Here is a 72089-nt window from a genome sequence, read left to right as displayed (position 1 = left end):
TTAATATTTTGTTGGGCGGGGAGGGAGTTTTGATGAAATTGTTCATCGTTCAAAGTACACAGGATCTGAACATGGCAGGAAGGCTTAATAAGGGTGTGGGCCATTTCAACTTAGCCAAAAATTCTGAGTCCATGGACCAGCCAAGGAGACAATCCTCTGTTGCCATTGCGGATCACATTGTATCGGCCAAGAATCTATTTGCGTACAAATAGCTATGGTGATATTGAATCCAATTGTGGGTAGAAACCATCACAGCCATTGCAGAGGGGGTGGGCGCGGGTTGTGCAGGGGGAGTGGGGGCAAAGGTGGGGGAGCTGGCCGAGGAAGTGATTGATGGCAGGGTAAAGTTGGAAACATCTGTTGTTTGGGGTTGGACTAAGCTCACAAGGAACCCGGAACATCACTTTTAAAACATGGGGAACCCTTAATGCAATTTTAGCAAACATTGGGCAACCTCAAATGCAATTCACCCTAGATAATATACATATATATAAAAAAAAAAAATCCAAACACAAGCCACAAAGGTAATCCAAGGGAAGAAACCCTAACTCAAGCAACTAAAAACAAACATTACCAAAGGGGATACAATAAAACCCTTGGGGGGGGGGGAATAACATAATCTCCAAAAGGGGATACAACAAAAGAAGAGGGGAGAAGGAGCAATAAGAGGAAAATCCCAAGAGAGGGTAATGTATCTATTTCTACTTTACAGAGGGCACATTACACAATTGTGAAGGATTTTATTTTGAATCAATTGTGATAATGTCCTAGATTTGCTCCTATTTTAATTTTCGAAGAATTGAATCTCTAACAGCATGCAATTTGTTTCCAATATTCTTCATAGTCATCCAAGTTCTAGTTGATGGGGCAGAACATGAAAGACCAATTTGAATTATTGGAACCAAGCTTTCTTTGATTTTGCTCTTGTATTAATTCCACTTCTACTCCCTTCATGGACAATTGGTGATTCATCTCTGTCATTCTTGATCTCCACTTCTTCTAAGAACAATAGAGGATCTACAATCTCCGTTAGTTGTTCAGGCCATGCTGCTGCAACAAACTCATGGAAACTTCGACCATCTTTAAACATGTCATTAGTGGGACTTTTGGTTGTAAACATCTCTAGTAATATGACCCCATAGCCAAATGCATCACCAAATATGGATACTTGGACACCCATACCATACTCTACAATTCATTATCAATCTACTTCATTAGATTACATCATATAATCTTTTTGTGATCCCGTATTACATTACATAGATAACAAAAGAAGCAACATATGGAGGTTAATAAAACTTAAGAAAGCACTATATATAATTGAGAAGAAACCCATACCTGGAGGAACGTACCCAATTGATCCTTTTATCCCAGTTGATGTGCTTTGATTGTTGGATCTTTCAAAAAGAAATCGTGCTAGTCCAAAATCACCAACATGGCCAGTCATATCATTGTCAAGAAACACATTGCTTGGCTTTAAATCACAATGAATGATAGGTGTTTCACAATCAAAATGAAGATATTCCAAGGCAGCAGCTACATCGATGGCTATGTTTAACCTTTGAATATGGCTTGTATCAACTTGCAGATGCTTGAATGATATATATATACTAGTAAAAGTCTCCACGTATATGTGTGTATATATATATATATATATATACTAGTAAAAGTCTCCACGTGCAAATGCACGTGTGGCAATGTGTGTGTGTGTGTGTGTGTGTGAGAGAGAGAGAGAGAGAGAGAGAGAGAGAGAGACTTGCCCTCCTACAAATTTCATTTAAAAAAGTATTATGTTTTTCCTATTTAAAAGGATTTCTAAATAGTAATTCTTAAATTTCAAATAATGATATACAATTACAACATATTTTTAGACAATCAGTAGTTAAATACTATCCTAGGGGAGAGAGAGAGAGATTGGAAGAATATCTCTTTTTCTTCTCTCTAAGTGATTTACTTACTATTTACATGAGAGACTTGACTCAAACTCAATTTTATTTTGACTAAACCTTGTCACTTTAATCAAGTTTCTAACTTGTCTAAGTGTTGAGTTGACTTGGTCTAACTAATCAATTAATATTATGGAAAAATTGCCAAAAATCAACCACTTTCCCTCTACATAATTCATTTAAAAATATATTATGTTTTTTCTGTTTAAGAAACCAAGATATTCCCATGACACTACCATGAGGTTAAAATGAAAATATAGATAAAGGACTTGGTGGATTCGAACCACCTTCATCTTTCCCACACCACAAGTTCTCTACCAATTGAGTTAACGACCCATATTTAAATTATAAATCAAAATGTTTCTTTATCCTTGTCCATGGCCATAGGTGGCCTAGTAAGAACATTAGCCTGCACATCCATTTGCATTGTTGGGGCAATGAGTGAATCTTCAAATGAGAGCAAGGAAATTTTGAATAAAGGAAGGAGGAATAAAAGGTAGGGATGTCAATTGGTCGGTTCGATTTGATTTCGGTTGGGTTGAATCGGTTTCGTTATAGGAATGAGGGAGACCAAAACCAATCCGTTAAGGAACTTGGGTTTTTGGTTGGTTTTGGTTTCAGTCCGATTTGGTTTCAGTTTTTTTTTGGTTTTTCAATATCGGGTTGATACCGTTTTAGATCAGTTTATAATTGGGCTTGAACCATAATGAAATCTTACATTTATAACTTGTAATGACAAGATTTGACCAAAAAAACACTTTAAATTTATGATTAAATCATAGTTTACCATTGTAAGGGAAAGATAATTAATTTGAATCCAATGGATAACAAATTAATAAGAAGATAACTAATACTAAAATCACAAAATGAACCCTATTATCCAATCATTCATTTAACTATCCAACTAGTTTTGTATAGTGAACAATGGAAGTATTAGTACAATTTACAAATCAATTTCTCTATTCATACCTCATATTCAATGATTTGTAACAATTCTGTACAATAAAAAACATTCTCACTAATATTATAAAAAGTGGATAGTCAATTCACCAATTTATAATTTCATAATCATTTATTTTTTAATCGATTTCATTCGGTTTGATTTCAGTTTGGTTATTGGTCAGTTTAGGTTTGGATCAGTTTTCATCCGGTCCCACATACCTTAGTCCAAAACCAATCCAATAAGAATCGGTTTGATTCGATTTGGGTTTTTTCGTTCGGTTTTATCTGTTTGGGTTAGGTTTTGACACCCCTAATAAAAGATAATCACTGTGCAATTACCAGAAATTAGAGGGAGTGATTTGGGAGTTGAGGGAGTCAGAACAGCATGTTTGCTGTCTATATGGATTTTGGAGCTACAGTCCATTCCATGCTGCTTCTTTGGTTATGTAGCTTTTTTTGTATGGGTAATCAATCAGTTGCTTATTTTGGAAAATGCCAACTTTGTATTTCTTGTGCTTCAGTTTCAGCCAATTCTTTTTCACATAGAAACTTTACACTTCAAAACTAAAACACATGATTTTGTAACACAATAGAGAAATTTATGTTGGATCTTGGATGCAAATGAACGTCAAAGGTGCAAACATAGCTATCCCTGGGATGAACAAGATTGTTTTCGATTTTTCACAAATAGTATCGCAAAGCAGAATAAATAGAAACAGAGTACATATTTAAGAACAGTTCAACACACTACAAGAAAATTGGTCTTTAGCCGCGGTTTTAACCGCGGCGATTGCTAGTATAACCGTGGCAAAAGGTCAATACCCGCAGTTTTCAAACCGCGGCTAATCCGCGGCCAATACCACCGTGGCAAATGAAAAGGCTTCTTTTGCCGCTGTTTATATAAACTGTGGTTAGATACTTTGTTTTGACCACGGTTTTTGAAACTGTAGTTAGTAAATTATTTTTTACCATGGTTTATATAAACCGCGATTATCGCTATGCATTCTGTTGTCGTGGTTTAAGAAAACTGTGGTCAGTAATTTGCGCTTTAACTGCGGTTTTGAAAAACCGTGGCTCTTGATAATTTTACTTTAGCCCCAGTTTAGAAAAATGAGGCAAATAAATTATTATTTAACCACGGATTAAAAACGCAGCAATTGTTTATCAATACTCGCGGTTTGCCTTATTGTGCTCGAATTATTAGCCGCAGTTTATAATAACCGCGACCGAATGTTTATATATATATACCTATACTTGCTAGCTAACCCTGTAAATCAGAAACATTTTTCCCAAACCCAATCCAGGGTTAGCTAAGCCCAAATTAAGGAAATAGAGATTAAAGCTATAAATGATCATCATTCTTGAGACTTGAGAGACAAAAAATGAGCACTTTTCACTCCAGATTTTCTTCACACAAAAACAAAGTCTGAAACTGTATTCAACATGAACATGTATAAGAAACTTGTATCCAAAAAAGACATGATCAATGTTCTTAGTGGATACAATAGATATGAATGGTAGCCTTAGCTATAATTGTTTTTGAGCCAAAAAAGGATATACAATAATTAGGACTTGATTCAAGAACATAACTTAGTCTTTCCACCTCCCATATCAACTCAAATCTCATCATATTCCGGGACATACTCTGCCAATTACAAGATTAAGAGAAAATTAGGAAACTTAAGTGTTTATCAATTAACAAGCAAATGAATTGGAGAATCGGAGTTGTCTTAAACTAGTCCCATTTTATCAAGACAAAACACAGTAAGTATAGCTAATGCTATAGTATATTAAGACACTAAGCATACACATAAGTTTCTAAATGAAGCAGCTATAAGTATAAAAATGAAGGAATAAAATAGTCAACATCAAGACTATCTCCAATAAGTTCTAAAAAGTGGTCTCTAGTTGTTGTTTTAAGAGAGTCACATCTTTGGTGACCAATACAGTTTAGTAATTAATTGTTAATACCTCAAGTTCCCACAAGAATTGCTTGGCTGTCGGGGCAGATACTATAATATGCCATGCAGAAAGGGAGATAAAGCCTTCATCGGCAACCTTATTTATGAAAGACAACAAGGAATTTTAGTATCCATCCACATTCAAGAGGCCCACTTGCATAAACTCTAAAGTTAAATCACAGTGTAATAATAAAGTATGAAGCATTATACTATGGCCCATTGCATGACCAAAGATATAAGCATACGTGAACTTTTGACCCAAGGTTTCTATTTTTTATTTTGTATAGTTTTTCCCCCATTTTGAAGCAGATCCTCTCAAATGCAGGAAATCGAATAAATCCTTTAAAGCATATCTCACATAGTTCATGCAAGCAGAAAGCTCATTTCCAATTATTCTATGTGAAACAACGGAAGTTGAGTAAATAACTTTTAAAATTTGCTGATCATAAATCTAGAAAGATGTAGGACTCTAAGGAAATGATAAATCCGATATGATCCTATTTAGCTAGAATCAAGGCCGAAAGTTGGATTGACTCTTTAAGTTTCATGTGACAATGTAGTTTTCTTTGACCCAATTGATCCTGTAGTTTCAAGGCCAAAAGTGGATTTATCCAATTGCTAAAAACAGCATTAAATCAGCAAGTAACATAGATATCTTATGTTGTAATAGTCAATCATCTGTACTACCTGGTTGGGCAGAAGAAAGAGGCAAATTTTCTTAAGGCCATGCTACTAAAGAAATAAATGAGACTTCAATTAACTTACTTTAAGATCATTCACAATGTCTGACAAAGAAAAGGCCACGTTGCCAAGCAAGGCCAAAATGTACTTCAACTTACAAGTAAAATAACAAGAGTTTTTTAAAAGAACTTATATGTATAATCCTTCATCTTACCTGTTCCTAAGTCCAATCAAGCTCAATATATAGAGATTCTAATAATTCATTAAAAGCAATGTTGCCTACAAAAGTTATGAAATGTGAGACAATATAATTCCGACCACACACAAATTACTTGGCATAAAAAGTTAATATATGTTCATACTTGCTTAGTAGCATAAACTAATAGTTCATCATCCAAAGTTTGTGATGTAAAAAGATAGAGTTCTCACCACACTTGACTTTTAAAAAATTCACAGAATTAAGAAAACGAAAAAAAAAAAAAAACCAAAAGATATCAAATGTCATAAAAGATGAAAAATATATCCTAGCTAGGATCAACTATTGCAATTCTCCTCACATACGTAGGGCTTGCATCACAACTTGTGAATTGGAACATACATCTATATTACAAACCCACAGTAAGGGATAATAGAATAAGATAAAAGTAATCAAATTGAATTGGTAAAGAGTCCAAATTAATTTACAATATACCAAAAAATGAGGAGGGAAGCTTATGCAATGGCCTTAAGCTTCATCTGGTCGAATGATTCCAATTAGTTGTATATATTTGTAATAAAATAAACCTACAAAAGTCATTTAATAAAATTTTAAAATAAACATATCAAAGTCATTTAATAAACTTGTAACTTAGCCAATTGCGCAGAACTCTGTGAGTTTCCTTTAATTGAGGCTTGTGTTAATCGGTCCATTTCTGATTTCATAGTGTTAAGCATAGCCATCGTTGCTTGTGTGCTTTCTTGTTGAGCTTTCATCTCTGCTTGTGTGCTTTCCTATTGAGCTTTCATCTCTTCTTGCCACTTCCTTTCCCTTTCAGCCAATTGTGCTTCCATCTTTTTTTCGAACTCAAGGGTTAACATATCTTTGGCATCTTTAAGTTTGCTTTTGACCGCAAGATCGGTTTTTGTAAGCTTCATGTCTTTTGGGCTTACACCAAGCCCAATACCATGCACACGTCCATGGCCTTCCTTGCCACAAGCTTCTCTATAGATATTGTCCTCTTCATCACTATTATCTCTCAACTCTGGAGGCAGCTCACTCTGCTTTTGCTTCATTTTGGCCTACAAATCAATTTAAAAACCAAGTTATTCAGAAGCCCAAGTTATTCACAAACCAATTTAACACAACAATAATCAAGATTTAGCATATATATATATATATATATATACTAACCATAACAATTCCAGATCTCTCATCTGTAGGTTGGTTAGTTCCCTTTTTTTTATGCGTGGTTAGAAATACTTTTACCCTACCTGGCCATTTCCCAGTAGGATGCTCCTTACTCTAAACAAACATACATGATTATTAGAACAAAGCCAAATTCAAAAGAACATTGTAAAATTTCTAATGTTCATACATGTGCATAAAAACATACCAGCTTCTCTCCCACCCTTGCATAACTCATCCTCCCATAACTATGATTCATAACCTGGAGTTTTCTATTATCTTTGTTTTTTTCACTAATTGCCTACCATATTAGGAAACATCATTAAAATTGGTCAACCCACAATCACATTAGAATATCAAGTTTGATTGAAGAAGAAGAAAATATTACCTTCTTTTTCGCAGATGTCCATATTGCTACAAGATCACGCCACTGATCTGCTGGGACCCTATCATCTGGTTGAGAATTTTCAAGACACCCATATTTCTTAATTGTTTCTTTCTTCAATTCTTTTTTGAACGCCCGCCATATGCCACTAATTTGTTGGCATACATGTTTCTGACACTGAATTGGTATTTCATATTTATACTACAATATAGCAAAATATTAGACATTAAAGACCAACAAAAAAAACCACAATACACTATCACATTAAATGTTGGATTATAAATTAATTAATGCGATAAAACTATACATGGATATGGTTCCAAAGTTGTTCCTTATAGTGTTCTGGAACATATCTCCAATCTTCATAGTTAAGTGGCATCATTTTTTGGCTCCTAATCAAGGTGCCCAAATATGTACTAAATTGGGCAGCTTCATCACCAATTAACTGATTTAGCTGATTTGCTCTTAACTTCACTAGTTGGCCATGAGGAATTGCCATTGTTTTGACGCTTTTACTTGGCCCTCTTTTCTTCTTGGTATCTACATGCAACGATTAGATAATATTATTTATTAATGTAGTATTGTGAATTTACTAACTATAAGTTAAAAAGTAAAGAGTTATACTTCTTGAAGAAGATGATTCAGTGACACTAGTACCCTCTGTAGGTGGGGTTATACCCTCCATTATCTAAAATCTGTATACAAACAATAAAATAAAATGAAAGTAAGTAAATCTATTTGCAAAATGTCAACTTTAAAAAAAAAAATTTAAGTGCAATATTTGCATAACAAACTACTTATCAATCAAAATAAGTATTAAGGCAATCAACAAATACATAATCAATTTTTTCTAATAACGCTGATGTAAGGTAGCTCACCTAAACTTTGAAACCTGAAAAACCTCAATTGATCTCTGTGTTCATTGCAACCCATCCCCATATACTGTTTGTCTAGCCAATCACTTCTTAATACTTAGGGATTGGCAAAATGGTAAAGTTATCAGGGAATAAGATTATCATCTTATTCAGAAGTCATCCAATTTCAAAGTCGGGTCAGCCAAGAGAAATTGATATACAAGAAAATATCAGGAAAAAAGGGAGGAGAAATCATACCTATCTTCAGTACCAGGGCGGAGTGTGGAGGAGTCCTCTTCTCCCTCTGCGCAAGAGCAGGGTTTCCTGCCAAAAAATAAAACACTAAATTGCAGAAACCGAAGATGAAGAAGTAGAAAGAGAAGAAAAGAGAGGAATCATCATACCTGTACTCCTCTACTGAAGAGCAGGTGTGTGACCTTCCCTCCGTCTCTAACACAGTCCTTGAAAAGGGTTCTCAGAGGGTGTATTCACAAGATCAAGAGCGATGCTAGCAATTAGGTGTATTCACAGAATATATTGAGAGCGATCGATTAGGGTATAACTGAGAGAAACCCACGCGCACAACTGTAGTGTTTTTTTGTGGGAACCCACCCTCTTCTTCTCTTTCTCTTTTTTTGTTTTTTGTTCTGTGTAGAATATTAGCGGGAACAGTTTGGAAGGAAAATGAAAAGTTTTTTTTTTTTGGTAGAGGGAAAATGAAAAGTAGATGAGGGAATGTACACAATATACATACTGCAGGGACCTAATCCCTCCTTTAATTTAACCATAAACTTTCAAAAGCATTATTATTACTTTTTTTATTTTAAATAAAACCATTACTAATCAAAGCAAAGTAATACATTAAGTGATTATAAAAGTACAAAACATCCCCATTCCAATCCCCTATTAACTGCCACAAAGCGCGATTAGTTAAATGGGCAGACAGGGTGCAGCCTTTGAAAGTCTTCAAGCCCGATTAAACCTGATCAAGACCGGACCGGCCCGACCGATTGACACCCCTATCGATATTGATATGGATTTGTCTAATGCATTCTTCTATTGATGGCAATTGTTAAGATATCGAGAGTGATTAGGTTCTCGTACGAGATTTGAATCCATTTTATCTCTCTTTATTTAATATATTCCAAATCCACGAATCAAGGACGTACGAGATTGTTCACGTATGTGAACCTGATTCGGATAGTCCAATATCGATATCATGTACATACAATATTGTAAATAAATGATGTGCTTTCATTATAAACTTCCACTTCTATCTTATTGTGAAAAATTGAAAATATTTTTTAAGTGGAGACTGTGGCGGTGAGTTGCTGTGCTAGTCTCCCTGAGGATTAGACGAGATGCACGTAATTAAGCTGGCCCTTGATTAACAAAAAGAAAAAAAGCCAAATATTATGGAAAATTTTTAGCCGTTGTAATTGGTAACCAAATATTACATAAATTTTTTAGCAGATATAATTGGTTAACCTGATACTTTGATAATTTTTACCTGTCTTATTTTAGTTACCATATATATACTATGATAATTTTTACCTGTCTTATCTTGGATTGAATCATTTAGAGCTGATTCGGACTTCAACTTGAATCAGTCTGATCTAATTGGAACTTGGGTATTTTGTGGTGACAACTAAATTATCGGTTCAGCAATTGGGGATTAGCTCATGAAACTGTACAATTCAAGGAATTGATTCAAATCTGATTCCAATTCCAGTAGTATGGTTAGATATGGTGGAAATTGGGATCGTTGTCTATCGATTCCGATCTGAATCGATTGATTCATCAATCAGCTTACGCAATTTTAGAAACTCTAGTGTCAAAAAGTCAGTTCAATTTGATTTATGTCAGGTTGAATCAATTTTAGTATGGAATGAATGAGTTTAACAGTTAAGGAACTTTAGTTCTTAATTGGTCAGTGTTAATACAATGTTTTAAAAATTGGGGATTGGTCTCAACCAATATTAAGACATACTCGTCGGTCTCAATCTAGATAGGACCGATTTACCTTTTATTTTTTAAGAAAACAATTTTTTGGACCATTTTAAACTTATACCTTACAATTATACGAGGGTCCTCATTGGCTGACAATGATAGGACCATATAATTGTAGTGGGACTACGAACAATTAAAAACATTAGGTTGAAACCACTTAATATAAAGGTGGGGGGGGATCAAATAGCACTGATATCATGTCAATTGGAGTTTTCAATGAAAAGATTCTACTTCAAGGGTAATTCATTGGTTGATCACGAAATTGTGAGCAAAACCTTGAAAATCCAATAATGAATTATTATTATTACACTAAGAGATATAATATAGCATGTTGGATAAGTATAAAATAATAAACATGTCTTTAGCCGCGGTTATAAATAACGGTGGCCGTATATGTATCTATTGCCACGGTAATAGATATATATGGCCACGGTTATTTATAACTGCAGCTATAGACAATATCAATAGCCATGGTTCTGAAGAACCGTGATGAGTGTTATACATATAGCCGCGGTTTACAACAAACGTGACTATTGATGGTTCTATAGCCATGGTTTGGTTAGACCGTGGTTAATGGTGTACAAATTGTCACGCTTTGTAAAAACTGCAGCAATAGAGTGGATTTAGCCGCGGTCTACGGCAACCGCGGCCATAGGCCCTCGTCCAAGTGCGGTATTTGACCACTTTTTTTGTAGTGATTATAGGCATATATGTACAAGTTATTTTCTTCTTACAAAAAAAGTTATTGTCTTGTTATCTTTCAATTTACATGTGATTAGTTTAGAGGTGGAAGTTTGGCCTGGCGAGTTCGAGCCCACTCAAGCCTACTCTGAGCCCAACAAGGCATGGGTTGGGCTTTTCAGCCTATGGGTTGGACTAGGGTTGAGATTTCCAAGCAGGATCAATTCGGGCTAGGCTCAGACCAATATATAGTATATATAAATTGGGAAAAGGACAGGCATGCTAGCAGGATACCAATGTATCAGGTATGCTAGTAAGCCTTGATCGTTGGATTAGTAGGGTCAAATGTACACCGTTGGTACTTGTTGTATTACCTAATCTTGTAACACCCTAATCTGATATTTATACCCCTACTTGTGGACAGGCAAGAAGAAAGAGCAGAAGAAGCCAATGCTGGCATGGTTGGCAGTTGTGGAGTGCCAAGAAAGCATAAGTGACCCCACCTGCTCCTGTTCAGCTTGCCAATATCATTGGGGAACTCATAAGGAGGGGTGGACAAAGAGGTAAGTTTAAGTACAAGACTAAGAATAGTAGCAAAAAAAAATGCAACATAAAGACTTCCCAGGGGGTCACCCATCCTAATACTACTCTCACCCAAGCACGCTTAATTAAGGAGTTTTATGGGATTTAGTGCATTAGTGTTGGTATGATCACACCCACACTGGTAAGTCCAAAACTGGCCAGCCAATTTTGCCTAGTAGAATGTAATTTTTGGGTTTTTACACTGTGGAGCCCACCTCTGTTGTGCAAAATTTCCATTATACCCCTATAGGAAGAGACTTAAATGAAGCATGAAATGCATACTTTAGAGGAAATGAATTTATAGACTACTAGGTATTATATATATATATATATATATAGTATGTATGCAATTTATATGGAAATAAAAGAGGGCAGCCAACTTAAGAAGGCAGCCAAACAAACCTTAGTTATAAGGATTTAAGAGGGCAACCAAACAGACCTTAGCAATACTTGAAGAGGGCTAGCCAAACAAACCCTTGGGGCTGCCTTATATATAAGGATAATGGGCTGAGATTGTATCAAACGTGACTGCTGTAACAGTAAGGAGAAAAAGAAAGAAAGGAGAAGAAGAAGAAGGAAAGAGAAGGAAGAAGAGGAAGAAAGAGAAGTGAGGAGGGAACTCACTCACCTCAGGCTGCTCTTAGATCAACTCTGCACCCAGGTAAGTGAACTTACTACTACAGTAAGGTTAATTAGGTAATTTCATATAGATTGGGCAGCTAGGGTTAGAGTTTTACCCAATTGTTAACTGCCAAGGAATCCCTGTAAGTAGAATAGCTGCCCAGTAAAGAAAGTCCTAATTTCTATGGGCTATTGGGGACCCAACTGGTAAAAAAAAAACCCTATCCCTGCTAAACCTTAGAACATAGGACTACTTCTTTTTCAGTAGGGATTATGCAATAAGGGATGGAATAAGATTGATTTAGTGAAAATTCTGCCAAACCCTAGGAACATAATTTTATTCAAGCTGAAATTATGCAATAGGGGCTGAATTAATTAGGTTATGTTGGTACTTATAAATGTTCATCTCAAATTGATGGCCAAGGCATGAGAAATACTCTAATTCTGCAGTTCTCTTTAAATTCCTACACTATGCCTGCAGAATTAGACTATATTAGTTGTGGGTGTAATAAATTGAAACCCAAAATTGGGTCAACTTGGCATTTAACATTTTTCCTTACTGACCTAAGATAAGTATTGAAAATTTAAAATAAAAAATGGATGCAATTCGGACACTACAACAAACATGGTACCGGTTTTGACCCAGGTAACCCACCGATTTGGGTTCCTGAAGCCAGATGGGCTGTGTAACAGGTTACTAAACCTTTGGACATAAGTTTGAATTTGTTTATATAAGAATTAATGAGAAACATAACCCATGACTGTAGGGTCTAATGTTTGGAATTTCATATGACCTCGAGGACTATAAGTATGGATGAAACCCCTTCAACCAATGAGGATCTATTAGTGATTCTCTATATCTAATTCTACTATAGAAAATGTATAAGAAATCAATGAATCAATATGTATGTAGGAAGGAACAGACAAAGACCTCTATAGGTTGGGTATGGGAATGCTATACTTAAAGCAAGTAGATAAAATGTAGGAATTTGTGATGTACCTAATGATTTAAATATCTGTTGAATAGGGAACATAAGTGACAGTGTGGCAATTTTCTTGAATCCAAGAAGTGAACTTGCCAAAATTGAATACCAAGGTGAGTGGGTGCCCTTCTCAACTCCTATTCTTTTGGTGTGTTTGTTTAATCATGTTTATGCATTAAATTGCTTGTGTATGTGCATTTACATTTACCTGCATTTATTCTTTGATAGTGCTATTATGATGGAATGGGATGGAATGGAAATGAGAAAGGTAAGGCAGGTGAAATGGGTCACATGCAAGTGCCCATGTTTGTATGTGTGATTGAAATGATTGGTTGTGCATCATTTAGAATGCTGGGTTAGGTATCACAACCCCATGTGCTACACCCCATGTCAGTAGGGGGTTAGGTACGGACTAATCCCGAATTATGTGGCTGCCTGATCAGCAGTGCACTTGTGATGAGTTGTGGGGTATCAGTTAAGGATGTGAGACAGGATACGACGTACTGTATGCTTGTGAATATATTTATGATACGGGGTTACCTTTTAGGGGTTAGCTGGTGTGGCCTGGGACCCGTACCGGCATTGGCTGACTCCTGTATGCGGCGTAGCTTGTATACCTGAGGCCCAACATACAAGGTAGGGTATGCCACCTACGTTGGTAGCACTTATACCCATAGGTGATGAGACCTAGTAATGGATTATGAATTTTGTATAGTTAATTAAATGGACTCATGAGTGTCATTCTCTATGTGTGGAGCATGTATTGCATATGGATGTGTGGGCTTATTCTCCCCCATCCCTCACTGAGCATTACCAGTGCTCACCCCATTTCCTCTGATCCTATAGATGACGAAGGTGGTATTCTGTTGACTCCTGGCATTGATTATGAGACAATGTCCATGGATCACATGGCCCATATTCTAGAAGATGAACTCGATCACGGACCCACCTGTGAATGTGACGATTGCGCCTATGGAGGCCAGTACTTCTGAGGAGTAGGATGGACTATTCCTATATCTTTTTGTGTACATATTCCTGTTCTGATGTATATAGTCTACTACTGAGATACTGTAAACTGTGAATATTCTCTTTTTGTAAGGTATGTAACTCTCATCTGCATAATTGTAAATATATCTTATCACTTAGTTGGCACTGGAGCTTAGGTAAGATATTTTGTTTGCTGGACTGTGCATATGTTAAAAAAATAAAAATAAAACTCTGATCTTCCGTAGTGTAGTGGTGGTGTTATGATCTACCCTAGTCTAGATCTTGGAGAAACAGGCTGACTGGATACGGTGAGATGACCAGTGCCGCATGCCTTAGCCTATTGGAGGTAGGGTGTGACAAATCTACCAAGCCCTGACACTCTACCGTCACTCTTCTTCTCCTTTACTATCTCCATCTCCATCTCCATCACCGTCACCCTCTCTGTCACCGACAAGATCGACGGCCTCATGGTCAAGGCAGCAACGGAGATATGGGTTTCATTGTCGTGATTAGAGAAGAAAGGGAACTGATCTGTTGCAAAAAAAAAAAAAAAGAGAGAGAGAGAGAGCAGTGGCTCCACCTGAAGGGGCTCAGTTGAGGAAGTGAAATGGGGTAGAGTAGAAGACATCACTCTGCTCTCTAGTGGTGGCCTTGGCCAACATGAGGAGACCATTGGATGTGATCTTTGCTACGAGTCCAGCTCAACGCCATTACCTGCACCTTCGAATCCATTATAGGTGAAACCAACAATATCTCATTGTGAGGCTCCCCTAATTCTCACGAGAAGGAACAAAACAGTAAGATTGAAAATAGAAACCATGGCATCCAGATTCTGGAACACTAGAGTCTAAACCACCGTACCTCAAAGTTCTCTACGGCTCTTTCACATTTCGTCTTCGTGATCCATAGCAGTAAGCTAGCGAGGGCAGAGAAATGGCTGGCCAGCCATGGCGATCAGTCCCACTTCAAATTGATATAATTGAATTATGGAGATGATCGATATACAGTAATGTCGTAGTATTAGGTGAATAGGAAGACTTTTCATGGATCTTCCATCCCTGCCCATGGGATTCCGGCTAAGTTTCTCTTATTACCCCGATTTGAGAGGTCACAAGATCCCTAACCCTAACATCCTCATATTTTTTTCTCCACCTCTCTCTAAAACTGTTTTGGTAAACTTTTTTTCTTTTAAACAGATTAGTTGCAGCACCGTGTGGGAAGAGGGGAGAGAAAGAGGGGGAACGTCCCGACCATGAGGCCGTTGATCTCGCCGATGACGGAGATAGATATAAACTTCTTTTTTTTCTGCAATAGATCAGTTGTGCGGGAAGAGGGGAGAGAAAGAGGGGAAGAAGAGTGAACGCCCTGACCATGAAGCCATCGATCTCGCCGAAGACAGTGATGGAGATAAATTTTTTTTCTGCAATAGATCAGTTGCAGTGCCGTGTGGGAAGAAGGGAGAGAAAGAGGGGAAGAAGAGTGAACGCCCCGACCATGGGGCTGTCGATCTCGTTGGTGACAGAGACGGTGATGGTGATGGTGATGGAGACGGAGATAGTGAGGGAGAAGAAGAGCGATGGTAGAGCGTTGGGGCTGGGTATGTTAGGTAAGATAACAAGTGTCCAACGGTATAGATTTGGCTCTTCTAATCCAATGGTCAAGGCTTGCTAGCATACCTGATACCTGAGTATCCTGTTAGCATGCCTATCCCTCTCCCATATAAATTATACATAATTACATCATACATAATAAGGGCAATCCAAACCAGCGCAGCCCAACTAGTCAAGGCCAGTATCTTTTTTCTTTTCTTTTTTGGTCGAAGATATACGGTATCTTAAGGTGGTGAAATTTCTTCCTTAGATCATAAGCATGCCATGTAAGTTTGCAAGTGTATGATAAGATGCCAAGGATGGTGACATCATGATGAAATGGTGACAATGATGGTGGAGATGAATCTTGCATGCTATGCATGTATTGCTTTATTTATATTTTGAATTGTTTGTATTCAATTCATGCACTCTCTCTTTTCCATAATTTCAAACAGTAATTGTTAGTGTTTATTATTTTAATTGCCCTTTTGATGAAGAACTGGGTGATTCATGGCTCATACAATGTTAAAAATGATGACAAAAGAAAAAAAAAAAGAAAATGAAGAATACCTCACTAGCCTCACCTCTCTTCGTGGGTACAAGTTATTGACTCGACTCGATATATCCCAACATACCAAAAGTTTCATCACTATAACCTTAAAGGTCCTTAACTATATATTTTTCCAGGGGTAAAAAATAACACAAGTAGAAGCAACAAGGTTTCCTTTTTACATGATTTTTCTTGTTATGTTGTGTATCTAACAATATTTATCCTACCAAAAAAAAATACATATCTAACAATATTTATGCATATTGATCGATAGAATGGATATAATACTTGATATAGTTGAAAGTGCAATGAGTTAGATATCATTTTAATACGGACAAACCCTTGAATCCACGAAGTAATTGAACCCTAATTCAGAGAAAAAGAAAAGTGAAAACAACTTCTTTGATTAAAATCCGAAGATACTTTAGAGAAGTTCCAAAGAGACTTTTTCTACTTAGGTCACTTTTAAGGAAGGGCAAAAACGTAAGAACATGTAACTAGGATAAAAACGTAAACACAATAGGAAAACTAGAAAAACCCTCATTTGTGTGACCAAACTTCGTAAGCTCCATTGAGGACCCAAACGGATGAATTGGGCGAATCTCTTTGTTTGTTGGGCTTTTATTCCCCTCTAAAGCATTGGCTACCATTTTTGAATTAGGGGTACGAGTCGTACGACTCCCGATACACTAGTCAAATAAAAAGATAGGGTTTTAACAATATTATCGAAAATGCTGAAAATTCAGCAAAATCAATTAATATCTTCGGTTAGATTATGTGTTCTGAGAACTCCTCCGAAATCTCCTCTACATCAATATTTTGAAAAAAAATATAGCCGAATGATATAAATAGTGACCCTTACATTCAGACACAAACACACATAAAATTACTATCCCATCTAATTAATTAAATAAAAAATTTCATCCATGTTCATTCATGCCCTTACGTGAAAGTCAATGCATACCATGAAACCTTCCAAACGGGGGAGTTTGAAGTTTGAAACTCCATAACATCAAAAGTGTTTCACACTGAATATGTTGAGACAAGTTTGGGTATCAGACTATTAGCCAATAGAGACAACTCTACGTGGTAGAGCGTAAGGCCAAAACGTATTTGTCAAAGTCTGCTCCCATCGCTATTTCAACTCCAAAGACAAAATACGTGGACGGTGGATCACTTCAGTTGACCCAGTTGACCCTTGTATCGTGGTAGAGCCGCTCCATTTCAAACCGTGCGGACGTGATATGGTATTCAACCGTTAGATTGGTTTCAGAGGCTTTCCCATGATACCAGTCGGACGGTTAATAGAAAAGCCCGCACGTAAAAGCTATCTTTTTCTCGTTTCGAGTTATTTTCTCACATTCCTGGTTTGGTTTTTCTCTTGTGAGTACGGGTTGTACGGGACTTGAGAAGTTTGGAAGATCAGATCATCGGACAGTTTTGATAATTTTCTTTTTCTATTCTTGGATTTAGATTATCTCAAATCAACGACCCTGATTTTTCCTATACCTCTTAATGCTAAATTAACACCACACCACACCAGCACCGGCCTTTGCTAATTGCCAAATGGCATTTGGCCAAATTGTCTCAACACTCATGGACATGGCCTGCCTTGCTAAGGAATGGGTTACAACATTAGGCTCCCTAAGAATAAAGAGAAACTCACATACAGTAAACTGAGATGAAAAATATCTGATATCTTGAATTGTTGGATGCAAATCAAAATGCATGGCTTGGAAAGGATTGTTGATGAAGTTGATAACGTCACTGTAATATGACTCTATCAAAATGTGAGAAAGTGGAACTTGGAGAGATCGTTCAAGCCCTACACGAATTGCCGATGCTTTACTTGTACCAACTGCACCAAAAGAAATTGAATATGAGATCACAAATGCCTAGCTTTCCTGAAGAATGCTTTGCAATCACCTCAAAGTCTCCTTAATCAGAGACATGATCGAATGACATACCACAATTAATCTTGCACCTTTCCTGTTGAGGAGGGATCCAATGAGGAGGCGGCTGATTCAAGCCTTGAGACTGATAGCTTCCCACAATTCACCATTTAAGACAACTAATTTCATCCCCTTTCTACCTTTTTTTAGTTTTTAGCTTTTTGCTTAAGAAACCCACTTATGCCATTTCTCAAATATTATATTGGGAATATAAATCATTCTTATTGACTACCACCAGCAAAATTGTCTAGTCTTTCTTGACCTAAATGAGTATATTAAATACAACTTTAACCTATTGACTTGTAAACAGTTATTTATTTAATTTTAATAAAAAATTAAGAAATCATAGATGTTAAATAATTTTGTGAGATACTACATTAGGCTGTTTTTTTTTTTTTTTTTTTTTTTTTTGACTTCGTGTTAATGCATGTTTCATATAATATAGAAATTTGGTTATATATCTTTTTGATGTTAGCATTTTAGAGTATCTCAAATTTCCTAAACTATTTATTTCTTTCAAATTTATGTTATCTGATGACCAAATGCCATGGTTATGTTTTCAGCTGATTGACTTAAAAGATGTAGAACACAATATTTTTGAACAAATATTAGAATCAAATATATTAAACCATAATTAGATGGGTATTAGCCTCCATATTAATTAAAATAGAAATCAGGTTATTAGTTGTTTGATAAAGATTAGTGATCATACTTACTATATGGGCAGGCGAAAATATTATAATTTAACAACATATTTGTAGATTTACCAAAAGAAAAGACAGCATATTTGTAAATAATTAAAAATTATCAAAATCTCATTGTTTTTTATTCATGCAAACTTTAAATCTTCTGAACTTATTAGAGAGAGTTGTATTTCAAATATAGGAAAAAGATAGGAAAGCAGTACAGTTCATAAACTTTAAGAAGATTTTATATATTAGTGTTATTTTTTTCCTTCAATTTAAGCTGTCCAGAATACAAACCAGTGTGGATTGGTAAAATGTTCGATTAAATAATAATAACTTACAACAGCAAAGCATAGTTTTACTAAAACTGAGTAATCCATATATGAGTCATGGGGCCTATCTAAATTATTAGGTATATCAAGAGTCTTAATTCAATCGTATGGTTCATCTTGTACTAGATTTGTTTATTGGTTTTCAACACATCTTTTAACTACCATTATGTCACATCAAAGTCATAATTTTGACTGAAATTTAACTTATTTGGGGCTCATTTATCATCAAATTGAGCTGCCAAAGATGATAGGACAAAACCGTTATAAGGGTAGCACATCATCCTTGGCATGATTTCCATGCCAAAATTTTTTGAACTTATTAATGGAATTTTCTTATTAACATCCCATTAAGGCATCAAATAATTTGTAATTATTTTATTTTATTAATATAATACATGTTTTAGTAAGATAAAATTATTTTATCTCACATGTGTATTGTGTATTTGAAAAATATGTAAAACAGTGACGTAATGATAAACACATATTTAAAATAATTTTAAACAATACTTTGACCTAATTTTTGTTTTTTTATAGAAATAAGACAATAGAAAATGGAAAGAAAATCAAATCTCCTATAAACATATATTGAGATGTCATCCAGATTATCCCTTTAGTAATAGTTTTAACTAGGGGTGTCAATCAGTCGGTCTGGCTCGGTTTTGGTCCGGATTGAGTCGGTTTTGGTATGGAAAAGTTGAAATCGAAACCGAACTAATAAGGAAATTCCGGTTTTGGTTTCGGTTTCGTGCGGTTTGGTTTCGGTTTGTCTTCAGTTTCTTAAATCGATTTGTAATCGGGTTGGTTTTGATTTTTGGTTTAGTTTGGATTCGAATTTCCATACAAATGTATACAAAACTATGCAAATTTTGATTTTTTTAATGAATTTTGGAGTGTTTCGATTTCTTACCGGTTTGGTTTCAGTTTCGGTCCAGGTTTTGAGCCTGTTTCGGTTTGGTTTCGGGTTTATCAGGTTTCCGGTGCGATTCGATTTGGTTTTGGGGTTGCAATACTCCAAACCAAACCGAACCAATAAGGCTTCAGTTTGATTCGATCCATGTTGTTATCGGTTTAATCTGACCGATTTTACCAGTTCGATTTAGGAATTGAAACCCCTAGTTTTAACTAACATATATATAGATATAAACACAAAGAAGGGCACTTTAATAATTCAAAAAAAAAAAAAGAAAAAGAAAACAGAGAGGGAAGAACAGTTTCAGTTCTGTCTGGTCTAAATCCTTGCTGGGGATTTTGAACCAGTCAAGATCTTATTTTAGTTTTACCCGCGCTTTTCTCTCTCTCTCCCTCTCTCTCTCTCTCTCTCTCTATGGACAATCTCTGCTCCGCCTCCATCTCCTCCTGCTCCTCCTCTGCCTCCTTTTTTTTTCCCTTCTTCTTCCATTGCCTTTTTTTTTTTTTTTGCCCTTTCTTTAAGCATCTTCCACAAAGGGCAACAATCGATTGAGCTGCTGATGTCAACCATGATGTCATGGCTTCTGGGACTTCGTCTTTAATCTCGCTACTATTACGCTCGAGGTTTAGTTATCCGTCCACCTCTCTCTCTCTCTCTCTCTACATATATATATATATATATATATATACTTCATCTGGATTACTATCCTTTCTTCTCGTGAACAATTTCTCCATTCTTTTGATTTTGTTGGGGATTGGGTATCTAGAGTATCTGGGTTTTGGAGAATTTTTGTCTGGCTTTAATTGGCATAGGATGTGGGAATTTTAAAAAATTTCAATTAATTTTCAGATTATTCCCTTTTGTCTCCCTTGGGTTATTACCGTTTAGTGGAGGGATTAGGTCGCTTTTCTGCAGTCTTGATTTTTCTTTTTGTTTTTTAGGTAGAAAATATAAGTAGTTGGTGGTGAGTAGTAAGTCAGGGTCTGGGGCTGCTGCTAAAGGTCAAGTTTTTGGTTTTTTTTGGGGGGTGGGTGGTCCTTGTTTGCTTATTTGTCAGTATTTAAAAATGATTCAATATTGTGAGTGGTAATTAGGATCGACATGTTTTGAGATTTATTGGATCGAATTATTTCCCCCCCTCCTTTGTTTTCCCCGCTGCTTTGATCTTCCTGGCTCGTTTTTGTTTACTATTTTGTGGTTGCTTGGCCGATATTTGAGGGTTTTGAAACTCGAACTGGGATTTGGATATTAGGGTTCTTCTTGTCTTGGTTTAAATCACTGGGCGTGAAAGGTTTTGTAGCAAGTTTCTTACTTAGAATTTAAGGGAAAATTTTGAAATTATAATAGATTTTTTTTTTTTTTCATATCTTTAATTCACTGATTGGGATGTTAGCTTTGCTGGGTGTTTGTACGAATTTGATTCGGATAACAGAGAATTTCTTTTCAAATTTTCTGTCAATCTGGTCGTTCTAGGATGAAGGACTATTTGTAATTGGATTGGATTGGATTTCGTCAGTTTGGTTGCAGTTGATAAAGGTTCCTTCTTTTTTTCTCCTTTGAAAGTTGTTCTCTGGTAATTGTGATTTTTCTTTGTGCTTTGTTTCTTTCTTTTTTTCGGTTTCTTATATTTCAGTTAGAATTCGTAACGGTGGATTTGAGGATCATGGGTGAAGATGGAAGGGTTGAGACAGCTGACAAGGTCAAGGTTCAGGAGGGGGGCCTAGGTTCGAAAGTAACTGGTGTTGGAAATATTAGTAGCAAAGATGTATTTTTCAGAGCTGACAAGATAGATTTGAAGAGCTTGGATTTACAGTTGGAGAAGCACCTTAGCAGGGTGTGGTCGAGGGACAAGCGGGCGCCGAAGCCACAGGAGGAGTGGGAGATTGATTTATCTAAATTGGACTTAAGATATGTTGTTGCTCGTGGGACTTATGGTACTGTCTACCGAGGCATCTATGATGGTCTGGATGTTGCTGGTAATTACTCTTTTCTTCATTTACCTCTAAATTCTATTTATTTCATTTGGACTATAATATTTTAGAAGATGATGAATTTGATTTCTGGGTACTAGAATTTATATGCTCCACCTTTTTTCTTATCATTATTTTTTTGTTAGATTTATTACTACGCAAATCTGTGTTGGCAGTGTGTTTCTGCTGCTACTCATAAATTCAGCATCGTGGTTGGCAATTACTTTCTTGGATCAAGAAACTGCATATATATTTGTTATCTGTTAACTGCTTCCTTGGTACATTGGTATATGAAATCTGAGGCTGAAATCTGTCTTAGTTTGCTTGCTTAAATGTATGAGATGTCATGTGTTCTATGTGAGAATGTTCAATTGTAGTGGTCAAACAATGGCTTACTTTGTTTTTTACCCAGCCCATGGTAATGTACAAGAGGGTAGCCATGCCAATATTTGGATGATTGACAAATAAAAAGGTATACGAACGTACATGGGAGAATGATTGATTGAATTTGAGAATGAAAATCAACAGGTGGCATATCGAGATTATTCCATAGATATCCAACAGTTAGAAACTACCACATCAATGCTCTATGTGGAAGAAATAAATGGCTCACTTTCATCGCACATTCACTTGGCTCGAGTATGAGACACAAATTCACATTTATCTAGTTTCATCACATAGTACATGAGTGTACATGTAAAACTAATGAATCGTCACTCCATCTACATGAAAAACATTTATGAATACCACGGTATTACTTAACACTCTATATATATTATGAAATTCTGCACCTAAAATTATTCAATCTCTACAAACATGAAATTACCTACAAATCCCCGATTATGAGTAGATACGGCAAAGTTCTGTGGATGTGGCTGACATTATCGCTTTGGTAAAGATTGGGATATGGGAGGAAACTAAGAACTAAGCAAGGATAAATGTAATTCTCATTGTGCTAAATTAGCCGATCTGAATCAGGATCTTCTTGTTGTATAAGAGTTCCATTTGTTGACTTTAGTTTTTTTACATTATTGTGGTCAATTTATTTGAAGAATGTTGTGAATCTTTTTATTATCATTTCATCAAGATTGAAAACCTTAGGCCTTTGGAAGTACTTTGGTTTCAACCTTACTAAAGTGTGATGTAGATAGGGCTGCCAAGAATAGAGGGGTGCGAAGAAGAGAGCTACCAGATCATGGTCCATCGACAAGCCAGCTGTGTCTCCAGTATTTCTGTTAAAAGAATCTTCTAGATTACCCTCCAACTATCCCTTAATGTTGAAGAATGAAGTTTCTAGGGATGAGTTCAACAGCCATGGAACTATGCAAGTAGTTTAGGATTAGTTAGTTTCATTTTTTTATTGTTGTTTCCTTTTTGTCTTGTTGAGTAATTAGTTTGTTAGTTAGTTACATAGTAGTTTCATTTTATTGTTTTTTGGTAGACAAAGTAGTACGTTTCTAAATTAGGAGTTTTTTTTTTTAGCACTCAACTTTGTAATTAATTTTTAAGCCTATAAAGAAATCATCGATCGAATAAAAAAGACAAGTTGAATTAAGATATTTGAGTGTTAACTGTTTGGTTGAGAAAGCTGTTATTTGAGATGGTGAGATGTCTAATATTTGAGACTGTGAGATGTCTAAATTAGGGGTGAAATACCATACCCAACCACTTTCTTCTCCCCTCCAACCCTCTATTGATTTGTTACTTTTCCCTTCTACCTTTCCCTTTTTGTTTTGTGTTATTTAGTTGGTCAATTGAGAGGTTGTTAAGGCTGTTATCAGAGACAACCAAATTTGTTTGGAGTAAAAGTGAAGATCTGTCGAAGACCAGCATCGATTTCATCAAGCCAGATTAGGGGTTTGAAGCTCCATGAAGTGGCCACATCTCCGAAGTTTGAAGCATGATCAACAAACCCTTTTTGGGGTTTTGTTTGTCACCCTAGGATAGAGGATTGAACAACATTAGGGCTCTATTTGATCTCTGGTTTGTCTTCTACAGGTTACTCTCCAAGTTTCCTAATTTAAGTTCCTGGAAGTTCATTTTATTTTCATTTGGATGATACCATTTAAATGAACCATTTGATGGTGGAAATTAGATGATGCTTTCCTTTCCCTAAGGTGCCAATTCACCCAATATTGAACACTATTTCTCCATCCCACCCCACCCTTAAAAAAAAATGTTTAGAATGTCAATTTTATGTTGTAGTAAAGAAATTAAGTTATTTACTAAGGCGCTATTGTATAAAATTTATTAAAACTATGTTTAGAATCTTCTAAAAGTGTTGTACCCAATGCACGAGGCTCTTGCCGTCTGCAAGGTTTGGGAGAGTCATAATGTACACAACTTTACCCCGCTTCTCGGAGAGGTTGTTTCCCGACTCAAACCTGAGACCTCTAAGTCCCTATGCTGTCTGAAATGGACCATTATGTTTATGTATTTGAAATGTGTTTAGGATTTAAAAGTTTTATTATTCTTTTTGAATTTTAGAATCAACTGGATTATATTAGAAAGGGGTGTTGCTTGGAGTAATGGTAAAAGGTTTAGGCTGCCACCTCCGAAGATTTTATTTTGGCTCATGGTTTCTTTTTCTTCTTCTTCTTGGGGGTTATTGATATAATAGACCTCTTATAAGTCCATATTTGGGGTCTTAATTTTGTCTTGTGAGGAAGTATATATAATATTTTGTGGGTCCCATATGCTATTAAGTTAGTTTAATCCAGATTGAGTCTTTTTTAGTTAAATATTTTATATTTTATTATTAATCAATAGTTTTTGTTGTTTGGGAGTCATCTATATCGATATTTGATCAGTTTAAGTTAGTTTTTGCTCAAGTAACTTGAAGGGATAGTTGTTTATTTGGTTTAGAAGTCCTAAAGTCAATCTATTTGGCCTTTATGACAACACGAATGTATGTAATTTTACAATGAAAAATTAATTTGATTTAGTTTATACTGAGGCTGTTGCCTCTCTTTGTCCCCCACGACTTCTCCCTTCCCCTCATCCTTGTGATTTCCTTTCTTCCTTATCATTGCGGCTCCATTGTTACCAGTCTCTTTCCTTCTATCTTTAAAGAAAACCCACCACTAGCTATCCTTTGATCGATCTGCATTATTGAGAGTGGCCATGTTGTTCAAAAAATGGCCAAAGGTTAGGACTGTATCCAAAAACTTGCTTAGGTGGGACAAACATTGGGTAATGGCCCTTTTAGAAAGGTACCTGTTATCATAATTTTTTTTTTAAATATTAATTGTTTTAGTTAGTATTTAGCATGGGTTTGCTACTTCTCTGTGAGCTTTTGTTCTGTAAATACTTTTAGTTAATCTTTTGATTTAGGTATTTTAGGAGGGCAGTTTGGTCATCTAAATGTATGTATCGTAGCTATTTTACGATAGGCCAGATTTAAAATATCATTTATATGCTTCCACTCTTAGTAAGAAGTTTATAAAACATCCTCACAGCATCATCAGGTTTTTATCCTAGGATCTAATGCATTTTTGGCATCTTAAGTTTCTAAAGGTTATTTTAGATATGCAATAATTTCACTTTGTCAAATATCAAACCAATTTTCCAATGGAAAATTTCAGTTATTGGTGAAATATGCACAGCATAAGTCATCCTTTTCAATGATTCCAAGCTAAATGTATTTGAGAACAAGGGGGGTATGTTTCTGCTTTATGGTTGATATAATGAATATGGATTTTTTAACTACAGGTATGGCAGAATGTAGTCTTGCCTTTCTGAGGAGCTGTATTTCACTTTCAATTGGATGAATTTGTCTCTTGGACCTTCTTTTGCAGATCACTTTGTCATAATTTCATGCTGCGGTTGTGGCCTGAGCATTTATGGTGTTTATCTTTTTTTAAGGGTGTTCTCCCCACCTCCCCACAAAAAAAAAAAAAAAATCGATTCTGATCTTATGACATAAATCTCAGAAATATTAACCAACAGAATTAGTCACTCGATTTCACAGATGAGAGTGAAGGGAGTCCAATCTGAAAATCAAAGGGCAGAATAGGGAAATTAAATATAGTCTGATAGGTTTCTAGTCATGGTTGAAAGTTTCCTTTACGCATAAGAACAACTTCCCAAAAGTCGAGGATGATCTGATGGTCAGATATCCCAACAGTAATTTGAGTTTAAAAAAAAAAAAAAAAAAAAAACACTTGCATGAGAATTCTTATACAAAACATAAGAGATTGCAGAAAAACAAGTTTTACTTGATTAATGGAGGGGAAGAAGGATGAAAGAAAGAGAAGAACATGGAGAAGAGTGGGGCCGCTGGGCTTCTCACGCAGAAGGATCAAACACAAGGAAGACCTTCACGCATGGAAGAGAACAGCAGCAGCAGCTTAACTTTTTAAAAAACAAAACCATGGGGTATGTTGAGCCCCCTCTTTATTTATAAGGCCATTAAGAGGCCAAGTAGACTCTTAACTAGGAAACCCCTAGTTTGAATCCCATTACAACTCTCTTATAGATTAATATCTTGACTTAACAAGATTAAAAAAGTAAGAGAAACGACATAAATTAAATTGACCCAACATAACTCAACCAGACTGAACCAAAAACAACTAAAACATTAAATAAAAAGAACTGAACAATAACTAAAAAGTAGGCCACACTAGGCTGTCCTTCCTTGGTCCTTCTCCTGTGGTGTGTCTTCAATACTGCATCATCCCTTCTCAGAATTGCCTTTCATTTACTGCATTACATTATGAATTGCTTGTTTTACTTTGAACAACTCTTCATCATTTAATTTTCTTCTTGTAAAATATGTTCATTAAAGATTAATTTCTTTGGCATTTCTAACTACCAAATTTATGTTACCTATATAACTTCTATAAATGAATGCATAAGAATTCAAGAACCCAAAGCCTTTTTCAAAATAAATATCCTTTTAAAAGGAAAATTGAAAAGAATCTCAAATAGAGAGCACATAAGTTTGTTGTGGGGAAATTATGATATTAAGAAAAGAACATACTTTATGTCAGACATATTATTTACCTTCAAATTCATCTTTCCCTTCTATCATTAAAAAAAAAAATTCGTTTACTGATACTTGTCCCATCTTCATGGTGAATGTAGATTGTATCAATTGAAACCTATTGTTGGATGCTGAAAATAAAGGAAAACGAACTTGAGGGTAAGAAGTAAATCAAGAAGCACACCCAACATTTTTTAAAATGCGAACCCAACACTTTTTAAAATGCAAACAGTAGCTGTCAGGCCTCCATTACCAATCTCACATGTATTCAAGATACAACCAAGATCTAAATGCAAGAAAACATGATCCACTTCGAACTATTATAGGCTACTAGGAAAGTCTCTTTTTGTTTCTTTTCATTGTTTATAGGTAGTTGTTTTAATTGCTAACTTGTAATTGTTCTTCCATAAGTTTCAACACATTGGGCAAGTATTAGAAGGCTAGCAATTGGTGTATGGTTGTTTCAGGCCTTGCCTTTTCTTTTCATCTTTTTAGATGACAAATTGTTTTTACATGTGGCATGTTTCAAAGTGAGAAATATTATTATCATTAAATTCTTGGATTTATCACTATACTAGGGTGTTTGATGTTATTTATGGTAGATTGTAAATAAAGCTTGAAGCACTAAACTTTGAGAGCAATAGTTAAGATTTCTAGCAAGAAGGACCTCACATGTCTAAACCTCCTTTCTTTTCCGTCTGAACACTATAGATGAGAGCATTTTAAGGCTTTCCTTTAGCCAACATGAGGTTTAAGAAAAAAATACTTTGATTCTTTCTCTATTGGTTACCACCTTGGCGCATTCCCCCAAGAGACGGAGAGGGAGAGGGGGAGGGAGATAAGCCATGCTAAGGTTTATGATCATTGTGATTATTGCCAATAATTATAGTGAATTAATTTATCTGATTCAACATTTTAAGGTTTTTCAGGTTATAGAAGCAAAAACTGGGTTAGCTAGTTAACCCAAGTCATGATGTGTTGATTGGGTCAGGCCCTTATGAAACACTGCTCATAATAAGATTCCTTCTTTATAAAAGATGTCTATAATTTTTGTTTCTTTTAAGGGTTCTCAGAAGAATTTTTTTTGCATTATAGATCTTTCTGAGTATTCTACCTCCCCCATTATTTTCCTTCACTTTGCAACTTAAACTACTATCACTTTATTGATTACTTATTGCTTCATATTTAAATTGCATTAAAAGGTCTAACTACTTGGTCTTATTTTCTATATTATAGTGAAGATATTGGATTGGGGAGTGGATGATATTGCAACAACAACTGAAATCGCTAGTCTCCGAGCAACATTTCTACAAGAGATTGCTGTGTGGCATAAGCTTGATCATCAAAATGTTACAAAGGTGACATTTATGTAAGCTATAAGCATGATCCAATTTCCATGTTTGATTGGTTTGATTACATAAGTCTTGTTGCTTTCCTGATATAGGGTAACATTCTATTATTTTACTTTCTAGAAGGATACAAATATTTTAAGGCCCAAAAGTGTGCAATAAGCAGTTACTTTTGTTCATTTTATGGGGTGAAAAATCTATTCTCCAATCATAACTTATATATTCCTTATTACAGTTTGTTGGAGCTTCAATGGGAACTTCGAATCTTAAGATTCCTTCAAAGAATTCTTCAAACGATGGTCATAATTCTCTTCCTTCCAGAGCATGTTGTGTTGTCGTGGAGTATCTTCCAGGAGGCAATCTAAAGCAATTTTTAATAAGAAATAGGCGAAAGAAACTTGCCTTTAAAATTGTGATCCAAATTGCTTTGGACCTCTCTAGGGGGTGAGTGCTGGCTTCATTTAAGTAAATTTGAAATCTTTCAAATTGGTTTTATGATAACTGGGGACTATTTTCTATTTGCTGACCTCATTCAATTAGGATAAGGCTAAGTTAAGTCGAGTTGTCTTTTGTTTGATTTGCAGTTTGAGCTATCTACATTCTCAGAAGATTGTACATCGGGATGTTAAGACTGAAAATATGTTGCTAGATGCTCAGAGAAATCTAAAAATCGCTGATTTTGGTGTTGCTCGTGTTGAAGCTCAAAATCCAAGGGACATGACTGGTGAAACAGGTACCCTTGGGTATATGGCCCCAGAGGTACTCATGAGTCATGATTTGTAATATTAAATGTGTTGTGTAGTAGCATGATATGAATTGAAATAGGAACGATTGCAATCATGTTACTTGTACTTGAAGATTACTTACAAGTTGCTCCTTGTAGGTACTCGATGGTAAACCTTACAATAGAAGATGTGATGTCTATAGCTTTGGCATATGCTTATGGGAAATATATTGCTGTGATATGCCATATGCTGATCTTAGTTTTACTGAAGTCTCATCTGCAGTAGTTCGACAGGTAGTATATCTTTACATTTTTTAAATCCATTGGATTCTTCAGTGTTTTATGTTGGTGGCAAAAGCTAGCTACTATAATATGTTTAATTTGTGTATTCAGCTACAAGGATTGCTAATGCTAACTCCATGAGGACATGTTTGGTGATTCAATAATTTTATTTTATTTGGTTCATTCTTTAGTTATTGATACTTAATAGAAAATTGTATTTGTTCTAAATTACTTACTGCACAAGTTAACCTATAATAAAATGATCCATCCATTATCAACCTCTGATTATTCTAATCTCAATCGTTGGAAGATGTAGTGTTATGCTTTTCTTCCTGCTTTATTTTTATCATTCATTCCATTCTTGCAGTGCAGTTTTCTGGTGATCTTGTAACTAATTGAAACTTGTGATAGTAGAGTGCATATTTTTGTTTTTCTATGCACATTACTAAATTGGTTACACTTGAATGTTAAACTTTGGATGTATTTTGACAGAATTTACGACCAGAAATCCCTAGATGTTGCCCAAGTTCATTTGCAAATATCATGCGAAAATGCTGGGATGGAAATGCAGAAAAACGTCCGGACATGAACGAAGTGGTGAGGTTGTTAGAAGCCATTGATACAAGTAAGGGAGGAGGCATGATACCTGAAGATCAAGCTCATGGTTGTTTCTGTTTCAGCAGTGCTCGTGGTCCCTGAGTCTCCTCTTTGCATCCTTTTTATGTATGCTGGTAAGTTAGCAATGGGGCAATGGAGCAGTTCTCTTGATGGCTGGCAATGACACGTAGAAGATATTCAAAAATTTAAATTGCTAGCTTGCCAAATAGGTTCTCATTGTGTACATAGTATAAAATCATCTAGGCAGTGAACAAATGATCTTTGAAAAGGTTTACAAGTCTGTAGTCTATAAGTGTTCTAAAAAAAAAGTATATATATATATATTAGGGAAAAAAGTATGAAATTAATATATAATTAAATGAAACTTGAGTTATGCATTTTTTTTTTTTTTGTTATTATATGGATAAGAACAGAGTTTGATTAGTTTTGTGTTCTACCTCTTGCAATGCCCTAAAAGGTGTTGAGGAATCGAAATTTGAATTGGATCTGGCTGATTTCAATTTGATTTCGTATTGAATCAGCCAAAATCAGTCAGGGTCAGGAATTGGTTGGAATCATTCAGATTCCACCTGAACCATAGAGATGGAGTGTGAATCGGCTGCTCCAGGATGGGAGGAATTAGGATCGGCCGATCCGATTCCTATTTTTTGAAACCCTGTTTCATGTAAAGTGATAACTCTTAATTGGAAAGACATGATTAGGAATCAATTTAATCTACAAGGACGTGTGAACCATAGGGACCACCCATTTGGCGTGTTTGCTGTGACCAGTTTGAAACCCTAACTCAGCCCAATTACGAATCCATAATTCCATATGAGTGGTCACTTCCTTTCCATCTGTGCATTAGGGTTTTTTACCCTACTTGCCTTGATTATAGCTGCCGGTAGCTCGGTTATAATGATCAGAATATCGTCAATTTATAAATAAACAGTTACCATCTAGATTAGGGTTTAGAAATCATATTAAAAATATGATTCAATTCAAACTGATCCAAAAGTAGTGGACCAAAAAAGGAGTTAGGCACCTTGGCACATATAGTTAAATCGGTCTTTCATATTTCTATTGGGAAGGGATGAAGCCTTCATTGTCGTTTCTTCAAACCAAAGAGTATGATTTTAAACGTCTATTTCAACAGTGAAAGATACTTCCTTCGTTTCATTTGTCTTTGATGACGTCCAAACAATAATATATTTGGGCAAGAGATTGTTACCTTGTTGGCTTAGGAACATGTCAACGTGTAGGCCATTGGGAGGGTGCACAAGAACATCTTTAGTTCCATGCAGGGTGGGGTGTAGCATGGTGTTTCCACGCATGTGTTTCTTGCGCTAGCAGGTGTGCTCTCTGCTAGCTCTTTCTTCCAATATATTTTTAAGAAAATGGTTGCGCACACTACTGGTGTATCATAAGCTAACACCCATTGTGACTGTTGTCTTTTCCCCCTTTTGAAATGACCCCCTGCTCCTCTTGTTGCTCCATTCTATGCCCCTAATGGTATCCCACTAGCTTACCACATAAGTCGGGCGGTGTGCTTAGCTATGATGAAGGCTTAAGGCATAATTGAGTGATGAAGTTCATGGAAACTGGGCAATGAAATTGGGATCCAGATTGGTTCTCATCCTCCATCCGACAATGATAAGGATGATGAGTACAAGGATGATTATCATATATAATCCATTTCATCCATTTAATTAGAATTTGTTTCTTATCATGTTATGTCTTATATCACAAGAGATTACTTAAACAATTTGGTCTTCCATTATCTCTCTCATGCCAACTTGGTTAACACATGACCATTGCCTAGAATTGAAGAAATGAACAATTCTTATCCTAATTAATAAAAATACTATGGTTATGTTTGGTTGTAAGGGGAATTAAAGAGAAGGGAAGTGAAATTTTCATACTTAAAAAAGAAATTAATGTAATCATTACCCATGTGACTTTAACATTAATTTCAAATCATTCCATATTTGGTTATAAAATTTCACTTTACTTTGCATAAAAAATCCTTTGCTATAATATGTAAAATAAAAATTACATGTAAAATAATTCATTATTAAATATGATTAAAAAAATTAAGTAATTTATACAATCACATGGGGTAATGATTATAAACATTTCTTTTTAAAGTAAGAAAAATTAATTTCCCTTCCTTTTAAATTCTCATTGCAACCAAACAGAGCCTATAGAATATAAAAAAATAAACCGATCCAAGCAATTAATCATTGGTCTTTATCAAATTAAAATGGTGGTTTTCCCTGAAAATGACTCAAGCCCAGCTCATTAGCTTCTCTGTATATCCTTCACATATGATTCCAATCCAGTACTAAAATTTAAATATTAGGAAACATTAATGATACGCAGTAGAAGAAACAAATTGAAATATTTTATAATTAATTTTTCTATATTAAGGCCACCTCCTGGAAAACTGGGAGGTCCTAAATTTAACAAGTAGGTAAACTCCAAAGTCTCAACTCCTAATGTACGAGGTTATATTGCTTATCATCCTCACGAGTGGGTTGCTTCTTTTATAATTTGTGTTAAAGGTAAGATAGTGAGTTGTGGTGGGGAGGGGGAGACTAGGGAAGGCTTCCGAATTTAAATTTAGAGAGTGGATCTCTCTGTCACCTTGTGAGTGAGTGGGGAGGAGGAGGAGGAGGAGGAGGAGGAGGAGTCTCTATAAAGTGTTAACGAGGGGTGGCGACGATCTCCTTCATTCTCTATAAGAAGATGGGATTCGGAAGCTTTGAAGCACCCTTGAACTCATCATCAGTAATATACGATTTCCTGCAGAAGTCCGGCGGTTGTGCCGTGATCGACGGAGGCCTTGCGACAGAGCTGGAACGATACGGTGCTGACCTCAAAGATCCTCTCTGGAGTGCCAAATGCCTCTTTAAGTTCTCCTCAGCTCATTAGACGGCTAATAATCTCTTTATTTGTTTTCTTCCGTTAATTCTTAATATGTTTATGTATCTAAATTCTACCAAAAAATTTTTTAATCTAAATTTGAGTGTCTCTCTCTCTTAATTTTTTATTTAATTTCTCCACATATAAATTTGAGAAAATGGTTTATGTGGGAGAGTGACATTGAGATCCTCTCCAGCTCTAGAGAGGTGCAGTGAGCATCAAGCGGCTGGGAGCTCTTTGGCATGTGTGACCAGGTGCTTCTAGCCGCTGGATGCTCACTGCACTCCATCTAGCACTTGAGAGGATTTGGGTCTAGGAGAGTGTGGCTCCAATGCCCAAACACATGGGGGTGCGAAATGACTGCCTTGCCTCTCATGAAATGTAAAATGACTTCTCGTTGATGCTTTCTTGTGCGCTCCCATTAGCTTTGTGCACATATAGGAGCCACATTCTTTCATAAGAAATACTTCCCCTATATATTTATGGGAAGAGGGTTCTCTCAGCAAGTGGGGTAGGCAACACCCCGCATATATTTTTCTATAAGTTTTTTGTTTTTCCTCTCTTGTCAAAAAATTAATAATAAACCATATGAGGAGACGTTGCTTGAAATAAGGGAGATGTTTTGGGATCCTAGGATGGTGGCTTAACAGCCTAAAACCTACCCATGTGTTGGGGGAAAACTTTCTCCTATCTATATTATATGGGCAAAAGATTGCCACACCTGGTCATATGCTTGTATGCCAGACATAGGGGATGACAAAAAGGCAACCTTACCCCTTGGTTGGATGCTATGTGCCTCCCTAGTCCATTTTATATATACAAGATCTAACTAAGGTCACAGCCCTGGCCCAGAAGATGGGCTGAAAACTTGTCCCACTTATTGAACATATCAATTGGTACATAACAGAGTCCCAAGCGGTTGGTCCAACAGTGTTTGATCTGGGTCACAGCACCTTAGAAAGTATCTTAACTGGGTTTAAATCACCTTGGAGCCTCTCACAACGGGATTAATTTGACTTTCACCTAAATTCATGTCTCTGATTTGGTTTTTGTTGCTTTTAATTTAGAGTCATTAGTGCCGATTGAGTCCTATATATATATATATATATATATATGTCTTTTCTCTCTCCCTTAATGGGGCAGGTACACCTAGATTACCTTGAAGCTGGTGCAGATATCATTATCACAGCCTCTTACCGGGTACCTGGACTAATGGACTATCTCTTTCTCATTGATATCACCTAAATTACATTCTTTATGAGAATGTTTAATTTAAGAAAATGGGCTTTTTTGCATGTTGAGGCAGGCTAAAGGCTTGTCAAAATAAGAAAGTGAAGCTTTTCTGCTGCCCAGTGTTGAAATTGCTATGGAGGCACGCGATATTTATCATCAGAGATGTCAAGATTGTATCACTGAGGATACTATAGATGGAAGAATTTTCAGAAAAAGACCAATCTTAGTTGCAGCATCTATAGGATGTTATGGAGCTTATTGACCTGATGGATCTGAGTATAGGTAGAATGGTTATTGATTCTCAGATAAGAGTTTCCCAAGATTTTTCATCTCAAGTGGAGCAGTTCATAGCCATCTTAATAACATAACTCTTCTCTTTCCTTAACAGTGGGAGATATGGAGAGAGAGTTACTTTAGAAATTATGAAAGATTTTCACAGGAGAAGAGCTCAGGTTTTGGTTGGTTCAGGTGCTGATTTAATTGCATTTGAGACAACTCCAAATAAGCTAGAAGCTCAGGTATTATATATATAGAATGTTTGTTCACTTGTGATTGGTCTTCGGTTGAACCTATCTTAGTTTCCTTGGGTTCGCGTTGATGTTGCAGGCTTATGCTCAGTTTCTTGAGGAAGAAGACATTGATATTCCAGCATGGTTTTCTTTTACTTCCAAAGAAGGTTTCAATGTGGTTAGTGGAGATTCTTTGCTCGAGTGTGTCTCAATTGCTGATTCATGTAACAAGGTTGTTGCTGTTGGAATCAACTGCACCCCTCCTAGATTTATTCATGGACTCATTCTATCTACTAAGAAGGTACAATCATTCTCTCTCTGTGTCTCTCTCTCTCTGTCTCTGTCTCTCTCTCTCTCTTTCTCTCAGAAGTACCAGAATGAGAGCTGTGTTAGCACTAGGCTATAAACCCTTTTCATCTTGTTTAGACTTGATGAGACTTGGCCATAGCCAGGCCATGTCAATAATGGCAGAGCTTATCACTACCAAATGAAATATTTACAGTGCTAGCTCATGTGGGATCCAACATGAATATATATAACTCTGAGACTACTTTAAATGGGGAATTCAGATATTCTGTTATGGTTTTGTTATAAGCATTTTTCAGGGCTTTAAAGAAATAGGGTCATGAGAAAATGTAAGGAAACAGATGGCCCTGCTAGAAAGAATAACTAGTTAATAAAAAAGAAAGCATTTCCAGCTGCTGCATTAGCATTGAGAAACTAAAATTGAATTTGATGAAGCTAAATTTTAGTCATTGAATCATCTTCGTTTTCCCCTTACTTTTCGTATGGTCCTTGAAACAGAGTTTGATTGTTCTGCCATGGTAGAATGCCAAGTTTTTGAGATTCAAATTGTTTTCCTGGTTGATCCTGAAGGTTACAAATAAACCAACACTTATTTATCCAAACAGTGGTGAGACATATGATGCAGATCGGAAGGAGTGGATCCTGAGTTTTTTTTTTGGTGTATTTCTTTTTCATTTATAAGTTGTTGTTTCCATTGCTTTTATCTGCTTAATCACTACCTTTTTTTAATATTATCACAAGTTGTGAACAGAGCTGTCATACTGGAACTTAACTGGATGGGTTGAAATCGTCTGCAATTCCGATCTCGTACAATTTTGTACAATACCACCTTTAGGCGGTGACATGTGTATTGATACCAATACAATGGTCCAAATCTGGTATAACTAATAAAACATTAAATCAGTGAAAAAGCATTTAAATCAGATCTGGACCATTGCATTAGTATCAATACACGTGTCACCCCCTGAAGGTGGTATTTCACGGAATTGTACAAGATCGGAATTGCAGACGATTTTTTTCCTAACTGGATGGGTTGGGGGATCATGAAGTTTGAATTTTAAGATCTATATTCTGGTCAAGAACCCAACTGGTTGATTTTTCATGGCTCCCAAACTAGTCTCTTATCTCAAAAGAAAAAGAGGGAGGGGGGGGGGGGGGGATTTAACGATCAGTATTGAATGAAAGTATTGTGGTTTACAGTTTACACTTAGTTCAGGTTTCTTTGTATCAGATATTTGGACTTTCTACCTAATGTTTCCAACCAAAGAATTATCTAATTGTGCTACATCTTCTGCCCAAGTACAAAGTTCAAATCATCAGGATTATTGTGGTCAATTCATAATGCACAGATTGTTATGATATGTAGTTTGTAAGTTACTGAGTTTTAAAAGTGGCAAAACATAAACAAAGATGTTCTTGAGTTAATCGGTGATATCCATACCACTCTGGATGAGCATTCCATGATCTTAGTTTGGTTCTAACATTCTTCCAGCTTATATAAAAGCCACATCCTCTTATTCCTCATATTTTGCAGGTGTCCACTGAGGTTTCAGATGAAGATTTTGTCTCATACGTTAGTAAGTGGCATGAGTTTGGGGATTCACTCAGTGGAGGCTGCTGCAGAACAACTCCAAATACTGTTAGAGGCATAGCTAGAGCTCTCAACAAGGGATCTACTGTTCAAGCTTCATCTTACAAGGAGATGTTGGGAAGGGAACCAGAGAAGAAGACACAAAAGGAAATGTCAATGTCAACCCTTACCCACTGAAGAGTTTGTATCAGATATGTTCAAATCTGTATTGTAACTATCAACCCCTATCGATTGCTCAAGGGTTGATTCCCTCAGATTCTTCTGCTCTGTTATTAAGCCGTGTAATTATCCTATAAAATCACATCTTAGTTGTGCTCAGCTCAGACCAGGCAACAGCAGGGTTATAGTTTTAATATTTCACTGTAAGTAGTGGCTTGCAAGGGATTTCTCTGAGAGAAGAAGCCTATGTGGGCTTCATGAATGTATGTAATATGTTCAGATAATAGATGGATCACTCTGAGAATTCTACTTAAATTTTCTGATCTCAACTCTTTGCTCTGTGCTCTTCCAGCCTTGGCTGTAAGCATGCAGTGACCCAAAGTGAAGAAAATCTCTAGATATCTAACAAATCATAGAAATTAACCTTCTTTGTTCATAGACAAGCCTGGATTGAAAACCATACCTATACATTTTCACAGAACACCCAGTTTCCTAATCTTCGGTACAGAAACAGGCAGGATTGGGACCAGTCATATCCGTGGAAAGATTGGATCAACATAAGCTTGGTACATGGGCTCTGAAAGCCAGAGTCTTGCCAAATGGTGATGTGAAGTGGTAAGCCTGTGGATTTCTTCCACGAGCCAGATGGTAGCTTCAGCTTTACAAGAATGAATGATGGTATCCAACGGCTGATGTTCATTATCAGTGCCAGCCCTTGATTGGTCCCACTGTTTAAGAAGGACATTGGTGAGGTAGTGCAGGGGTTGCCTATATAACTGCTTGATGGATTTAGCCAGTCCCTGCCATGAATGACAAGGAATTTGTGATGCACGATGAGAAGGAATTTGAATCTGCTTCATATATTCCTGATACATTTCTGCTCGTCTGATCATTGCACCTGCATCATAGAGCATGCTTTACACCACTTTGCTTAGGAACCTAAAAGAATGGAGAGCAAGTAAAAGACACAATCTAACATAGTACCAACACCACTTTGAAACATGGGAAATTTGGCATGAGTTTATTTACAACTCAATCACTTATTTATTCTAAGAGGCAATAACATTTTGGGCCTGCACTACACCAAAACAGGGAAGCAGTCACAAGGAGACCTCAATCATGGAAGACACTAGCTCATGAGTAGTCAGATAAGTGGTGAAATAGGTTACAGATTGGGCCATATATGCAGGCCTGACATACTTTTTTTACTCCTAGCTCTTTTATTTCCTTTCTATATATGAGGCCCTCCATGCATCTTATTTTGAGACGTCGAAAAATGGACAAATACCTGCTTCAACTTAATTGTTATTTGAGCAAAAAGATCTTATTAAACTTCCAGTAAAAGCTATGTGTTGGTCCAAGTACTTAATGGATCATTCAAATTCCCTTTCAGGTTGTCTGGCTTCTTCTCTCTTTCAATAAATTAGTAATTTCTCATTTAAAGAAGGGGCTAAGAAGGTATAAACCCACCCCAAAACAATTAATTATAGCCACAGGGCAGATGATGGTCAGTGATGGTTTTCCGAAACCACAGTCCATCTGATAGGCAATACTCTGTATTGACCCAGCAATCAATGCTCGAGTTTATCCACCCTATAGTGGTCACTCTAGGTAGTGAAGACCACCGTTTAGACTTTAGACAGGATTGGTCATTTCAAAACCTGTCAAAATCTGAAAAAAATCGTCAATGATCAAATCTGGTTACAATGGTCACAATTTGGCAAAATTTTGGGAAATGAAGGGAAATACTAAGTTTGCAACGAAATTTTAGGGGATGCTTATTTAAGCATAAATACACATGAATGAATGATTGGCTGTTAAAAAAGAGAATATCCAAAGTATTAATTTGGTTCCGCATTCTATGTTGCTAGTTTATAGCATAGGTATTGTGTCTTTTCACTTATATAAGTTACCAAAGTCCATGCATTTTCATGAGCAAATAGAGCCTAATGTGGTTAACATATAATAATAAGGGCTTAACAAAGCCAATTCAACCTAACTTTTTTGGGAAAATGGATTTCAATAAAGTTGGGGTTATGAGGTTGAAGCAAAGATGTTTCAATCTGGAAAAGCTTCAACACACTTTCATATGTGAATCTCATGTAATCACACATAAATTGCTCAAATCTAGCAAAAGAATTGAACCAAGATTATAAGTTTGACCGACTTCCCTCTTTCTTGATGTTTCAACCCAAATGTCTCTTTGCAATCTTGTTGTGGGAGCTTAGATGAGTTTACGAGAGGTTTGGTCTCCAATGATTTGAAGCATTTTAAGCAATTTCAACTCATTTCATTATTTCGACAAAAAGTTTGACATTTTGATAATTTTGTTTCCAACATTTTTGATGAAATATTAGATTCTTTATATTTCACATGTGATTTCATTTCAAGGTCTAAAGAAATTAAAATATTTCGCTGAATTTTGACTTTGACCGTTTTGATTGAAATTTCGACCACTGTGAAGGAAAAATTTTCCTAATGAAGAATAGGTGGAGCATTTCAGTCCACCACGGAAGATGGTGTGTTAACTATCAACCAATAAGGTGGTGCGTTTGGTTGCGTGGGAGCAGGATTACTACTTGGGTCATTGACATCCAAGACGCCTTTTATTTTGGAGGGTGGAATGCAAAATGGAGTGCATAATTAAACTGGCAGAGAAACAGCAACAATTTAGTAGATCATTGTACAGAGGAGAATGTGGAAGATCGAGATAGCTAAATTGGTAGAGAAACATCAACAATTTAGCAGAATGCTCCTGAGTGGTAAGACCCATGATAACAAAGAGTGGTTAAGGGTGGAACTCTTAAGTGCAAATGCAATGGGCCCCTACACAACCAGACACAGCCTAAGTCACTTCCTGGACAAGCAAGCTTGTATAGCTTTAAGAATTCAATTATACTTTCTTTAAGCTTCCAGTCTCTTCTCTTTAGCCCTTTTCTTTTGTGTGTTTATGAGCATGTAAAAACTGCTCTACAGATGGAGAAGGTCTCGACTCTATTCATCAACTGCTATGCACCATCATCCCTACATCATCAAGTAGCTTTTTCAAAATTTTAACACCTGGGGATTAACGGCTCAGTTTATCACCATGTCAGTAACATCAAAATTTTTCTTCTTTCAAAAAAATATTTGTTCTGGTTCTATACAAATTCTAGCCTCCAATATACTCCGCTAAAAAAATATCTAATAACCTTATAACTGATTGAAACACAATCAGCTGACCTTATAAGATGTGAAGATTGTGGAAAAGCAGGATTCTCGAATCCAACCAACAATGTTTACAGGAAAAAACAATAGAATTTTTTAAGACCCTACTTGTAGATCACTGTTTTGTTTTGAAATGACTAAAAAAAGCAGAAAAATCTATGGAAAAGAAAATGAGTACAACAGCAGGAAATTTATTGAAAGTGTTTTCTTTAAAATTGTGTCGTGTTTTTTTGCTTTTCTGCCCAGGCAAGGATAAATAGTTTGGCAGATACGTAGCAGGAGATCAATTGTACAATACATTTTGACAAACTAAAAATTACTAAGTCTATTCAAAAGTGTGGAATCTCTTTCACATATGCTGATAGTGGACAATTAATAAAGCTACAGACATTTTTCACAGTTGGCAAGTTAGGATCATTTCAAAATACAAAACAAAAAATGAAGTTCCCAACTTAATTTTCCACATTACGATTATAATCTGACCACATAATCTGTTCTATTGGAATGCAGAGCAGTCGGGAACTGAATAAATGATGTCTAAACCACAAGCAGGAAAGTAAATTGGTTTGGTTTAGGATAGAATATAAAGATATTTTTATCAACAAGAATAAATCAAGAAACCAACAGCTAAAATACCTTCCAATTTATTTTCTTCGGTGGGTCTCTTGATTGTCTTCTTATCACTTGTATTTGCTTTATCATTCCCATTAGCAGCCTCTGAATCTGATTCATCATCGGATGACAAAACATCCACTTGGTTGCTCCATGGCATTTCCCTCTTCATGGCATCAAGATAATATATCCTGGAGTAAATAAACATATACAGGTACCCAAAATAATCAGATATTGCAGAGAGTTGAGATAATTAGAAGAACTTAAAATCCTGTCACAACAATGCAGCAACCTGATTTGGTGCACCATTTTTATGATGCATATCCAATTCAAAGATACCACAAACAGAAAGAGGGCACAAACTGAAACGAACTTAAACATTAAAAAAGTTTGAATTTGTATATATTAAATATGCTTGTTGTAATTAACGAGAAGGTAGATGAACTTAGTTCCATTTTCCCTTTCTTCTCCATCTAAGACTCCCAAGTCACCACCAAAAAGAACTAAATAGCATAAATGATTTAACATCAACAGAAAAACAAAGCAAGTTTATAAAAGGGAAAATTGAAACGACACTTCATAGCAATTCAGATGCACAGTAAATGCGTGCGCGTGTGTGACAGAGAGAGAGAGACTATTTTTTGGTAAGTCAAGCGAGGAAGGTAAGGAGCGTAGGTTGATCATAAACCCTAAAAGAGCGAATAAGAGAGAGAGAGAGAGAGAGAGAGAGAGACTCACGCTCTGTGGAACGTAAACGCAGAGAGCAACCTCACAGTAACTGACTCAGAGAGAGAGAGAGAGAGAGAGAGGGAGGAGATCTCGGTTCTGCTCTGTTTGTCTTCGTCAGCAGGTACAGATATCAGATATGGAACCCTGCGAGATGAGAGTGTAAATCATCTATAACTAAAAGAAGAAAAAAAGCGTTAGTTATTGGGATTTCACTAAGGCTGTGTTCGGTAACCTAGAGAAGAAAAGAAAAGAATAAAAATCACAATAAAAGAAAAGAAAAGTTTAGATTTTTTTTTTTTTGGCACATAAGAATACTTTTACATTCTTAAAATTAAAAAAAATATATCTTTTCTTGATTCAAGACATACTAAACATATTGAGAATTTCTTAAAATAAGAAATTATTATAATTTTTGTACTTGTTTCTTCTCTTGGCTATCAAACGCATCCTAAGGCTTAGTTTGGTTGTCAAGAAGGGAATGGAAAAGAAAAAAATCAAAATATTTTGAATTCATGTGTCTATCTTTATTCTCAAATTTAATTTATTTATTTATTTTTTCTATTCATTTTTTGATATTGAAAATCATTTAAACACCACTTTGTGGGCTAATCCACTCATGTTTGCCATTGGGGAGAAAAAAACATGTGAGAATAAAAAGATGAATTCTTTCCTTTTTTTTAAAAGGAAATTTCACTCCCCTCCCTTGAATGTTTCATTTATTATACTCCCATCCCTTGTGAAGTTTAAAATTACAAATTTATCTCTCTGATTTTGTAGATTCTATCACTCTTACTTTGACTATGAGTGGCCCACCGTTAAGTGACGAATCATGATGTACAATTACAATTTAAACCCCAAAATACCCCTAGTCTAATGGAGGTTACATCACTGCCCTCACCCATTAGCTTTTCCTATCATCACACATTCAGCATGAATTAAACAATATTACCCTAAAAGAGAATTTCATAAGCCAACCCCAAAGTGTCACTAACAGTGTTAGATGTACTGATACAAATTAAAAATTGAATGATCGAAAAAAGGCTGGTTTTGAGGAAAAGATGGAAATTGAGGATCCAATAAGTGTGATTGGATTTCAAGAGGTTTTGAGGAGCCATTGAGAATTGAAAATTGATTAGCCCATCGGTTAATGTTGGTTAGAATTTGAGAAGGATTAGGTTTAGTCTTAGAGTGCATTACCTGATTCCTGTGAGCCCAAATGAAATAGCAAGATAGTATAAAAATGCTAAAGAATCTAAATTTATCATAGTCATGAAATAGGGTAGAGTTAAGGGGAAAAAAAAAAAAAAAACATAACCAGGGATGGGAAAAAGTTATTAGTTAAGTTCTCAATGCTTAACCCTAGTAATCTAGCAGCCCAAATTCTTATTGTGAACTCGCATGAAAGAAAGCCATGCCAAATAAATTCCCTTGAGTTAGCCAAAACACACTGGTATGGTCAATATCAATCAATTTCCCAAGGATATCCTTAATAAGAACGCCATCAAGGATAAGTCTCTAAAAGGAAAAGTTAAACTTTGGACAGATTTTGAGTTACAGAAGAAACGCCACCAATGCAAACAAGGAGATGGGCATATATACTTGTAATAGATATCAAGAGAGTTATAATACTTGAACTAGGTATTTTGCAACTAATTTGGTGGTTAGTTCCCATGTCTTTGAAAGGGGGCTGTCAATATCATTAGTGGTGAGAATTTTTAAGATCTTATTAACAATATGCATTGGGAATGAAGAAGATAAAAGGCAGATATTCCAAGAGTTGTCGAAGAGAAAATCACTTACCCACCTGTGGGGAATGCGTTGAATGCATTGAACATGTAAGTGAATTCCGGAAGACACAGAATCTAAGGGCCAGTCCAAACAAGGGTATTACACAGTTAAGGCGATTAATGGGTTTACAAAACAATTGATGGTTCTCCCACAACGGAATCAATTGTTAATAAGCTCACATACACCCTACAAAATTAAGGCAGTTAACTTGAAAATCGATTACCCATTAAGAAGACCACCTCTTGTATAGGACTCCATCCAACCAACTCATTAGTAAACACTCTTTTCACTAATTCATACTCATATAATGATTGAATGCTAACCCATATATGTATGAAAACATAATCTTGTTAATAAATCAAATCTCTTTGGTAGCCTCTCTACTGCATGCATCAAGATTTTTGTGGTGAGAAAATTGTCTTTCCCTCAAAGAAGCACAAAAGCCAATAAAATCTCCTAAAAATTAATTATGTGATAAATTAACAAAAGCCCATATAATCTCCTACAAAAACACTTATGTGACAAATGAACTGAACGATTAGTTATCTACCCTATAAAACTGAATGATTAGTTAGAAACACAAAAGCGGTCGTCCATATCCAGAACTGGACATTTTCCCTCAAGTGGGGCACAAAAGCCCACAGAGAAAAATGTTTCTCCCACTAGAGAGGCACAAAAGCCCATATAATCTCCTAAATAAAATTCATTCTTTTGGGAAGGATAATCTCCTAAAAATCATTTATGTGATATATGAACTGAATGAACAGAAAAGCGGTCCAAGCCCATTCAATCTCCTAAAAAGCACAAAAGCCCACAGAAAATATGCCCATATTTAAAAAGCTCAAAAGCCCATATTGCAAAAGTAAAAAAACAAAAGCCCATATTACGAAAGTAAAAAATACAAAAGCCCATATTGCAAAAGGTCAAAAATACAAAACCCCATATTACAAAAAAGAAAAAAAAAATTATTGTTGAGAGTGGGATTTGAACCCACGCCCTTTCGGACCAGAACCTTAATCTGGCGCCTTAGACCAACTCGGCCATCTCAACGTGGTAAGTTATTTTGCAAATATTATTATTTTAAAAAATAGTGAGCATACTAGCGTCTTCTCCCTAAATTATTATATTAGTTTCGAAAGTAAAGTACGTATCTTCGAAAGGAGAGAAGGAAGGGGTGAGGTTGGATAGGGAGACCAAAACCAGTCCATTAAGGAACTTTGGTTTTGAGTCGATTTCGGTGTTAGTAGAGTTTGGTTTTGATTTATCTCGATTTTTCAATATAGGGTTAAGATCGATCGGTTTTATTACTGAGCTTGAACAATAATGAAATCTTACATACATAACTCATAATGACAAGATTTTACCAAAAAAACACTTAAAGTTTATGATTATGATTAAATCATGGTTTATCGTTGTAAGGGATCTAATATTGAAACCAATGGATAACAAATTACTAAGAAGATAACTAATATTGAAATCACAAGCGAACCCTATTGTCCCTAATCATTCATATAACTATCTAACTAGTTTTGTATAGTGAACAAGGAAATCAATGGAAGCATTATTACAATTTATAAATCAATTTATCCATTCATAACTTAATATTCAATGATTTGTAACAATTCCCCTTACAATAAAATTTTTCTCACTAATATTGTGAAAAATGGATAGTCAATTCACCAATTTATAATATTATAATCATTCATTTTTTTATCTGTTTCATTCGGTTTGGTTATTGGTCAGTTTGGTTTGAATCAATTTTCAGCCGGTCCCAACATACCTCAGTCCAAAACCAATCCAAAATGGATCGGTTTGATTCGGTTGGGGTTTTATTGGTCATTTTCAGTTGGTTTTATCGGTTCGGGCTAGGTTTTGACACCCCTACATGCAACCAACCTTAAGGGTGTCAAAGCCAAATCGTAAATACTTATCGAAACTAAATTGAGCCCTCTACCGAAATCATGAAACCGTTTATTAAATAGTTTGATTCAAGTTTTAAAATTGAAACTGTTTAAGTTAAGCAATTTAAACGGATGATAAATCATTTAAAACCGATTAATATATACATAGCAAGTTAAGTCATTCCATAATTTTCTTTTGGGTAAACCAATAGATAATTATGGTAAGAATGATCAAATCCCACTAAAAAAATTTAAATACATTTTAACCTATTGAAAATAAATTAAAATATACGAACAATTATAATCTTACATTACTAAAAAAAAAAAAAAAAAAAACACATAACAACATATAATTCAATTCAATAAACAACTATAACCTTACAATTATTAATATAAAACATATAACAATAACACAATTCAATTCAATGTTAAGTTTACGTCTATTTTAATAAAAAGAGTAAAAGATAAACAAGCTCTTTGAATAATAATAATAAAACTAGATTTATTGTCATAACCTAAATTTTTCGCAAATTTGTAAAAAATCGATCTATTTAAACCATCATCATGAGCAAGTGTATAAATAATACTCCAGAAAGAAAAGTGGATATAGGAATTCTTGTTGCCAAGATCTATCTATTTCTAAATATTCTTGTACTTTCTTCATTTGTAATGAGATTTGAACCAAAGGCCGGGTATTCCGGAGATATCCATTTTCCTGGAGAAACAGATAAGATATCTTAGCACAGTAGTATCTTGATACTCCTAGGAGGGGGAAAAAAAAGATTCTAAGGAATCAAAAAAAGAAAAAAAAGAGGATCTATGTCCAACAAATAATAATAATAATAACTGAATCAAACCGTTTAAACTAAAACCATTTATTAAATAGTTTGATTTTACCTAAAATTTTTTTTATTGAAACAAATTGAACTGATCCATTTATATCAAAACCAAACAGTTTAATACCCTTAGTTTGTCTAACCAGTAAGGTCAACAAGACTCGCCAAAACCGACCGAATAGATTGGAACTGAAAAAACCCGATTTAATAGGTCTTCAATTGGATGATAAACAGACCATACACGAGTTGATCAAATATAAATGGACTAATCGGGCTCTAAACAATTGGTCTCGGATGGGCATCCATCGGACTACGTACAACCAAACACCATGAATACCTGAATAGTAAAGTGTTCAGACTTGGCATTCGGACTGTTTACTAACCAGTTTGGACCAGTTTTTCACACTCCTAGCCAAAAGCTCAGCAACAAAGTTAAGCAGTTCTATTGGTATAGAGCTCTGGCCTCACTTGAAAGGTGATTCAAAGATATCAATGGACCGGTTCCAAGGCAAAATCTGCATTACTATAGTTGATAAAGAGGCTAACATCGGTGGTGGATCACCTTAGGCACCGTTTGATAACGTTTTTGTTGTTTATGTGTTTGGAAAAAGCAAAAACGGTTTTTCACGTTTTTGGAAATAAAAATGGATTTTTTTGGTGTTTGATAAACCTATTTCTCAAAATATTTTTTGCAGACATAATGCCACTAAAAAACCCAATAGTATCATCGGATGCCCAAAAAGGAGAGAGGGTTCAGTTGCCTCTTTTTAGGTTTAAATAGTTCAAAGATTTATCGGGCACAACGGCCTTTTTTTCTCTCTCAAATTCGTTTCTAGAAACGACAAAACAAGTCCAACTTATTTCGTCAAAGTCGTTTCTAGAATTGTAAATAGACATAAATTTTGATTTATATTTCTAGAAATGGGTGAAATGGAACAACTTTATCAAATGCTTTTTACGTTATTTCTCCGTCTCTGGAAACAAGAAAACGCAGAAATCGCAGAAACGAAACGTTGTCAAATAGTGCCTTTAGCTAATATAACTCACCTGCAAGAGCCAACCCCTTACCTAATCCCCTTGTGGGCCTTTCCTTCCTCCTATATATATATATATATATATAGAGAGAGAGAGAGAGAGAGAGAGAGAGAGAGAGAGAGAGAGAGATGCGAGGCCCTTAGTTAAAATTTGTCCTATGACATGGATATTTGAAGAAAACTAAAACTGACTTATAATTTTTCTTGATTTAACTAAGGGTGTTAAATGATGTGGTTTTGGTTAAAATAATATGGTTCGGTTTGATTTATGGTGTCAGACATAGAAATCAAAATTGAATTATTTATTAAATGATTTCTCATAATAAAATCAAAATTGAATTCTATATCAAACGATTATATGATTCTTAAACGGTTTTCACAGGAAATATCGCATCCAAAACCTACTCTCATTAAAAAAAAAAAAAAAAATCATAAGCAATCATTAATTTGAACCTATTTCCATATGAAAATGTATAAATAGTTATTTAATATAAATCTACTCTTTTTATATATATTTTTTAAAATTTTAAATGATTGCTTTTAGAAAAGACAAACAATTTCATCAAGTAGCGTGTGGCCGCAAGGGTTTCGATGATACGAGAGAGTGACATTTATGTAATATAAATCAAGATTTAATTAGTTTAATTGGTTTAAATGGTTAAAATCAAATCATTTATTAAATGGTCTTATTTTTTAAGTCAAAATTTAACTATTTAATGAACAGTTTCATGATTCCGAGATGTAAATGATTCAGTTTGATTTTGATTTGATTTGGACACCTTTAAATTCAATGAAGATAGTAGTCACATAAAATAATAACAAAGTTGATCATTAATGAGCTGGGTATACAGTAACCATAGAAGGAGCGAGATTTTTTTGGTAAATAACTACATATGGGGTATAGGACTATGAGAAAGGGATGGAAGATAAGAAGAGGAAGGCGGCATATAAATACTGATTTGATAGGCAACATGGAATGGAAGATAAGAAGGTGAAGGTGTCATTAATGGACGACTCTAACAAGAAGAGAGCAAGGGGAATGGAAGGTGTGATTATTTGGGACGACGACTATGACAACTGAAAAAGATTAAGATCGTTTCAAGCCATGAAACATATCCTTATTATTGTTGCCACTACCTAACATAACTAGATTTTCCAATTCCAAATGGGAAAATGCTTTCTAACTAGTTAACATCATGGAGAGACATTATTATATGTTGATTTAGATACAACATAGACATGCACTTACCCACTTGCTTACTATATGCCTTGGTTACTCTATAATTTGTTATCATGTCCTTTTTTTTATTCTTTCTTTTTTTGGTAATTGTTGGGGTAGGATCTCTTGTACATGTTGGTAGCATAAATGGTCAGACATAGACTATTTGTTAGTGAAGTAGGATTTTATCTCACCATGGATGTAGACAATTTTGTCAAATCATGTAAATCTTTTTGTTCATTGTGTGATCATTTGTTTGTGATTTCCATTCTTTTCTGCATCGTTTTAGGAATCAATTTCTACAAATTTCCATTTCTCATATATGACCAGCCATGGCCATCCCTTGTCCTTTCTTTTCTTTCCTTCTCTTTTCTAGGGAGGGGACGGTTAGAGATAACCCCCATTAGGAGGTGGTAATCCTTTGGCCTTGAATTCTTGAAATTTGTAGTCCACCAAATACATAAAAGGAAGCCCAATTTTGCCCGGCACAACCTGAAACTACCAAGCTCAAATTCTAAAAACAAGTTGTTCAGTTTGACTGCAAGGGAAATGCAAATTTTTTTCTAAGAAGTGAAATATATATTTTACCTGAAAAAACAATTTTGGTGCTTAGTTGTGAGGGAAATGCAAATACTTCATTGGGAAGAGAAATATCTTTCACTAAAGATACAATTATTTTCCTTCATTTCATGTCAAGAAGAATGTGGAGATTAGGAGTGTAAGTTTGGCTCTGACGGGCAAAACCTACTCTAAGCCCGAACAAGGCTTGGCCTAAGATTTCTAACCCTGAGAGCAAGTTAGGGTTGAAAAACATTGACAATGGGTTAGGGTTGGGCCGGGCCTGGGTTAAGAACTAGGCCCACCACCCACCTTAGCCCAGCTTGGCCCAACCCAACCCTGATTTATATAATATAATTTAGGATTATCATATCCTATAATAAAATAGGTTTAAACTTATACCCAATTTATACGGAAATTTCTAATTTCATCAAATACAAAATTTTGTTACTACTTCCAAATTTCGATATTATTGTGTTGTACTTCATAATTTTAATTGTGTATTGATCATATGATTTATTAGTGCTTCAAAATGGCAAAAATAGGGTCAATAAGGGTTAGTCAAACCTTGGCAAAAATCAGGGCCAATTAGGGCAAACCCAGGCCAACCCAACTCGATCATGGTCAATTAGGATTGGGTTGGGCCTAGGTTTTGAAGACCTAAAGTTAGATTGGGGTTTAAAGAAATCTGACCCTGTTTCACCCCTATTGGATATAGATATTTACTGCATTATATTTAGGACTACCATGTAGAGCTTTTCTCTCTCTATGCTTGTCATGTGTCAAGAAGAACGTGGAGATAGATATTTACTGCAGTGTAATATAGACCTCAGAAATCCAACTTAAGGTTTGACCCAAAATCTAAAGACATTAGTTGGAATTAATCCAAAGATATATTAAGACACAAGCAATGTCGAAATAACTAATGTAACACTATACCTCTATATCTTTTAATATTTTAACATATTTTATAAATTAAAAAAAGATTTCAATATTTATATGTTCCCCAAATTTGAGACCCATTCAGTTGTCACATGGTAGACATTTGATCCACATTGATAATCTCATCAAAACAAACTATTCAGGGAAGTTGTAACCCATTGAATACATGTTAGTCCATTGGATAGAGACACAAACAAGGGAAAAGGTCTAAGTCAAAAGATACAGTGAAGTACCCAACCAAAGATGCTTGGGGTTTTTTCTTCTTCAAAGTCTACTTCTCAGGGTCTCATCATAATAATGACATAAGAAGAAGAAAGCCCATTTCTCTGAACCTTAGGAAGCCCACACAGTGGCATCTAAGGGGGGTAAAAAAGAAAGAGAAAGAGGAAAAGCTAAGTAAGCAAGAAATGAAGAAACGGTCGGTTAAGCAGGCAGGGGAGGGTTCAAAGCTGCAAAAGCAAAAGATAATACAAACACAGCAGCCCCCCCAAACCTCGGGGTGGGGCCCAAGAGATATACTTTGCCCAAAGTACGAATCAAAGATCACCCTTTGACTGCCTCTTGAGTCATCATTTCCCGTTTGATTGGAACGAGGGTAGTTTGGTAATTTCATCCGTGCACAAAATTCAATGAATGAAATATTATATTGTGAAAATCTCTCAATTAAAACTGCCTCGCGTGAGTTTGTCTCTCCAAACCATCGGATTGGAATCTTTATAATCATGGGTTCCACCATACCTCCCAATCTTAATTCCCTAAACAATTCAATGGAATTGGATGGCTGTGATCGAATCCTGCATGTGGGCCACCTTGGTTCGCATCATCATTGTCATGAGCTACTAGTACTATTTGAAACAGCTCTATAATGAATTGCAAGAAGTGACAAAGGTTGAGCCTTGTGCCCCTGGTTTTAGGATTAAAGGTTGCATATTTGAGTTCTTGGGCCTAAGACACCTTATATCACATATTTAGAAAGCAATTTAGAGAGAGAGAGAGAGAGAGAGATATGTTTCATACATTGCATGTCTATTAAGTTACCAGTTGGATAATTTAATTTAGATAGCCAAAATTGAATCCAATGGTCGAAAACGACATCCCACGTGGCATTTATTTGAAGATTGGAGATAAGGATACAAGTCATTCATGTGAGATAAACTGGAATCATAAATTGATCATTCCCTCTTTGAGTCCAAATATATGGTGTCCTTTAAGATCCCCTTTGATGACAACGGTGTGTATCAAGGGTAAAAAAGATTTCAAATGTAGGGCCTCATCCCTTCCCTCTTTAGATGTGAATTACTCATATAGGCCCCATTAATGTTCTTTAGTCAATAGTTTATATACAAATTCTTCACTTTTTCTTATTCCTAAGACCCACACAATGGTAAGCAAACAATGACTCTTATTGTTCTATAGAATTGAATCATAAAAGCTTATCACCTACCTACCCTTATAAGGTTTATTGGTTCTAGGCTGATTACATTTGATAGCCCTTAATGACTGATGGAGAATGAATGCTTATATAGAAGTCCACTCCTTAGAAACATAATATAAAAGAATTGACAGTAGAGGACAACTCATCTAGGATTAGGGGACCCAGATGGCTATCAAAGCTAGTGGAAGCTTCACTAGGGTTAGGGGTCTTAGTAGTGGTGGGAACTAGGAAGAAGATGCTTTGAGGGGCAGCTAGTGGTTCCAATTTAGAAGATGAAGACCAGGGCTCCATGGGGCCATGTCTTGATGTGTTGTGCCGTCAAACCCATAGTTTAAGGCTTAATCAGATAAACTAATACCCTTAATTGATTGCTTCAAACCCTAGAAATATGAAAATTAAGACTAAGCCAATGGACCTAGACACAGTCTCCCACAAGGGGCATGTGTCTTAAGGGATTTAGTCAAGGGAGATTTCAAACTTAGAAAGCTAAAACCAAGATCTTACTTTCTTCTTCCAAGATAAGATAACAAACTAGCCATTGGAGGGTTAGGATTGGGGGTGAGGAGAACAGATAATTACACAATCTCCCAGAAGAAAGCCTGGTAGTAGGGTGACTGGAACACTTGAGCTTAGGGTATGGAACTGAGGATGGCCCAACATGATCCTACACCAAGGTATTTTGGGGACCTCCAAAATGAGGCACTCCCTAAACCATGCGGACAAAAGTTTTGCACCTCCTAAGAACTAAAACCTATAAAATACCAACGAAAACCCAAATTGGGGCGCCTTCCCAAAGCTTCTCTAGACATGAATCTAGATTGAGTCAACATAGAACCTCAAAATTATCTAACAAGTTCCCTACATTTATGCAATCCGGACTCCATTTTGAACTAAGGAGAGGAACAAACTTACACAATGCTCCACAAAGAAAGGGTAAATTTTGAAGGTTTTGAGAAGATACAGTAGCTCTAAAGTTAAACCCAAGAAGCGTTAGAAAGAAACCAAAAAAAAAAAAAAAAACCTCCAAAGACCCAACAAACTTGCATGGAGAACCACACATTCTTCTCTCAATCCACAAAAAATTCCCTTCCAAACATTCCTTACAAATCAAATATGGTCTTATACACACAAAAACAGATGATTCGTCTAAGTCTTGTATTCTGATAGAAAGAAATGAAAATAAAAAAGAAACAAAGAGAGTGAAGAAAGAAACAAAGGAAGAGAGAAACAAACACTTGATACATGCCCTTTATCTTTTTCTTTTAACTACTTTTTCTCATGGAAGACCAAAACGGGAGGGAAGGGAAGAAGGGTATACAGCTAGGGGCTTACATGACCTTTAACTTTGCTGACCGTGGGCAGGAAGAGGTGCAGAGAGGTGGAGCTTATGAGAGGGACGGGAAGCTATCGGGCAGTTTTATGTTGGGGTCTGACCGATATATCCAATGCCCATGTTGGCATGGTCTTGGATTTGGGGTAAAAAGCCTCGAGACCGAGCTTCCTTGCACTTTATTCTCTTCAAATTCGATACTTTGCTGGACCAAGAACGAGGTTTTGAGGAGAGAAGACTTCTCTCTCTCTCTCTCTCTCTCTCTCTCTCTCTCTCTCTCTCATAGTTTCTCTTTCTTTATGTCTGCTACATTGTCTTGTTCCACATTCACAAATCAGAATCTCCTTCCCACTTCCACGCGTTACAGTGTTGTCTCTCTGTTCTTTCAGTTATGAATTTGGGACCTTCTCTTCTCCGTTCTATTCTTCCTTTGGTTCTCTTTTGGTGGTGAACTGAGCGAGGATACTGCACATTCGTTGTTTCTGTCCTTGATTCCATCCTCCTTGTGAGGCAGTGAGCTTCTTTGACTGAGAAAACCAGAGATCCAGAGAAACATATAGCTGAGCTCTTCACTTTAATCCTCAAGTCTCTTTGGGAGGGAACCCATAAATTGGGCTTTTTGTCCTCTATTTCCTGGGCATTCTCATTTGGTTTTGTTTCTTTTTCTGGGTTTTCTTGGTATTGCCCTGCATCCATTTACTCTGTCACTTCCCCTGTTAACTGGTACCATCTGGTTCTACAGTAGGTTGTAGAAACTAGAAACTGTTTCTCGTTTATTGCGGTATACACCTGAAGCACTTTCAAGCCCATTTCTGTTCATCTCTGTTTGTTCTGCTTTTGTGTTCTTTAGATCGGAGATATGAACACTGAGGATTCTCGGGGCTTATTTCTGGGTTCATTATAAACAGAACTGAGAATACTTAACTAATAGAAATAACAGGAGAAGGTGGATTACAATATTTTTAATCTGGAGAGCTGTATGTAGAATTAGTGAAACAATGAGAGATGGGAACTCGAAGAAAAGCAAGGTATTGAGAGAATGCTACTAGTACCTCGTGTTCTCTACTCTGTAATCTTCTTCGGTTTCTGCATTTTTTTCCTGTTCATTTTTTCTCTCTCTTTAAAATTTTCAGATTTCTGATTCTTCTATTTTTTTTTTCCTTCCAACGAAGCTCTCATGGTCCAAGACTCTGGTTAGGAAATGGTTCAATATCAAGAGCAAAGCTGAAGACTTTCACGCTGATGATATAGTTTACGGAGGTGGGTTCTCGATTCTATTTATTCTTATTTTTCAAAAATCTGAATCTCATTCACCTTCAAGATTTTCTTCCTGGGTTGGGTTCTGTTGATTGTTCGGACATTATGGTTTCTTCTTATGGAATAAAATTAGGGTTTCGATGCTAGGAATCTTAGCCTCAATACCAGAAAGAAAACTTAGTTTTATTTTTGCATCAAAGTTCCCAACTTCATTCCTTTCTAATTTCTTCTGTACGCTTTAAGACTTCATTCTTCTCCCTCATTGGATTTCGCCCGGAATCTTCCCCCCTTTGGGTTTTGTTGTTCTGTTCACGGTTTCTTATTCTTCTTCCCGAAGTTCAAAATTTAATTTTTTTTTTTCAAACACAGTTTTTTTTGACTTCACTGATTTCCTCTTTCAGGTGGTGATGAAGAACCAAGGAACAGCTTCTCAGAGAGGGAGGCATACACGATCAAGAAAAGCAAAACTGGTCAGTATTGGATTAACCATGTAGCTTTGAACCACACCAAGAAAAATTAGGAAAAAAATAAAAAATTGATAGTATTTGATTAATTTCTCCTTCCCTCCCTCTTTGGTTGCACAGAGAGATTGAACAGGAGCTCTGATCGGTTCCGTCGGGGGAAGATTGATCTTGATACTGCTGAGGTTACAGATGTGCAGAACTACAGGTATGTTCCTTCTCTTATGAAGTTTCCTTGTGTGATTCATTTCTGCGTGAATTCATTTTATAGTTTTTCTCTGGGAGTAGGATCTTTGTAGCTACATGGAATGTGGGTGGAAAATCACCACCTAGTTACTTGAATCTTGAAGATTGGCTCCACACTTCACTTCCTGCAGACATTTATGTTATTGGGTATGTCCTGTTGATGTTCACAATTTTCATCTCTTCTGTAGCCATGCTACTGCAACAAGATTAATGGAAGCTGTTGTGATCCCATTATCCAGATTTCAAGAAATTGTTCCGCTGAATGCTGGGAATGTTTTAGGCGCAGAAGACAATGGACCCGCAAGGAAGTGGCTGGCTCTTATCCGAAAGACTCTTAACAATCTCCCTGGCACCAGTGGCAGTGCTGGTTATCACACACCTTCACCAATCCCTGATCCAATTATAGAATCAGATGCAGATTTTGAAGGTTCGACGAGACAGAAGGCCTCTTCTTTCTTCCCCCGCCGGTCATTCCAGACAAGCCGTAGCATGAGAATGGACTATGACATGTCAACCTTGCAACCCCGGCTTGATCGACGATTCAGTGTATGTGATCGGGTTATTTTTGGTCACAGGCCGAGTGATTATGATCCCAATTACAGAGGGGGTTCATCTGATGATGAGAATGTGCCTACGGATTCCCCGAGTACCATCTTCTCACCAATGTCCTATGGAGGGTCCACATCCATGGAGGACAGAGAGAGACCGTCTGGGCACTCGAGGTACTGCCTAGTTGCAAGTAAGCAAATGGTTGGGATATTTCTCACAGTCTGGGTGAGGAGTGACCTGAGGGATGATGTAAAGAATATGAAAGTTTCATGTGTTGGCAGGGGATTGATGGGTTATCTTGGAAACAAGGTACACTGTTTACATGAATCATTTTTCTTGCATATACACCCCTTAGATAGGATTTCTGGAATAACAAGAAGCAATTTCACAGAACTAAGTGGAAATTTTATGTTTGGGTTTTCCAGGGCTCAATCTCAATCAGTATGTCTGTACACCAAACTAGCTTCTGCTTCGTATGTAGTCATCTAACCTCTGGACAGAAGGAAGGTGATGAACTAAGAAGGAACTCTGATGTCATGGAGATCCTGCGGAAGACAAGGTTTCCACGTGTTCAAAGAGTAGGGGATGAAAAATCGCCAGAAACAATCCTCGATCATGAGTAAGACTCTTATTCTATTAAGCCAGTTCTCCGACTCCTTTTCTCTAAATTGATGTAAATCCTCATTCTTTTTCCCTATTCCCCAAATCATCAGGTTATCTGAAACATTTTCTAAAAGGGATAATTAAGAAGTAAATTATTGAAGTTTTGCTGAGATTTGAATTTTCTAATTGATGCTTCTCTTGTTCAGTCGAATTATATGGCTTGGGGATTTGAATTACCGAATTGCACTATCTTATCGCTCTGCAAAGGCACTTGTGGAGATGCACAACTGGAGGGCATTGTTAGAAAATGATCAGGCATGATACTTGTCCTTGCATCATGTACACTTCATGTTCTCGGCATTCTTTGAAACTAGAAAACCTTGTCAATCTGAATATTTGACAAATTTCTTCGCAGCTTCGGTTAGAACAGAGACGAGGTCGTGTATTCGAAGGATGGAATGAGGGGAAGATATATTTTCCCCCCACCTACAAATATTCAACCAATTCCGACAGATATGCAGGGGATGACATGCACCCTAAAGAGAAGCGACGAACACCTGCATGGTAAAACCCCCTTTACTTACTAAGTATGAAGGAATTTATGTAAACTAGGCACCACACAGAATACTTTGAACTCAAATATTCTACACAAACATATTTGGGAACTGATTTAGCCTTTTCTCTTTTGGGTGTGAAGGTGTGATCGCATCTTGTGGTATGGAAGGGGCCTCCATCAATTAACGTATGTTCGTGGTGAGTCTAGATTCTCAGATCATAGACCAGTTTATAGCCTTTTCTCTACTGAAGTTGAGTCCATCAGCCGTAGTCGTTTTAAGAAAAGCATGAGTTGTTCTAGTTCCAGAATTGAGGTGGAAGAACTGTTACCATACTCACATGGATATACTGAACTTAGTTTCTTCTGAATGCTGGATGGAACAAATAAAGACCCACATTCAAGTATGCTCTCTCTCTCTCTCTCTCTCTGTGCCACATTATTTTTTCTGCCTCTATTATTGATTTTATTTCATCACTGAACTTTCCTATTTTATTGATTTTTAGGAACCCACATATTTGTCAACAGAGTGAATAGGCCGTTCTGCACTTGGGAATGTTTCCCTTTTATGTATTCAGACAATCTTCGAAGAATTGAAGGCACTAATTATTGTTTTCTTTCTTAAGGTAAAGTATTGAAACATGGGAAACATTCCAATCAAGTCTTGACTTCTTGTGATGTTTTCTCCCCATAATTGGAGTGTTTATTATGTTGTATAACCAGACGTCCACGGAAATATTGGATTCAGTTGATGAATTCTCATCAATCTTTTGAAGTCCAAACATGGAACTTCTCCTTTCTCAATCAGGTGATTACTTAAAACAATTACCTTGATTTGGTTAGATTTTTCTTTTATTGTGTTTCTTGTTTAGGGTAATGAACTCAGTATCTAAACTAACTAGCAAGGGATCACACCAAGGTGGCATTCTGTCTCTGGCCCCATATCAAGTGTTTAAATCCTGGAGCTGCATCTATTTACGAATCTCATTTTGCTCTTGGTGGTGTCTCTTTTGGCAACCTATAAAACGAGGGTTATTGGAATGAATCCAACAGTCACTTCTCCAATAGAATTTGTACTCCACATATAATCTGAAAGCATTGTTGTAAATTACAACCTCTTTTACTTGAAAGTTCTGTTTAGTGGGTATCTTTCATATTCTTATTCTCATCTGTTATTTGGTCCCCGGTTGCAGACAGTCTTGAAGAATCACTCTTGTATTGAATGGGCGACGGAGACATTTCCGTCCCCCACAAACCAAAAAAGGTTGGTCGTTTTCTTCCTTTCGTTTTCAGTTAGGACCATTGTAACTGTACTCATCAATTATTTTTTGATCTTTGACCTCGGTTATTTGTCTAATTGTCACAGTGTCTTTTGTTTTATGTCAACAGATGTGTATACATATATATATATATATATATATTTATATATCCAGTACACGAGGCAGTCTACAATGTTTTCATCAGACAGAATCTAGTTATAAAATACTTGGATGGTAACAGTTACTTTTGGCTCCTTCAAGTTCAAGATGTGTTCTTATCAGGTAAGGGTGTTACACCCTTAACATGAAAATTTCAAGTCCCACAAAAGTTCAAACTAATTAAGAGACATTCAACTAAAAGGATATTTTGTTGGATTTGTTGCAGGACAAGCTTGCTTTGCTCAAGTGACATGGTGAAAGAGTCTGGCTTTTGTTAGTGGACTTTTTGAATTATTTTGGTTCTATATATTTTTTGGTTAATCATTGGATGAGGACGAGATTATTCTTTTTGTAAGAAGATGAAAATAGAGGGTAATCAAAATAATCATACTGGGAGGAGTTTGGGACGGGGGGTTGTTCAGTTGTAATTATGATTTTTGGGTCCAAAGAGAGAGAGAGAGATACAAAAATTGTGATGGAGAACATTCATGTTGGCAGTGATGTAACATAAGAAAGAAATAAAAAGAAGAAAGAGAAAAAAAAAGGGAAAGAAATTTGAAGTTTGATCATCATAAGGATCTGAAGCTGTTTGGCATGTGATGTCTTTGTTGGCTCTGCTGCTTCTGTAACTGCTAATGATTTTACTGAAAAAAGGTTGTTTTGTTGATTACAGACCCTTATTTATTTTATTTTAACTTTTGATGTGAGGAATTAAAGTTAAAAGCCAGGGATGAGTGGGGAAAAAAGCACAGTAACAATAACAGAGTTACAGTCATGGCAGGAGGTGTGCTGATAGTAAAAGAAGAGTCGGTGCTAAATTCACTTTCAAGTGGAGAGAGAAAAGAGATTACTGGTTTCTGTGTCTTGTGTGTGTGGTTAGTTTTGGACTTGTCTGTCTGGGTGGTGTGGGCGAGGCCTGTGGGGGGGTGGTAGTGGTGGTGGGGTTGTGATGGTTTTAACAGTCAAAGGGGTTATTCTCTTGGAAATCTTAAAACAAGTGGGCCCACTTGGGAGATAAGGCATTGGTTTGTTGACTGTAGGGAGGAGGTTTTGGGGTTTTTCATGGGTTTAAGAGAAGAAGCCATCTAATTTATTTAAAGAGGCTTTGGAGTTTACCTCGCTTTCACCACTTAATTGTCTCCTTATTGAAATCACCATGAGTGGTGGGTGGCCTGGTCTGGTGGGGTATAGAATCTTGGAGTGGACTTCTCTGTAGGCAAAAAAGAAAATCAAAATGGAAACACTCCAAATTGCTTTTGTTTTTACCTTTTTACAGCTGGGAATCAATAAAATGGAGTTGGGTTCTCTCTCATTTTGAGATTTGATCCTCCAATGGATTCAAACAATACAAGTTTAATGAAATCCCAAATGTTCTCTCTCTCTCTCTCTGTGTGGCACGGAAATAAGGAGGGGAGGACACAACTGGCCCACCAGGATCTGTGAAACACAACACTTTTTCTTTTCTTTAAGCAAAGATTACAGAGTAGAGAGAGAGAGATAGAGAGATCTGAGATGACGTTGTTTGACCATTAAACTTGAAAAGAAGAGTTTTGCCTTGAAAAAAAGACAATGAGGCAAAGCTATACGTTGGTCTGAATTCGTTACATCGTCTCTACAAGGGAAGCCTTCCTTCTGTAGTCTCTGTAGTCTGTACCTTACACTTCTCATTTCCTCTTCTGTACCATAAAACTTGCAAAGGGGAAATTTCTGTTTGTGTTAGTATGTACTTATTCATTTTCTTGAGAAAAAGATCCCATGCGACAGTGTATTATTTTCCATAATTCAAACCCTCTTATTTGTTGATTATGTGAGATCCACATTGACACTCTTGCATGGTAATTCAGATCTTAAGAGGCCAGCCACATCTGACATGGGGAACAATTTGGGCATGCACTCCATGCATGGGACTCTCAGCCACTGGATGCGCTAGGCTCTATCCTATATAAGGCAGTGGATCCAAATTCATCCTATGGTCCTATGTGATACACATGGATGCGTAGATGTCACATTATCTCTATGTTAGTCATAGAGTAAATCATGTGTGTAAATAAGTAGCGGAGGTTTTTTTTACATAGAAAAGAGTTCTCTGAGCTAGAGGTGCGGAGAACCAACCAATTAGGGGTCGGTTATAATTTAGAGAGAGAGAGAGAGAGAGATTGGCATAGCCTCTACCAGCTTCTCAAAATTACTTCTCCCTTTGTCTTGTAGTAGTTCCTCTCATTTCTAACAATGGATATATCAACGGTACAAGTTTTCCCTCACCCATGGGCATCAATACCATTGGATTGCCAAAAAGGAGGATAGTTTCATCGTTGATAAAAGGTGGAAGTTTCATCTTTGTTGATAAAAGTAGATTTTTTTTTTCTTTTTTAGTATACATAAAAAGAGAGAATGTGATAGTGACTCAAAAGTCCAATTATCGGGTCACTTCCCTTGTGGAGAGAAGAAATTCATGATAAGTGAAGGAGAACTTTTACCTATATCAGTCCCTATGATTTCTAAAGTATTAATCAATAGCCAAATTTATTTATTAAGGTATAAGACTTTAAGGAGAATTAAAGGTTGGACCATTGTGGTTGAGGTCCTTGAGGACTTAATGTGACACCCAGCGGCATGCTCCCAAAATAAATAAACAAATAAGCTATAACCTACAGCTGTCTCTCTAAATTTTTAATAACAAAAATTTATTGAGATTTTAATTTTTCAAATTTTAGTATGATAAATAGAATCTAATAATTATTGTGACATGTATTTACTTTTCCATTAAAGTACATACTTTAAGTCTTTAACTGCCATTCCACACACCATTTGTTTTGGGTGTAATATCCAATAGAATACATACACCTACCTATCTTCCCCCATAGCATTCTAATAAAAATCGAACTTACATTAAAAAAAGAAAAAATTTCTAGGCAGTCTACTTAGCCAAGTTATGTTAATGGGCACTTGATTTGGGAGACGTGGAGATATGACATACTCATTTCTAAGAGATTCCTTAGATTTTCTGCATAAAATTCATTTTTATTAAGACCAATTTGGGTTCTATGTATTGGACTTTTATCTAAGTATTGTTATCTATTAAACTAATTATAATACATTTATATTTCAATCATTTTACAACAATCACTAGAAAAAAAAACTCGTTAAAATTTTCTCGAATGATCCCATGTGTGGACTATGCGTGGAATGATGTCAAAAATACATAATCCAATGCCCCAAATATCATTTGTAGTTTTAGAAAATGTTTCTTCATGCCTTAACCCTAAAAGTTTGGCCTTTCCTTTGACGCATAGAAATGATGTGTTAAGTTTGTCTCGGATTCTTGACTTATTTTAAAGGATGATTGCTTCGACATATTTTGGAGTCGATCTGAATGGAAAGTTTTTTGAGTATGGTTCGACCCGATTGACCGTGACTTGATGGGTCAACCTGCGAACTTGAGGATATTATGTACTATCGTCATGTTGAGTAAATTCATTGTAATTTGGGGGTTTTTTGAGCTAGGGTTTTAGGGCAAGTTTTTTCGCCGTTGCTTGGGTGTAATCATAGTGAAACATCTTCTTCTTCGCTCGAGGATATAGCACACCACACCAGTGTGTGAACCTCGTTAAATCTCTGTGTTGTGCGGATCTATTATCTGTTTATTTTTGTATTTTTCTTGATGTTTGCTCTAACATGATGTTTTGACAGTTCAACCTGTTAAACTTGCTCTATCTCATCAAGTTTAAATGTTCTCCCATGATATTTTATTTGTTCATATCGCATATGAGCTTTTTCAAATTCGATTATTAAACAAATTACCATAATGTAGTAGTTGAGTATGTGTTCCAAGTCATCGCCCCTATACTTTGATGATTAACTAATATAGGCTTGTTCTTACATGATCGTTAGTTTTACATTTTACTAATGAACAAGGAGCATCTCCACAAAGTGCAATTGCAGACAGAGTTGGTTTTGATCTTTTGAGCACCATCATGATCATACAACGATTGTTTTATGTGTCTATCTCTTTTCTAAAATTCAATTTTTATTTATTTATTTATTTTTCATTATTTGGCAACCAAACATAACTTAACATGCTTCTGTTTAACTCCAAATGATTAAAAATTTGGTTGGCAATAAAATAAAAAAAATAATTACATCTCAAAATTTTTAAGGTATTACATAATGAAGTGTAAGGCCTACACTAACACTCTCTTCTAAATAAATTTTAGGACCTTATTGGAAGATGAATGTGTCTCCCACCCTCTCATTTGTGTGGTTTTCCACTCATGTCGTGAGAAACTTCTTCTCAAATTATGTCCGCTAGCTGGTATTTATTTAGTCATTTAGATAGTGACTGGCCTTGTTTTAGTTAGGCATCATACACCTCATGTGGATCTAGCTTTCAACAGCATAGAACACATTATGAGAGAAATTACCTTAATAATACTTAATTAATGTAGTAAGAGCTTTAAGTGGGATTACACAATCAATATTATCAAATTTATATTTTAATTTTTAATTTTATCAGAACCTTATTTCTCTTTGCAGGTCACAAGCCGGCTCTGAGCAAAAGGGAATTTAAACATATGAATAGTTTGTCAAGGGTAAAGGGACCTATAGGAAAGAGATTCTCTTACCCTCAGAATCTTATTCTATACCTTTATTTGTTCGTTAATAACTAAGAAGGTGGTGATGTGGTTAGCTTCGCTATGGAAACTGAGAATGAAAAGAAAAGAAGCGAATCTGATAGTCTGAGAATCTCCTACCAGAGGCACACCAGCTACCTGTACTCTTTTTTTCTCTGTGCCTGCCGGCACTGTCCCTTGGACTCCCCTACCGCCTCTGCTCCTAGAAATATTTCTCATGTCTGCATGGAATAAAACAGGGTTGTCCCATCTTGTCGCCTTGATTAGACTTTGATATTATACTTGCAGGTTTAACTGATAAATGATAGTGTCAAATATTTTTTAGGCAGATAATAGTTTCAAAAATTTCCTTTAATCTGGAACCATCCATGATTAGGAAAAGAAGAAGAAGAAGAAGAAACTGCGAGCATTCAATCCTTTGATTCTTCATATTAAGTATTAACAATCATGGATTTAGTTATTGGTATAGTGTTGGTATTAGATCAGATCAATTTGACACATATTGATCATTTTTGTCTTTACTTGTGATTTTAGTTTTGAAACGATATTGGTAATCAATCTGGATTGATAAAGTATCAGTTAATATCGATACAATATGACCGATTCAATACCGATATCTAGAACCATGCTAAGGATTGAGCTTTCCTAAATCCATTGTGAATCCCACCCCAACACCCCCCCCCCAAAAAAAGAATAGGGGGAGATAAGGGTGTTAATTTCAAATGGAAACTGAAACCGAGCCAAATTAATTGGATCAAACCGAACAAAATTAATTTGGTTCATATTCGGTTTGGAGTATTGCAACCCCAAAACCAAATCGAACCGCACCGGAAATTGGATAAACCCGAAACCAAATCAAAACAGGCTCAAAACTTGGACCGAAACTGAAACCAAACCGGTAAGAAACCGAAACACTCCAAAATTCATTAAAAAAATCAAAATTTGCATAGTTTTGTATACATTTGTATGGAAAGTCGAATCCAAACTAGACCAAAAATCAAAACCAACCCGGTTACAAATCGATTTAAGAAACCGAAGACAAATCCAAACCAAACCGCACCAAAATCGAAATCAAACCGAAACCAGAATTTCCTTATTGGTTTGGTTTCGATTTCAACTTTCCCACACCGAAACCGACTCAACCCGGACCAAAACCGAACCGGACCAACCGATTGACACCCCTAATTGGATGTTAGTAGTCTAGTGTGAAGAATTATAGGTACTTTCACACCTTCTAGCAGAGCCTGTGGGTGAAAAAAGAAAAAGAAAATAAAAACCTAACGGGCAAACCAACCAGGTGGGGGGGGGGATTAACTCAAGCGCCAAAGATAATTAAGACATTGACACCTAATTTATCTCATTAGTACTTTGATCACCTTAGTTAGTATTGTACCATCTCTAGATCATTTTGAAAGTTTTCCTACTTCCCTAAATCCAAAATCATGTTCTCTAAGATAATTGAGACATTGACACTAATGATGCTTATCCTTCTGGGTAGTTTTATAGTCTCAAGATCCAACCTGAGCCTATGAGTGAATCTGTGACTTGTAATTTACCATAAAAAGGAAATTTTATAAGGTCCCAGTTTGGCCTGTACATCTCAATCACTCAATCTATGGTGCTGCCTTCTGGATTTGATTTGAAGGGTTTTGAAAAAATGTCCATAGCTAGGTCCAGCACTCTTAATTTTCTTGGTGCAAACCAAACCCGTGAGGCATATAAGAATTGCGTGGGGAAGCAAGAATTCCTTTCTCTCTCATATTCTTTTTCAGAATATCAAATATTCCCTTACTTTTATATGCTTAAAAGTTAATAAAACTAACAATACTAAAAGCCACCATCCACCTAATTAATCACTCAATCCAACAGTTTCCTTTTATCTTCTTTGGAATAGGGTTGGAGTTCTCCTTTATGCTTAGGACCTTTAATTAACTTACTCCAAATGACAATATCTTGGGAAGATAGTCACTGAAGTGGTTTGCACTTCATGAGTGATAGTTTAATGACTAAGATAACTAATGCATGGTTTTAGAAATATAATTGATTATATAAATTAGATGCCAAGATCTTTATATATCTGATTTTCTATAGGATGAAAAGGTTATGGATTCTTGACTTAACGTAGATTTGTGTAGCCGGCCACTAGTAGTTGGGATAAGGCTTGATGAACTGAATACACAAAACCCGAGATTAAAGTTTTGAATCATTTTTAAACTTTAAGTCAATTTCATTTGAGAACTTTTATCCGTTTATGCGGCTATTCTATCAGTACATATACCAATGGAAGACCTTGCAGAGGTATCTTTAATGTATAAGGTGAGGCAATAGAGTCTTTTTATACATACCTATATTTAAGCGTAGATACGTGCAAGTGGATAATTTTCTTTTTTCTTAATTTTATTATTCTTATCTTTCTTTCTCTTCCGAGGGTTCTATGGAATCATTTAATGGATAAAGTAAGCAAATAGGCAAAAGAATCGAAGTGGGGCAACATAGCTACTTTGGTTTCCATTCTGTCAAGCAAGGCCTTATGCTTTTGAGGAACAAAACCCACAAAAGTAGCGCGCTTTCCCATATATTATTCAAGCTATTCTACAACTCAGTAAAACTATTTGACCGTTGCCAGACCTTCTCAACTGTTGGACTGTTATCCTGTTCACCGCCCAAAAAGAAAAAAAAAATGGGCTGAGGGATTAACAATGGCATTATATAGGTACAGTTGAATGAGTTCACCTATAAGAATAATCTCATATGTTTTTAGTCTATAGGTTTAAAATTCATTTTTTCTCTCATTATTTAATAGATTTTAAATCCATGGATAAGAGACATGATGAATTTCTAAGAAAAGTAGTTGAAAAGTGGATGAAATTAGTCAGCTATCGAGCTGGGTGAGCTCGGAGCTTAGGCAGTGAAAAAGTGCTTCCTGGCTAGCAACTCGACTGCAACTCTTCTCCATCCACTCATTTCTTTATCTACGACCACATGTTTAGCTCCTTAAAGCATACTGGCACTCAAGATTATTCTCGTATGTGAATTTGATATGGATTCCAGTTGAATGTATATATTTACATTAAAATTGATTCATAAATATGAACATATTATCTGTCACACCCCGTTCTCACTGAACCGGGCCAGTGACCGGGTTAACACCGGTTAACCCAAACCTGCCAGGATCATCTGATACTGTATTCCACCACAGCATATATACAACTAATAACAACTTATCAGATCAGCGGAAGACTAGGTTTACCTGTGAATATTCCCATAATACTTGATACCCGAATTGTGATACAATAGTTATATACATGTGGGCCCGAAGGCATGATATTTACACAATAAAAGTACAATTCATACATCAAGTATGTAAAGGAAACCATCAAAATAGTCAGAGTACACAGCTCAGCTCGGTATCAAGACTAGAGCTCAGCTTGGCATCAAGGTTTGAGCCCAGCTCGGCATCACATGGTAGAGCTCAGCTCGGCCTCAAAGTGGAGCTCAGCTCGGCCTCAGAACTGCGGTCCCGCAGCACAACTCTCGCATGAGCAGTCAGTGCCGTGCTCTAACTCCTCAGGGCCCACCAGTCCTCTTCGAGGAACTCGACTGTGGGACCCGCCCCGTGCTCTTCAGATGTATGACCTGCAAAATCATCTAAAAATGGAGACATATGTGGGATGAGCTCACTAGCTCAGCAAGTGGAAAGATAGATCACACAACAGTCCACATAGCAAAACACATCATATGCACTACATGCAATGTAATACATTTTAATTCACATCCACCTAAGCAACATTACTAAGTCTTCAGTTTAGTGCTACTACAGCCACAGTGCGCGTATACTCCGGGTACGAACAGCGAACTCCATCCCACAATACGCCCATAGGGCTGTCGGAGAAGACCCACCGTGAGTACTCGAAAAAGTAAAAACATGCCGACCACCGGCTCTCAACAGAAATGTAAATGACTGAAATTAAAGGTGCTGACTCCAGTAATTTAAAAGCAGTACGATTGGCCCTCTTGAATGTACCACCGGGGTTGCCGACTGTCATAATGACCCGCCGGGCGTTATGTCTAACCGCGACCACTGCTTCCCCCCAAATGATAACCCAACACCTTAACCCCTGTTGGGAAGGGTCGTAGCACGGGACGGTGAAAATCCTAAACCGCATGCTCCTATATGACAATAGTACGATTGCATAGTGCCACCGCGTCCCATACCACGGGCCACCGATGCACTCGTTTCCAAGCCGACTACGACATCTAGTCTATCAATGCATTATGCACAATGATGTAAACATTCATCACATAATCATCTCATCACTTGGCATTTAGAAAGTAACATAGCACACATGCATAACAAAGTGATGAATGACTAATCTACATAGCATATTCATGATGGCATGACTAGACTAGATATATTTAAATGAATGCCAAACAATGCCTTGAAACAAGGCCAAACGTCCTCTCCCCACTTACCTGTAGTGTACAAGGATTCTCGTTCGATACGGGTGAGATCCGGTGCGAAACGTGTAGGATTTGGTGAACCTAACATGATCAAGCGGGGTTAGTACTTCACCATTTTAGGATCAAAATTAACGAGATCCGATGACAAAATCATGTTTAGAACGTTAAAAGAAGGTCGCACGTCCGATTTGGGTCCAATCGGACGAAAAAATCACCTTCGAGGCCACACAGGTGGGTTAGACAGGTGGGCTGTCTGGCCCACTGGTTTGGACCGGCGGGTAGGCTGGCCCGCCGGTTGGCCCGCCTGTCTGGCCTGTCGGTTGTGCCCGAAGGCCCTGCCCTCTCAGGTGGGTGCTCACAGGCGGGCCAGATGGCCCACCGGTCCTACCCACCGATCTTGGCGGAAAAACTGCTGTTTCTTCCCAACTTCCTCCATTCTTTGGGGATTCAAATGGGGGCTTTTCCCAATCCATTCTTCACACTTTCAATGTCTTATAGGATGGTTCTAACCTAGATCTAGGTTAGATTCAAGTGATGGAAAACCATCTTACCTTCTTTGCTCAAGAACACCTTCAAACCCTCAAAATCACTTCAAACCCACAATGCTTCTCCAACCTTGTCAATACCTCTTCAAATCCTTCAAGATCAACACATAAATCATCTATTAAACCTTAGATTCATCATTTCAAAGGGGATTTACAAGATCTCAAGAAACCCTACTCGAATCAAGGGTTTAAGCTTGGGTATGGTGAATGTTCAAGGAACCCAACTTTGCTTACCTCTAAATGTAGATCTAGAGTTGAAGATCACTCTCCTGGCGCCAGAATGGGAAGATCAAGCTTCGGCGCCGCTGAAATCCTTCTCTTCTTCCTCTTCCTTCCCTTCCCTTCTTCTTCCCTTTCTTTTCTCTCTCCTCTTTACTATCCTCACCAACGTACGGGTGTCATAAATGAAAAGAAAAGAAAATCATAAATGCTATATATATATACTTCCTAAATAACTGAATAGTTCACATGGATGGGTCACTCAGGTGGGTGGGTGCGCCCACCTGTCCACCCACCTGAGGGCCAAAACTTGGGATTTTGACAGAGTTCGGGCCTCGGCGCGAACCCCACCCCTGGCATATGATGCAATATACGTACACACCTTAATATACGGCTACAGTACCTGATTTATCCGTACATGGCCTTATGATAGGTGCATGTACACGGCTTGGGTACTCCCGTCTCTTCTGGCACTGGCTTGGACTTGTCGGGCCAGCCGGTGTTTAAGGTCACCCTTGCCATCATAACCCATAAGGAATCCACTCTAACTCCCTCTGGTTCGGTTCCTGCATGGTTAAACCGGGCAACTGCGTAATCAGACCGGGTTTAAGAAGTAAGGTATTACATTATCTTTTTAGATTTCATCCTTGGCGGCGCATTGGGTGTGAAAGTGGTTTTTTGGGTGGTTACGATTAGTGCGGGATGAATCTTTACAACATTGGATTTTCACACTCTAGTCCTACCAAACCTTAGCTCTGTCATACTCTAGCCCTGACAAACATTGGCTCTGATATCACTTGTTAGGTACTTGTGTATAATTCATCCTCAAAAGCTAATCATTAAGGAGAGAGTGCCTAAGTACCTCTAAGTTTTCACATCGAGTTACTCACTTTCAACGTGGATTATTACTTATTACTTTTGCTAGCTTCCATGTGGAACCACAACCATCCCTTTAGGTTTACACTTAATGGATTAATGCATACTATATATAGAGTGATGGTAGGGACTGTTAGATCAAACACCAAGAAACACGAATAATAAAGAGACAATAGATTTGTACGACATAGAGATTTAACGAGGTTCACACACCAGGGTGGTGTGCTACGTCCTCGGGCGAAGAAGAAGATGATTCACTATGCAGGAGAAAGATTACACCCTAGCAGCGGCGAGAAAAAACTCGCCCTGAAACCCTAGCTGCGTGAAAACTCTAGAATACAATGACTTTCTCAACAAGCAACAGTACATTAAATATATTCCAAAATTGTGGGTCGACCCATCGGGTCGCGGTCGATCCGGTCGAACCATACGCCCCCGCACCCCCATACGAGATCAGTGATGGGCTCCGGGCTTGGGCCAGCCCCTCTACTTCCATCACAAATCTCAGAAAATTTCCCATTCGGGTTGGCACCAAAATATGTCGGATCGGGTCAATCTTCAAAACGGGTCAAGAATTCGAGACAAACTTAACAGGGACCAATACTACAAAGGAAACAAATCCAGTCATTGCCCATCAAGGGAAACAATATATTTAGAAGTATTCCCCAAAAAATCAACAATATATTTAGATTTACACGCATTTTAGCATACTAAGGTGTGTCAAATAATTCTGGATTAGGGATAGAGATATCACCTTGCAATACTTGGATCAATCTATAGTCACAGGGTTCAGAAACATACCAACTATCATGAGTTGCATGCAGTGTTCATGAGGGTTCAGAACCATACAGTCAAGACGTCAAGTCTAGCTATCAGTTGCAGTTTAATCTTGGTGTAACCATGGATGGTGACAACAAGTATAATATATTGGATAGCGATGACAACATTCAAAGAATTAACCCAAATTTCGACTCATGCAGTTCAATCACTTGTTTCCTCAGAGAGAGAGAGAGAGAGAGAGAGAGGAACCTGCAGATTGGCTTATCTAACATGATCTCCTATTCCCAGTACAAATTAAAGTGACTGATTCGGTCAAACCATGCACCCTTATCATCGAACATAAGAAACCAGTCGGAAAATAAGAATGGTTCAGTGAATTACACAAGGGTTTGAGAAGGAGAAGGAGTAGAGTAACTATCTCGCCCCTCATTTGGTTCTCTTTAAATTTTTCTTTCTTTTGATTGAAGTACGCAGTCACTTCTGGTACAAATGATATTATTGCACTAACAAGAGAAAACTGTACATGTCTAGGCTTGGAATAGATAAAGATAGGAGAATGTGTTGAAAAGGAAGAGACAATTCTTCCCCTTTATAATTCCTTTCTGATCACACTTTCAGTTCTGGTGTAGTTTTGAATTCTTTGTCATCCAACGGTCACTTCATCTCTCAACTTAGACTAAATGATTCTTACTTTTGTAAGTATGTGTATGCATAGCTACAAAAGAAGCAAAGAACCTCAAAGATATTAAAAGATGATATTTGTTGGTTCACTATAAAACCTTTTTGATCATGGGCTGCCCAAATATATGCTTATGCACTCTGGCTGGATTGGTTGGAAGTTTGATAAGTTATCAGGGTGAAGGGTCTTTTCTTTTGAGGATGAGGTGAAGGAAGAGAAGGTCCTGTTGTCCAATGAAATTTATCTGTTGCGGGTGCTACCAAGTAGCTCGACTCCTATAACAGTCAAAGAAATGGAATCTAAAAGAGTATTTTGAAAAATACTATAACTTGGGAGGATATTTGTGAACCCTAGAAGGAAGTGAGTTATTCCATATGGCTGATGACAGGAGATTAGCTGCAACCCGGGTAGCAGCCAAAAATTTTCCCCTAATATAACCCCCTCTCTCTCAATATATCTTCCCCCTATTGTATGGTGTCAATGAGTCAAGGTGAACTGATGCCCATTTACTGGTCATTTCTTTAAAGCTCTTATATATATATATATATATATATTTATTTATTATTGCAAATGAGTTTGTTCATACCTAAAATTGGGCAGTGAGGGTTCCTTGTCAGCAAAAGAATAGAGTGTTCAGACCTTCGGCCCAAATAATCCCCTGATAGTATGTGTACGTTGTCACACACAAGAGTTGGGTCAGAGCTAATTCCTATGAGAACTATAGAAATTGTGGGATTGACCTAAGAAGGTATGGGGAGTCAAACTCAGGATGATAATGTCGAATTAGGCACACTCCCTCGATCATGGCCTTCTCACAACTCTTGAGGTGTAATGCATGGAAGAGCAAGAGAATAAGGCTTTTTGATCATGGGCTGCAAAAATTAATGGGGCATATAATGCCTTGAAGATGAAGATAAGGTAAAGAATAAAGTGATTGGAATAAGCAGCCTGAGCTCCCATGACAACTTAGACATTGGATGGATAAATTGAAAGCTTTTATAATCCATTAGATTCTTTTGGGCCAGGAATATTGGTGCTCTTTGCCTAGTAACTTGAAACAAAGGAAATTCATTTTGGGCTTGGGCTCCAGCCCAATCCTCATCAAAAATGGATAATTGGTCATGTGTCAACATCACAGTGGTGAGGTTGAGGAATGGAAGTCCCTGGAGGGAGGAGCGGAATTGCCCTATTCTTTTTTTTTTTTTTTCTTAACCCAAGCAAGGCCAAAAAAGAGTAGCTTTGCTTACTGGTCTAGTATCAGGCAATGACGTAATAACATGTCAAGTACTTTGTGTTCTGACATACCGTACTGGAGACTACTGGGCTGTGCAGTCTTGACGACGTCAGCACTGTTCGTTTTCTGATTTGGGTCGTTGGTAGTTGATACTGCTCAACTGGTTGAGAGAGAGAGAGAGAGAGAGAGAGAGAGAGAGAGAGGCATTAGACCAATTAAAAGAGCCATAGATGAAGGGTTTTTTTTTTAGTAGAAAAAAAATCTATATATAAATTAGTAGAAATGTTTAATAATATTACATCACAGAGATTCCCTTTCAAATATCTTTAATGGTTTTGTGCATAATGGATGGAGGATGGTTTAAGACCCTCCAACCCTTCAATTTCTAAGAATGGAATGAGAGTTTAATTCTACATCGGTTGCATTGGTTATGTAAAAATCTATGACTAGAAAAAGTTGAGGGAATTGATGAGCAAGTTTGCTCCATGGCCAAACATGGGAAATGAGTTTAGTCTTACATTAATTAATGTGTGACTACTAAACTTATGATGGGTCTTTCCATCTTGAATCTTGGACATTTGTTCTGGAGGAGGTTTGGAAATTCAAATTTTGAATTGGCCCATGGATTTTAGTTATTGATATTGATATTGGTATCGTCAATGTTAACACGATATGATATCAATCTTAGATCGGCCATATCAATTGAATCGTTCAATTTTACCTTTTCTGTTCTTAAAAAAAAGGTATTTTTTACGATTTTATTTCTATTCCGATACTAATACTTGATCTAGAATTGATCAAGTATTGAAATTAGTCTTAGTCAATATCATTACGATACAACCACCAATCTTATACCAATACCCAATTGAGTCTCATTAAAGAAAAATGGAGCCTTATGTGTGTGTGTTTTTTTTTTTTTTACCTGATAAAAAGAAATTTCATTGAAGATTAGAACTAGAAGAACACAAGACATCTTTAATACATAGATAAAAGCCCGAGGAGTAAAGTTTAGCCAAACGGTCTTATTAGTTATTAGGGCCTTCTTATTGGAAGTGTATATTTATGTTTTACTTCCTTTGACATTGTAGCTGTGCACAATGGGCTTTAGCTGATCATAATAATGCAAGTCAAATATAGACAAATATCGAAGAAGATAGAAAGAGTAATAACTAAAGTATAACACTCCCCCCCCCTCCCCCCAATTTGTAGTGTCGAACACTTGAACATAATGGAGCAGTGTAGTACTATTGTACTAGACTACTAGGACTGTAACCCTATACACTACCCTAGAGAAGATCGATAACAATAGCAGGATCAGATT

The 72089-nt window shown here is 36.5% G+C and overlaps 4 protein-coding genes, 1 non-coding gene and 2 pseudogenes across 8 annotated transcripts; 3 read left to right on the top strand and 4 right to left on the bottom strand.

The window, feature by feature from the left end:
* Positions 1–892: 892 nt before the first annotated feature.
* On the bottom strand, positions 893–1447 carry LOC122062624 (probable LRR receptor-like serine/threonine-protein kinase At3g47570). The gene is made up of 2 exons (XM_042626271.1): positions 1339–1447; positions 893–1188 (listed from the first exon to the last, which is right to left on the bottom strand). Exons 1-2 carry the CDS (start codon positions 1445–1447, stop codon positions 893–895), a joined length of 405 nt encoding a protein of 134 aa, XP_042482205.1.
* Positions 1448–11444: 9997 nt separating this feature from the next.
* LOC122062632 lies at positions 11445–11562 on the bottom strand (annotated as a pseudogene).
* An 8794-nt stretch (positions 11563–20356) lies between these two features.
* Positions 20357–30428, top strand: LOC122062630 (serine/threonine-protein kinase STY13). Of its 3 annotated transcripts, none has more exons than XM_042626279.1 (7): positions 20357–20659; positions 21670–22012; positions 28227–28348; positions 28575–28783; positions 28924–29098; positions 29223–29357; positions 29838–30428. In XM_042626279.1, the coding sequence occupies exons 2-7, from the start codon at positions 21700–21702 to the stop codon at positions 30042–30044; spliced, it is 1161 nt and encodes a 386-aa protein (XP_042482213.1). In that variant the 5' UTR covers positions 20357–20659; positions 21670–21699; the 3' UTR covers positions 30045–30428. The 3 variants fall into 3 exon arrangements, with proteins under 3 accessions (XP_042482213.1, XP_042482214.1, XP_042482212.1); XM_042626280.1 differs by lacking the exon at positions 20357–20659 and adding an exon at positions 20728–21327; XM_042626278.1 differs by lacking the exon at positions 20357–20659 and having other exon boundaries at positions 20729–22012.
* A 2259-nt stretch (positions 30429–32687) lies between these two features.
* LOC122062595 lies at positions 32688–36947 on the top strand (annotated as a pseudogene).
* Positions 36948–37047: 100 nt separating this feature from the next.
* LOC122062596 (protein RDM1-like) lies at positions 37048–41398 on the bottom strand. The gene is made up of 3 exons (XM_042626226.1): positions 41223–41398; positions 40509–40675; positions 37048–37563 (listed from the first exon to the last, which is right to left on the bottom strand). Exons 2-3 carry the CDS (start codon positions 40654–40656, stop codon positions 37196–37198), a joined length of 516 nt encoding a protein of 171 aa, XP_042482160.1. The 5' UTR covers positions 40657–40675; positions 41223–41398; the 3' UTR covers positions 37048–37195.
* Positions 41399–43970: 2572 nt separating this feature from the next.
* TRNAL-AAG lies at positions 43971–44051 on the bottom strand. The gene has a single exon. It is a non-coding gene; the product is annotated as a tRNA-Leu (tRNA).
* Positions 44052–52445: 8394 nt separating this feature from the next.
* LOC122062591 (type IV inositol polyphosphate 5-phosphatase 7-like) lies at positions 52446–58015 on the top strand. 2 transcript variants are annotated; one of them, XM_042626221.1, is made up of 15 exons: positions 52446–53284; positions 53429–53516; positions 53915–53983; positions 54098–54182; positions 54263–54367; positions 54460–55078; positions 55195–55388; positions 55579–55687; positions 55803–55936; positions 56070–56329; positions 56432–56551; positions 56649–56733; positions 57119–57189; positions 57315–57466; positions 57570–58015. In XM_042626221.1, exons 1-10 carry the CDS (start codon positions 53255–53257, stop codon positions 56293–56295), a joined length of 1659 nt encoding a protein of 552 aa, XP_042482155.1. In that variant the 5' UTR covers positions 52446–53254; the 3' UTR covers positions 56296–56329; positions 56432–56551; positions 56649–56733; positions 57119–57189; positions 57315–57466; positions 57570–58015. The 2 variants fall into 2 exon arrangements, with proteins under 2 accessions (XP_042482155.1, XP_042482154.1); XM_042626220.1 differs by having other exon boundaries at positions 52447–53284; positions 55788–55936.
* Positions 58016–72089: the final 14074 nt, after the last annotated feature.

The sequence above is a fragment of the Macadamia integrifolia genome, unplaced genomic scaffold (assembly GCF_013358625.1).
Source record: "Macadamia integrifolia cultivar HAES 741 unplaced genomic scaffold, SCU_Mint_v3 scaffold108, whole genome shotgun sequence".
Classification (NCBI taxonomy): domain Eukaryota; kingdom Viridiplantae; phylum Streptophyta; class Magnoliopsida; order Proteales; family Proteaceae; genus Macadamia; species Macadamia integrifolia.
The sequence above is the reverse complement of the archived record's forward strand: the minus strand, read 5'-3'. Positions and strand labels throughout refer to the sequence as shown.

Coding starts and splice junctions, on each gene's coding strand:
- LOC122062624 (XM_042626271.1), bottom strand. CDS start 1,447: ATGACTGGCCATGTTGGTGATTTTGGACTAGCACGATTTCTTTTTGAA. Junction 1,189..1,338: donor AATTGGGTACGTTCCTCCAG/GTATGGGTTTCT, acceptor AATGAATTGTAG/AGTATGGTATGGGTGTCCAA.
- LOC122062630 (XM_042626279.1), top strand. CDS start 21,700: ATGGGTGAAGATGGAAGGGTTGAGACAGCTGACAAGGTCAAGGTTCAG. Junction 22,013..28,226: donor TGATGGTCTGGATGTTGCTG/GTAATTACTCTT, acceptor TCTATATTATAG/TGAAGATATTGGATTGGGGA. Junction 28,784..28,923: donor GCTTTGGACCTCTCTAGGGG/GTGAGTGCTGGC, acceptor TTTGATTTGCAG/TTTGAGCTATCTACATTCTC.
- LOC122062596 (XM_042626226.1), bottom strand. CDS start 40,656: ATGAAGAGGGAAATGCCATGGAGCAACCAAGTGGATGTTTTGTCATCC. Junction 37,564..40,508: donor CGAAGAAAATAAATTGGAAG/GTATTTTAGCTG, acceptor TCTATGATGCAG/GTGCAATGATCAGACGAGCA.
- LOC122062591 (XM_042626220.1), top strand. CDS start 53,255: ATGAGAGATGGGAACTCGAAGAAAAGCAAG. Junction 54,183..54,262: donor ACAGATGTGCAGAACTACAG/GTATGTTCCTTC, acceptor CTCTGGGAGTAG/GATCTTTGTAGCTACATGGA. Junction 55,688..55,787: donor CATTGTTAGAAAATGATCAG/GCATGATACTTG, acceptor ATTTCTTCGCAG/CTTCGGTTAGAACAGAGACG.